The 60,948-nt window shown below is 42.9% G+C and overlaps 2 protein-coding genes across 3 annotated transcripts in view; both read right to left on the bottom strand.

Annotated features, from left to right (window-relative positions):
• Nucleotides 1–1,220: 1,220 nt before the first annotated feature.
• Nucleotides 1,221–35,887, bottom strand: LOC120029958 (probable E3 ubiquitin-protein ligase HECTD2). The gene is made up of 21 exons (XM_038975267.1): nucleotides 35,373–35,887; nucleotides 33,721–33,838; nucleotides 32,573–32,717; nucleotides 32,267–32,369; nucleotides 31,664–31,753; nucleotides 31,512–31,576; nucleotides 31,301–31,346; nucleotides 29,909–30,018; nucleotides 29,402–29,550; nucleotides 27,573–27,696; nucleotides 25,173–25,269; nucleotides 23,241–23,348; nucleotides 22,835–22,967; nucleotides 22,306–22,394; nucleotides 16,007–16,165; nucleotides 12,702–12,776; nucleotides 12,490–12,577; nucleotides 12,233–12,339; nucleotides 6,680–6,795; nucleotides 2,847–2,990; nucleotides 1,221–2,676 (listed from the first exon to the last, which is right to left on the bottom strand). Exons 1-21 carry the CDS (start codon nucleotides 35,466–35,468, stop codon nucleotides 2,556–2,558), a joined length of 2,283 nt encoding a protein of 760 aa, XP_038831195.1. The 5' UTR covers nucleotides 35,469–35,887; the 3' UTR covers nucleotides 1,221–2,555.
• Nucleotides 35,888–60,078: 24,191 nt separating this feature from the next.
• The window catches only part of LOC120030053 (polycomb group RING finger protein 5-B), a 17,517-nt gene continuing 16,647 nt past the window's right edge, over nucleotides 60,079–60,948 (bottom strand). For both annotated transcript variants that reach the window (XM_038975371.1, XM_038975372.1), the window contains exon 9: nucleotides 60,079–60,948. This exon is cut by the window's right edge and continues 267 nt beyond it. The gene's annotated coding sequence lies outside the window, so the exon portion shown is untranslated.

Raw genomic sequence — 60,948 nt, 5'->3', positions numbered from 1 at the left:
CCAACTGCACCAGCATATGGTCTCACAAGGGATCTGAGGATCTCATCTCGGTACCTAATGGCAGTCAGGCTACCTCTGGCGAGCACATGGAGGGCTGTGCGGCCCCCCAAAGAAATGCCACCCCACACCATGACTGACCCACCGCCAAACCGGTCATGCTGGAGGATGTTGCAGGCAGCAGAACGTTCTCCACGGCGTCTCCAGACTCTGTCACGTCTGTCACATGTGCGTGTGAACCTGCTTTCATCTGTGAAGAGCAGTGGCGAATTTGCCAATCTTGGTGTTCTCTGGCAAATGCCAAACGTCCTGCACGGTGTTGGGCTGTAAGCACAACCCCCACCTGTGGACGTCGGGCCCTCATACCACCCTCATGGAGTCTGTTTCTGACCGTTTGAGCAGACACATGCACATTTGTGGCCTGCTGGAGGTCATTTTGCAGGGCTCTGGCAGTGCTCCTCCTGCTCCTCCTTGCACAAAGGCGGAGGTAGCGGTCCTGCTGCTGGGTTGTTGCCCTCCCAAGGCCTCCTCCACGTCTCCTGATGTACTGGCCTGTCTCCTGGTAGCGCCTCCATGCTCTGGACACTACGCTGACAGACACAGCAAACCTTCTTGCCAAAGCTCGCATTGATGTGCCATCCTGGATGAGCTGCACTACCTGAGCCACTTGTGTGGGTTGTAGACTCCGTCTCATGCTACCACTAGAGTGAAAGCACCGCAAGCATTCAAAAGTGGCCAAAACATCAGCCAGGAAGCATAGGAACTGAGAAGTGGTCTGTGGTCACCACCTGCAGAACCACTCCTTTATTGGGGGTGTCTTGCTAATTGCCTATAATTTCCACCTTTTGTCTATTCCATTTGCACAACAGCATGTGAAATTTATTGTCAATCAGTGTTGCTTCCTAAGTGGACAGTTTGATTTCACAGAAGTGTGATTGACTTGGAGTTACATTGTGTTGTTTAAGTGTTCCCTTTATTTTTTTGAGCAGTGTATAAACAGCTGACATGGGCCCATAAATCAAAATAACAGCTTGCTCCTGTGACAGAAGCACAGGTAGTCTTTCTGTACTGTAAGTGTCCATTCTCCGAGGAGAGAGTGATGAGGGAGGCCTAAATCTATGGCAAGATCTTCTAAGTCCGGTAACCTTGGTTACTATGACGCTAAATAAAACAGGAGTGACACTTACATAACGGATCTGTTTAAACAAATACCTTTTTTTAAATATTTGATTTTATTTGATAAACAATACAAAATATACACATACAAACGACATCATACAAAAATCCACAACTTCACCCCTGCCCAGAACCACTAGCACACATCCCCATCTCCAGCACCCGCATCACTTTCCGCACCATGGCCTCACACTGCACCATTTTGATTCTCTCCGTCACCCATGCACTATCAATTTTTAAATAATAAAGCAGTTTACCTTTCCACTGCGTTAACAAATACCTTATTTTTCTTATCAAGATCATCATTTAAGAAGAGTCGTACAGTACATGAAATGTGGACATCCTGAGAGTGAGCTAACTACTACAACACAAGAGGTGTCACTTTACAATAGAGATCACTTTACAACCGCATTAAATTATATAGTTCTCGACACTGTACAAGTCATACACCCGTTTCATCATTCTAACCTGCAGGTGTGTGAGGTCCATAGAACTCTTATTTGCCTTGATATCAATCATGATCCTATTGGTGTTTCGTTACCATTTCATACCTTTCCATACAATATGCCAAATGTACCAAGCGTATCCATAAGACGTAATCTGTATCGAGAGGCATCACCGACAATTGGGGAGCAAAAGAGGTATACCCAAAGTTCTCACATTAACAATGGTCATAAACCAGCACAACTACTGTAACATGATAAAACCCTACTGAAGCTTGATTCCCTTTCAGGCTCTACATTAAAACATCCTGAAAGGATCGTCTACAAAGTCTGCTCACAAATAACATAACAGGAACTTCTTCCAAATGTTTTAAAACCACTGAGACCTCTGACAACAAAATATATTAGTATAAATACCAAGGAGACAATTTCTGTGTTCATAATTTACCAACAGTCTCAGAATGAGTTCAATCTTAAGCCTGAAAAGGCCTTCGTCAAAGACAGAGAGTACAGGGACTCTGTTCAGGAAGAGAGATGGGCTCTGTCACAAAGAACCTACACCTCAGTACTGACATGCTGTCTAGATATTTTATCACAGTCCAAAACAGCCCGGATCTAACCTACATTCAACCCCTTACTTTAATAAACGACTTCATTGTTACTGGACTGGGCAGAACCTTTTCCATGTCCATTTCGATTTCCAAAAGGCAAAGGTATTTAGAGCACAAACACAAGTGCTCTGAAAGCTTTACCTGTAATATAACGTTTCACTCATATTTCTATACAAACAGATTGGTTAAGTTAATTGCTAAGAACATTTGAAGCGGAGAGCTTACTGGTATACCAATAGCATGTCTGAACATATCCAAATGTACACACCCTACTGACCACAAAACAAGATAAATGACCATTTCACCATTGTGGTTTGTAGATCAGAGTTCACTCCAGTCCAAACCCTTCTGCGTTTGAAATGGCAATAGTTAACTTCTGCTTCAGTTCTTTTTTATTTTTGTATGTTGGCAGGCAGATCTGGTTGAAACATGTGTGAGATATAGGCAACCTGGAGAGGAAGAAAAGGTAAATGATGAATTCACGTTTGTTCAAAGTTGCTGTTCTATATAAATCAAATGTGACAATAGCAACTGATTAAAGGAGGTCTGCTTTTAGTACTTTTCAAAATGTTTACAATGAATAAGAAAGAACACAGTGAGGACATCTGCAGTATCTCACCAGTCGGTGGATGCATCAATCTTGGAGATCTTGAAGTTGAGGTCGGCCATTCCTCCCACGGGGACACGGTCACTTCCTGTTGAGAAATGGAGCAGCTTCTTCTGGAGCTCCAGAGGGAAGGCCAGTACCACTTCCCAGAATGCCCTGACCACAGAGACAGACAATTTAAGTCATTAGATGCATTACCTTCAGAAAGTATTTTTTTAAAATATTTTTTTCATTGAATATTTAAAAGATCCAAAATACTTGCAGTGAAGCCGCTCAACAACTACATCACATTAGTCATCTAACAGATCATCCAGATCAACACACAGGAGCAACCAGGGTCAACGCCCTGCTCAAGGGCACGTCGACAGAACTCCCACAAGGTCAAAAACGGGGACCCGAACCAGCAATCCATCAACCACCGGCCCAAGCTCCCAACCGCCAGGCCACCAGCCCTCCAAGATCTCACCCCACAGTTCCCCAAGAGCTGCCCCTTAACCATCTGAGACCCCACCCACACCAGTCCCCCAGTTGCAAACCGTAGTCTGGCTTTTTTAATGGTGGTTTTGGAGCAGTGGCTTCTTCCTTGCTGAGCGGCCTTTCAGGTTATGTCGATATAGGACTCGTTTTACTGTGGATATAGATCATTTTGTACCTGTTTCCTCCAGCATCTTCACAAGGTCTTTTGCTGTTGTTCTGGGATTGATTTGAACTTTTCGCACCAAAGTACATTCATCTCTAGGAGACAGAACGCGTCTCCTTCCTGAGAGGTATGACGGCTGCGTGGTCCCATGGTGTTTATACTTGCGTACTATTGTTTGCAGATGAACGTGTTACCTTCAGGCGTTTGGAAATTGCTCCCAAGGATGAACCAGACTTGCGGAGGTCTACAATTATTTTTCTGAGGTCTTGGCTGATTTCTTTTGATTTTCCCATGATGTCAAGCAAAGAGGCACTGAGTTTGAAGGTAGGACAGTAGGTACAGTCAACTTAGTGTATGTAAACTTCTGACCCACTGGAATTGTGATACAGTGAATTATAAGTGAAATAATCTGTCTGTAAACAATTGTTGGAAAAGGTACTTGTGTCATGCACAAAGTAGATGTCCCAACCGACTTGCCAAAACTATAGTTTGTTAACAAGAAATGTGTGGAGTGGTTGAAAAATGAGTTTTAATGTTTCCAACCTAAGTGTATGTGCACTTCCGACTTCAACTGTATATATATACACAAAAATATAAACGCAACATGTGAAGTGTTAGCATCATGTTTCATGAGCTTAAAAAAGATCCCTGAAATGTTCCATACTCACAAAAAGGTTATTTCTCTCAAATTTTGTGCACAAATTTGTTTAAATCCCTGTTATTGAGTATTTCTCCTTTGCCATGATAATCCATCCACCTGGCAGGTGTGGTATATCAGTAAGCTGATTAAACAGTATGATCATTACACAGGTGCACCTTGTGCTGGGGACAATAAAAGGGCACTCTAAAATGTGCAGTTTTGTTACACAAAACAATGCCACAGAAGTTTTGAGTGAGCTTGCAATTGGCATGCTGACTGCAGGAATGTCCACCAGAGCTGTTGCCAGAAAATGTAATAATAAATTCTATACCATAAGCCACCTCTAATGTCTTTTTAGAGAACTTGGCAGTATGTCTAACTGGCCTCACAACCGCAGACCACGTGTTACCATGCCAGCCAAGGGCTTCCACATCCGTCTTTTTCACCTGCGGGATCGTCTGAGACCTGGGCCTGGTTCCCAGTGGGTGGGCCTGGCTCACAAGTGGGTGGGCCTATGCCCTCTTAGTCATGTGAAATCCATAGATAGGGCCTAATTTATTTATTTTTATTGAACAATTTCCTCATATGAACTATAACTCCGTAAAATCGTTGACATTGTTGCATGTTGCGTTTATATTTTTTTTCAGTATACGGATTCTTGGTCACCTTCCTGACCAAGGCCCTTCTCCCCCGATTGCTCAGTTTGACCAAGTGGCCAGCTCTCGGAAGAGTCTTGGTGGTTGCAAACTTCTTCCATTGAAGAATGATGCAGGCCACTGCGTTCTTGGGGACCTTCGATGTTGCAGACATTTTTTAGTACCCTTTCCAGATCTGTGCCTCGACACAGTCCTGTCTCGGAGGTCTACGGACAATTCCTTTCGACTTCATGGCTTGGTTTTCGCTCTGATATGCACTGTCAACTGTGGGACCTTATATAGACAGATGTTTACCTTTCCAAATCATGTCCAATCAATTGAATTTACTACAAGTGGACTCCAATCAAGTTGTAGAAACATGATCAATGGAAACAGGATGCACCTGAGCTCAATTTTGAGTCTCATAGCAAAGAATCTGAATACCTATGCAAATTGAGTTTGAGTTTGAGTTTGAGTTAAGGTATTTATATAATAAGGTATTTATGTTATTAATTTTGAATACATTTGCAAAAATTTCAAAAAATCTGTTTTCACTTTGTCATTATGGGGTATTGTGTATAGATTGATGAGAAAAAATAAATATTGAATTAATTTTAGAATAAGGTTAACGTAATAAAATGTGGAAAAAGTCAAGGGGTCTGAATACTTTCCGAATGCAGTGTATACCCTGTATATACAAAAGTATGTGAACACCCCTTCAAACAAGTGGATTCGGCTATTTCAGAAACACCCGTTGCTGACAGGTGTATAAAATCGAGCACACAGCCATGCAATCGCCATAAAAAAACATTGGCAGTAGAAAGGCTTTACAGAAGAGCTCAGTGACTTTCAACATGGCACCGTCATAGGATGCCACCTTTCCAACAAGTCAGTATGTCAAAATTCTGCACTGCTAGAGCTGCCCCGGTCAACTGTAGTGCTGTTATTGTGAAGTGGAAATGGCTAGGAGCAACAACGGCTCAGCCACAAAGTGGTAGACCACACAAGCTCACAGAACAGGACCACCGAGTGCTAAAAATTGTCTGTCATCAGTTGCAAAACTCACTATCGAGTTCCAAACTGCCTCTGGAAGCAATGTCAGCACAATAACTGTTCGTCGGGAGCGTCATGAAATGGGTTTCCATGGCCAAGCAACCACACACAAGCCTAAGCTCACCATGCACAATGCCAAGCGTCAGCTGGAGTGGTGTAAAGCTTGCCGCCATTGGACTCTGGAGCAGTGGAAACACATTTTCTGGAGTAATGAATCACGCTTCACCATCTGGCAGTCCGATGGACAAATCTAGGTTTGGCGGATGCCAGGAAAACGCTACCTGCCCGAATGCATAATGCCAACTGTAAAAATTGGTGGAGGAGGAAAAATGGTCTGAGCTGTTTTTCATGGTTTGTGCTAGGCCCCTAAGTTCCAGTGAAGGGAAATCTTAACGCTACAGCATACAATGACATTCTAGACGATTCTGTGCCTCCAACTTTGTGGCAACAGTTTGGGGAAGGCTCTTTCCTGTTTCAGCATGACAATGCCCCCGTGCACAAAGCGAGGTCCATACAGAAATGGTTTGTCGAGATCGATGTGGATGAACTTGACTGGCCTGCACAGAGCCCTGACCTCAACCCCATTGAACATCTTTAGGATGAATTGGAATGTCGACTGCGAGCTAGGCCTAATCGCCCAACATCCGTGCCCGACCTCACTAATGCTCTTGTGGCTGAATGGAAGGCCTAGCTCGCGGTCGGCGCTCCAATTCATCCTAAAGATGTTCAATGGGGTTGAGGTCAGGGCTCATCCCTGCGTTAAATGCACCATCTGGGATATTTCCTACTGTTCAATGGTCATTTAGAAACTCAGGATAATGGCTTTAATATCAGGCCTTTTTACAGAATGAATGATATGATGATGGGTTTACAGTACCTGATGGTGGGGTCAGTCTTGCTGTAGCCCTCATACTGGGCTGCCTTCTGCAGAGAGCTCATGTCCAGGTTGGGACTACCACACACCAGGATCTCCACCTCCTCTGGCCTCAGCAACTAAAACAAGAGGGATAAGACAAGGAATCAATATCATGGTAGTCTGACAAGTAAAACTACAGGATATGAAAATACAGGACACCTGGGATTCCAGTGAAACTACAGGATTTCACAAGCCAACCAATCACTACCATCCTACTAGGCACAGATGACAATTCAATGTCTATTTCACATTGGTTCAACATCATTTAATTGAAATGGCGTGGAAACAACGTTGATTCAACTAGTATGTGCCCAATGGGATGGAATTTTGTCCATTAAAGAGCAACTTCTCATTTAGAAAACAGCCTACGTGGCAACAATTTGTGTAAGAAATATTTATTCTACTGTCAAAATTGACTACAAAGTGGAAATAGGATCATTTTGGTCAGCCACTCTAATCAAAAACTGAGTTTGGTGAGACTTGTAGTCATTACTGCATCCTAGCGTAAATTTGAGTTTATTTCAATCCTACCCACATAACCACAGCTGGCAGCACACAAGTAATCATCAATTCGGACTACAGCTGCACGCAACCAGATTGTAATGCTTGTGGTTAATTTGGGTTGACTTTGGATATCCCTGTAGGGCTGGTTAGCGACTATCTGTAAAATTACACAATGTACATTGGACAATACGTAAAAATTCCAATAGCTCCAAATTTCAATGACTTAAAACCTCAAACTAATTATACATTGTAGAAATTCAAATACAAATAGAAAACTAAAAGGTGTGCAAAATGAAAATATTGTCTCATTTACATTGTGTTGACGGTCCCTAACTAGCCCCAGAGCTAGGCTATCCCAAGTCAAACCGACTTTGCCACAGTCGCACACCAGCCGGCTGAAGCTAATTGCTAGCATTTCTTAATGAACCCCCCAAAAAAGAAGCTAAATCAGGAAGTGGAGTTTCCCTTTAAAACTAACCTACTGCATGACACAAGACAATTAGTTACGATCATGGTAGTCTGAATCATGAATCCCTGTTCATTGCACTAGTGCTGCACAAAATGTGCGCTTAAACAGAGCAATCAATGATTATGGTACAGTGTCATAGTAAGGGGTGCATGATCAGCGTGCCATATGCATGGATCATTGTGTCACACACTGTCTAAACTGTATTTATCAGATACAGTATCCAATCTGTTGCTAACTTGATACATTTGGCCTCATTTTGCAAACCCTATTTGACATAGTTGCATTTTCTCTGTATCACTCGGTCCTTGACCACATTCACTCCCATGCATTCTTCATATCTGTGACTCCACCTTATCAAAACACACCCAGACGTCTGTGTCAGGCAGTGCACGGTCTGCACAACCACCTCACAGCATCCGAGTTTCACCGTGACCACGGAGTGCAAACAGAAATACAACCCGGTGACTAGTTAGAGCAAGCCAAGCCAATGGCAAGTTCCAGCTGGGATATAGAGTTACTGAAGAATCTGGGACAGTTCAAACCTTGTCTGCCACACCCCCTCTTCCCTCACCCCACCAGGCAGCTGGTGAGTTATAACTGTCAAAGCAGCGTTGCATAACCAATGAGAGCGTAGACAACTGTTGCGTAACTGTCACAATGAGCTGGTTTGAAAGACGATTGCTTTCGCTGGCGTGGGGCAGCTATAGCTGACTTTTCCTACATGTACATTACATGCTTCTATCCCACTGTCACACTATCATTGACCAGCATGAACATACATGTATAGTACGAGCCTGTTTATAGGCGCATGCACTGCCTTGGAAAGCAAAGAGGGAAACTCTCCTGATTTGCAAGAACTGAGTGGACTAATACAAATGTAGGATATTAATTTGACAAGGTTTGCTGCAGCAGGGAAATAATCCAGCAGCAACAGGAAATGTGAATTATTATGTGGATTATAATTGATGGATATTTTTGGAGGGGTTGATCCTGTTGAAAATGATATTGCTGGTACATGCATACTAGATTTCTATTTTTGTGTTTCTTCTCTATCTACAGTATCCAAAAAGGATGAATCAGCATGCTACATTTGCTGCAAAGGGAAAAGGAGTTAGGTTAATTAATTAATTAACAGTAAATACCAACTCTGGCATTCACTGACACGTACACCAAACAGATAATTGAACAGTCAAATACTTGTACAGCAGACTCCTTGTCCAGACAGATACTATTGACAGCAATAAAACAACGAGGGAAATGTCCATCCCTGAGCTTACTGCTGTCAGCTCATCTGACAGTTCACTACACACAGTTAATTGCAGTACCCCAGTCTATTTTAATCGTGTCAATTTTAATTGATTGATTACTTGGTGTAGTCCAGGGGTACTCAAATACTATTAGAAAGGGTCAATTCACACACATTTCCTAGGTAGCAAAGGTCCAGATGTACATTGCCATCTATCAGTGTAGTAATAAACCCCTACCTCAACACAGGCACTGTCCACGACAAACTGTTCACACACAACTCTTGTTGGTGGAGAGAAATTGTTGCAGTTTTAAAACTTATTTCCTGCAATTCTTAACATTTTGGCATGTCTTAATTGTGCATATGGCACCTTCGGTCTATATTAACGCCGTTCTGGGTCCAGATATGGACCATGGTTTGCCTATTAAGGATGGTTGATGTAGTACAGGTAACTGCCAAAATAATGGAAACACTTGAGTAAATGAGGGATACAAAAGCAGTGCGGTTTGGTTGGGTCGTGTTTCGGAGGACGCATGGCTCTCGACCATCGCCTCTCACGAGTCCGTACGGGAGTTGCAGCGATGAGACAAGAGTGTAACTACCAATTGGATACTACGAAATTGGGGAGAAAAAGGGGTAAAAAAATCATATAAACCAGGCAAAAAAAGAGACGTCCTCTCACTGTCAACTGCGTTTATTTTCAGCAAACTTAACATGTGTAAATATTTGTATGAACATAACAAGATTCAACAACTGAGACATAAACTGAACAAGTTCCACAGACATGTGACTAACAGAAATGGAATAATGTGTCCCTGAAAAAGCTGGGGTCAAAATCAGTGTGGCCACCAGCTGCATCAAGTACTGCAGTGCATCTCCTCCTCATGGACTGCACCAGATTTGCCAGTTCTTGCTGTGAGATGTTACCCACTCTTCCACCAAGGCACATGCAAAGTTCCCGTACATTTCTGGGGGAAATGGCCCTAGCCCTCACCCTCCGATCCAACAGGTCCCAGACGTGCTCAATGAGATTGAGATCAGGGCTCTTCGCTAGCCATGGCAGAACACTGACATTCCTGTCTTGCAGGAAATCACACACAGAATGAGCAGTATGGCTGGTGGCATTGTCATGGTGGAGGGTCATGTCAGGGTGAGCCTGCAGGAAGGGTACCACATGAGGGAGGAGGATGTCTTCCCTGTAACGCACAGCGTTGAGATTGCCTGCAATGACAACAAGCTCAGTCCGATGATGCTGTGACACACCGCCCCAGACCATGACGGACCCTTCACCTCCAAATCAATCCCGCTCCAGAGTACAGGCCTCGGTGTAACGCTCATTCCTTCGACGATAAACACGAATCCGACCACAAATCACCCCTGGTGAGACAAAACCGCATCAGTGAAGAGCACTTTTTGCCAGTCCTGTCTGGTCCAGCGATGGTGGGTTTGTGCCCACAGATCGACATTGTTGCCGGTGATTTCTGGTGAGGACCTGCCTTACAACAGGCCTACAAGCCCTCAGTCCAACTTCTCTCAGCTTATTGCGGACAGTCTGAGCACTGATGGAGGGATTATGCGTTCCTGGTGTAACTCGGGCAGTTGTTGTTGCCATCCTGTACCTGTCCTGCAGGTGTGATGTTCGGATGTACCGATCCTGTGCAGGTGTTGTTACACGTGGTCTGCCACTGCGAGGATGATCAGCTGTCCGTCCTGTCTCCCTGTAGCGCTGTCTTCGGCGTCTCACAGTACGGACATTGCAATATATTTCCCTGGCCACATCTGCAGTCCTCATGCCTCCTTGCAGCATGCCTAAGGCACGTTCATGCAGATGAGCAGGGACCCTGGGCATCTTTCTTTTGGTGTTTTTCAGAGTCAGTAGAAAGGCCTCTTTAGTGTCCTAAGTTTTCATAACTGTGACCTTAATTGCCTACCGTCTGTAAACTGTTAGTGTCTTAATGACCGTTCCACAGGTGCATGTTCATTAATTGTTTATTGTTCATTGAACAAGTAGCATGGGAAACAGTGTTTAAACCCTTTACAATGAAGATCTGTGAAGTTATTTGGATTTTTACGAATTATCTTTGAAAGACAGGGTTCTGAAAAAGGGATGTTTATTTTTTTGCTGACGCATATGCCATGGCCGATGTAAGCCATATGTCATGGCCGTCTCAGTCACCAGATCTCATCCCAATTGAACACTTATGGGAGATTCTGGAGCGGTGCCTGAGACAGTGTTTTCCACCACCAACAAACATTTAAGTCATCAACAAACACCAAATGAGGGAATTTCTCATGGAAGAATGGTGTCTCACCCTTCCAATAGAGTTCCAAACACTTGTAGAAACTATTCCAAGGTGCATTGAAGCTGTTCTGGCTCGTGGTGGCCCAATGCCCTATTAAGACGCCTTATGTTGGTGTTTCCTTTATTTTGGCAGTTACCTGTATTTCACTCCTTGCTAGTTACACAGTATGCTGATAGGCTTCTGTCAGCAGATCAGTGAGGATACTCACAGGGTTCACAGAGCCTAGCAACAGTTAAGGAACTATTGGGAAACCAACTGACAACGACCAGAGTGATCCAGATCCTCCCATGTTAAACCATGCAAATCTAACCCTAAAGCTGGGCTGGTTCTGCATGAAAACTGCAGATTTGTGGTCTGTCTGATTGATATTCATGGTGGACGTCAACCCTGCCACTGTGGTTCCCTACGTACTCTTTAAATAGGCCACTCATACGAGCCTCCCCCTTTTGGCCCAAAGAGCCCTGGTCACTAAGTGGAGACAGAGCACACACACACACACACACACACACACACACACACACACACACACACACACACACACACACACACACACACACACACACACACACACACACACACACACACACACACACACACACAACACCCCCGTTAGGAGGCCTGTGCCAAGAGAGGGGGTGGGGAGCCTCTGTGAACAGGCAGCGAGGAACACTAGACTCACTCACACACATGCACGCACTCACAGTTGAGCTTCCAATTCTGCACTCCTCGTTGCCTCTCCGGGCCTCACGATCACGATGCTGCCTAATCAGAAAAGTTTCTATAGGAGTTGACTAAACTCTTGGCTCCTGACACTTCAAACAGGACCAGCTGACACTGAAATTATGTCCTCTGAATTCTCAGTGATAGTGATATACTTTATTCCAAAAACCTATAATGAAAGTTGGAATTCATAATGTTTTTCTTCAGTTGGTCACACAAATTAGAATTAATTTATTAATTCACTTTGATAGTAAAAGTCTTGATATTCTTACCAACAAAGCGTCGGAGGCACACACACTGTGGAAGCCATAGAAGAAGGCAGCAAACTGCCTGTAAATGGACTTATTCAGCAGGAAATCTACATACAGCTGTACATACTCTGCAAAGACAAGAATAATCAAACAATCATTCAACTATGAGAGAACAAACAAATGCCACATAGTCTGAAAGGCACTGTTAGATATCACATGCTACTGCAGGACAGTTGTCTTTTCTCTGGTCTTTGGCAGTCTGTCTACTCCTCACTTACCCTTCCTGTTCTGGTTGGTAACAGGAATCTTATCTCCTCCTGGTTTCAGATTGTAGGACTTGATCACACCTAGTTCTTCCTGCGACACCTAAAATGATCATCACGTTAGTGGAGCGCTTCCCTTGTGCTCTAACAGTATTGATTATGGTGACGTCAAAGATATTATGTTTCACAAGTGTTATTGTGAACAACAATGAGTGTGTTTTCCCAACCTGAAAAGTTGTGCAGAAGTCCTCCTCCACGTTTCCTTCATAGCTGAGAAGTTCTGCCAGCCCATGAGCAAGATCCTGAAACACAAGACTAAATCTATAAGCAATGCTTTTTATATACAGTGCCAGTGAAAAGTTTGGACAAACCTACTCCTTCCTCCTTTATTTTTACTATTTTCTACATTGTAGAATAATAGTGAAGACATCAAAACTATGAAATAACACATATGGAATCATGTAGTAACCAAAAAAAGTATTGTTAAAAGTTAATTTGTGAGCCAATCAGTTGTGTTGTGACAAGGTAGGGTTGGTATACAGAAGAAAGCCCTATTTGGTAAAAGACCAAGTCCATATATGGTAAAAGACCAAGTCCATATTATGGCAAGAACAGCTCAAATAAGTAAAGAGAAACGACAGTCCATCATTAATTTAAGACATGAAGGTCAGTCAATCCAGAACATTTTAAGAACTTTGAATGTTTCTTCAAGTGCATTCGCAAAAACCATCAAGTGCTATGATGAAACTGGCTCGCATGAGGAACACCACAGGAAATGAAGACCCAGAATTACCTCTGCTGCAGAGTATTGTTGCAAATAAACCACTACTAAAGGACACCAATAAAAAGAAGAGACTTGCTTGGGCCAAGAAACACAAGCAATAGACATTAGGTTGGTGGAATCTGAGTCCAAATGAGACGCAGAGTAGGTGTTTCCCACTGTGAGGCATGGAATAGGAGGTGTGATGGTGTGGGGTGCTTTGCTGGTGACACTGTCTGTGATTTATTTAGAATACAAGGCACACTTAACCAACATGGCTACCACAGCATTCTGCAGCGATACGCCATCCCATCTGGTTTGTGCTTAGTGGGACTATAATTTGTTTTTCAACAGGACAATTACACAACACACCTCCAGGCTGTGTAAGGGCTATTTGACCAAGAAGGACAGTGATGGAGTGCTGCATCAGATGACCTGGTCTCCCCAATCACCCAACCTCAACCCAATTGAGATGGTTTGGAATGACTTGGACCGCAGAGTGAAGGGAAAGCAGCCAACAAGTGCTCAGCATATGTGGGAACTCCTTCAAGACTGTTGGAAAAGCATTCCAGGTGAAGCTGGTTGAGAGAATGCCAAGAGTGTGCAAAGCTGTCTTCAAGGCAACGGGTGGCTATTTTGAAGAATCTAAAATCTAAAATAATTTTTGATTTGTTTAACACTTCTTTGGTTACTACATGATTCCATATGTGTTATTTTATAGTTGTGATGTCTTCACTATTATTCTACAATGTAGAAAACCGTAAAAATAAAGAAAAACCCTTGAATGAGTAGATTTGTCCAAACTTTTGACTGGTACTGTAGATTGCAACCAGTCTTTATGAAGTATATGTCTTCTTCTAAATCTGTGAAGGACTAATAGGAAAAAAACTAAGAGGAAAACAAATTGCCATTTGAAAGTTGCCACGGTGGGAACGCTATGCAGCACAGTACACCATGTTCATTGAATGTTTCATGGAGAATAATCTGACTTCATTTTGTTATTGATATCTAATGACTGACTTTACTGAATTACTGTAATGGCATTGTAAGACAAAACAACAAGAAAATCATGTAAAGCCTTTGCCACTACACAATCTAGAAAGCGTACTGAGGAAACAAAATAGCCATTGTATGCTGTATGTATTTTACATGACATCACTGCGATTATGCTTTTCCAATCCATACCTCATAAAATGAAGTACATTTTACAATGCAAAATCATTTGAAGAACAATTGCATGTGTTTGACGTCAGTGCTGGGCACTATTAGCATGTCTTTTTAAAGAACTTGCAGTAGCTTTTTCCCTGTCCTCCACCAATTTAGGAAAAAGTATTCAACAGGGAGCAAATAAACGCCCAGAGCCCGTTATGTAAGCAAAGAGAAGGCCAGCTGCCCAGTAAAAACCAACATCTGGCCTCAGCAAGGCTGACTCAACAAAACGCAGCGCAATGAGATGCATACTTCATAAAAAGCTATACAATTACACCAAAAGCAGGTAAATACTAGTCTTAGTGACAGTAATGTATTGTATGTGCATAAAACATTTTTATATGATTAATATAGATTTGGTTTGTTCTTTTGAGTTTGTGGAGTTCAAACATGCAAGTGGCAATGTGCAAAAGTTGGGCTTGACAGCCCTCTGCTGGTGAATATTGGAAAATGTCAAGGCTTCAATCACTGACTAGCAAAGGAAAAAATCAACATATTATGAGGAAATACAGGATTATATTAGGAAATATTATAACAACAAAACATAACTTTGATGGCAATTGCAGAATATTAATTTGGGAGTTCATCAAAAAATATAAAGAAAAGCATGTCATGCCACGTGAACTGTATCTCTCCTCTCCATCTCTCCTCCTAGACAGCTAACAAACTACTGCTAGCCTGGCATCCTTGAATCTTCCTGTTCAGTAAAAAAAAGCTGCCATCACCAGGAGATCTTCATCAGCAGTGTTGGGCTCCTGTGTGTGACATCTATGGGCAGCTTTTACCGGGGTGTGAGGTGATGATGGTTGTAACGGCACCTCTGAGACCTGGCTGCAGCTCAGTCTCATCTCACCTTGGCTGCAGCCATACTGTTATAACAAGACTGGTGGCAGGGTGAGACTCTAGGACTGTATGGAATGTGAGCCTGGTTGATTATTTCACACGCCTGTGACGCACGAGCATTTCCTTAGACCCCAGACATCAATTGTGCAATGTACGTACTATGACTCACATCATCACAAGTACATTATTTATGCGTATTGCATGTATTCCTGTACATTTAGCTATAAGTAGGAACAATGGCATATTGCAGTTAATTCTAACAAAGTCTTTTTAACTAACACAGTCTATATAACATTTTAGTCCAGCAACCATACATCACCCACTAGGCACAGACGTCAATTCAACGTCTATTCCACGTTGGTTCAACGTCACTTCATTGAAATGACGTAGAAACAACATTGATTCAACCAGTGTTTTCCCAGTGGGCCATATTCATATACAGATCAACACTAAACCCTTCAGAGACAATGTAAACCTTTCTAAAACAGTCCAGTACTCTCATAAGCATCACATCCATTCATTTGATTATATACATTATTATTATTGAAAAGCGGAGTACTTTGCAAGTAAACAAATATTACTTTCCCATGGTTTATTACCACTGCAAGCAATATTATTGTACTTGTGATCCTTACGAGAAGAGTGCAGTGTAATGGGAAAGAATGCCAGTGAGAGAGGGTAACTAAGAGAGCTGAGTCACAGCTTGTGTCGTGTACATACAGGCATGACCTGCTGCAGGTCGTCCAGGGTGAGGGTTGCCATGCCAACGGGGGTATCGGGGTCACACGGCACCACGGGCGGGGTCAGAAGCTTCTTGTAGACACAGGGAGGGAAGCGGATGTCCAGGGTGATGCTGTTGTACACGGCCAGGCCCATGAGCTGACACACATACGGTTAAGTGTGTAACAAAGTACAGATCCTTTACAAAAGAAAATATCTTCAACACCAAAATATCTTCAAGTATCTTCAACACCAAAATAACTCACGGTTATAATCATATAAACCACTAGAACAGATTAAAATGTGGCTAGTTATATTCATTTAATGTAGCATAACATTCAGATGAAAACCTTTTCATTTCATTGTTAAAGTATTCTGCTTCTGAGCTCTTCATACTTCGTAACAATGACACCATTTTATACCAGCTTCAAAGACCCTGCAGCATGTGCTAATGATCCCAATCATTACTCTATTATCACTGCATTTTGCCATGTACTTTATATTGGCTTGTAGCAGATCTGAACAGGGAATATAAACAGCAGGTGTATTACGCATTTAGAATGAAATTGTAGGGAGCCTGAACTCCTAAAGTGCTACCAGCTGCTTCTGGCAGATCTCACTCCACGTGTCGTCCATATGGAACTTCTGTGGGAGAGGTTGAGCTGCAGAGCCCTCTCTCTACGAGCTCCCTAGCTTGCTAAATAGAGTTTGGAAAAATGCTTAAAGTTATATTGGCGCAGGCTTGGGGAAAATTCCATGAGAACTGACAGGCGGAGGATGAAACGCAGTCCGCTCCAGACCAGACTTGCAGCTCACAAAATAAGACACAACAAAACCTTCTGTTTCTATTACATCTCTCTCTTTCTCTCTTGCACCGTTGTGACATGGAATTTTTTGTCACCCTGCCCTCCCTGTTGTGTTCGCTTCAAATAGAGACACATAGCCACTTCAGTATCTGTCAGTGTGCTGTAATTCTAACCGAGTGAGGTGGAAGGGGTGCGAGTGTGAGGGTATGTGGGTGGACTGACTCAGGCTGTCAGTCCACCCACATAACATACAGTGCATTTGGAAAGTATTCAGACCCTTTGACCTTTTCCACATTTTGTTACGTTACAGCCTTATTCTAAAATTGATTAAATCGTTTTTTTCCCTCATTAATCTACACACAATACCCCATAATGACAAAGCAAAAACTGTTTTTTTATATATATTTTTGCAAATGTATTAAAATTTAAAAACTGAAATATCACATTTACATAGTATTTAGAACCTTTACCCAGTACTTTGTTGAATCACTTTTGGCAGCGAATACAGCCTTTGAGTCTTCTTGGGTATGATGCTACAAGCTTGGCACAACTGTATTTGGGGAGTTTCTCCCATTCTTCTCTACAGATCCTTTCAAGCTCTGTCAGGTTGGATGGGGAGCGTCGCTGCACAGCTATTTTCAGGTCTCTCCAGAGATGTTAGATCGGGTTCAAGTCCGGGCTCTGGCTGGGCCACTCAAGGACATTCAGAGACTTGTCCTGAAGCAACTCATGAGTTGTCTTGACCGTGTGGTAAGGGTCGTTGTCCTGTTGGAAGGTGAACCTTCGCCCCAGTCTGAGGTCCCGAGCGCACTGGAGCATGTGTTCATCAAGGGCCTCTCTGTACTTTGCTCCATTCATCTTTCCCTCTATCCTGACTAGTCTCCCAGTCCCTGCCGCTGAAAAACATCCCCACAGCATGATGCTGCCACCACCATGCTTCACCGTAGGGATGGTGCAAGGTTTCCTCCAAAAGTGACGCTTGGCTTTCAGGCCTAAGAGTTCAATCTTGGTGTCATCAGACCTGAGAATCTTGTTTCTCATGGTCTGAGAGTCCTTTAGGTGCATTTTGGCAAACTCCAAAAGGGCTGTCATGTGCCTTTTATTGAGGAGTGGCTTCCATCTGGCCACTCTACCATAAAGGCCTGATTGGTGGAGTGCTGCAGAGATGGTTGTCCTCCTGGAAGGTTCTCCCATCTCCACAGAGGAACTCTGGAGCTCTGTCAGAGTGACCATCGGGTTCTTGGTCACCTCCCTGACCAAGGCCCTTCTCCCCCGATTGCTCAGTTTTGCCGGGTGGCCAACTCTAGGAAGAGTCTTGTGGTTCCAAACTTCTTCCATTTAAGAATGATGGAGGCCACTGCATTCTTGGGGACCTTCAATGCTGCAGAAATGTTTTGGTACCCTTCCCTAGATCTGTACCTCAACACAACCCTGTCTCGGAGCTCTACGGATAATTCCTTTGACCTCATGGCTTGGTTTTTGCTCTGACATGCACTTTCAACTGTGGGACCTTATATAGACAGGTGTGTATCTTTCCAAATCATGTTCAATCAATTGAATTTAGCACAGGTGGACTCAAATAAAGTTGTAGGGATGATCAATGGAAACAGAATGCACCTGAGCTGAACTGCGAGTCTCATAGCAAAGGGTCTGAACAGTTATGTAAACAAGGTATTTCAGGTTTTTATTTGTAATAAATTTGCAAAATTTCCAAAAACCTGTTTTCGCTTTGTCAATATGGGTTATTGTATGTAGATTAATGAAGAAATGTTTTTATTTCATCTATTTTAGAATAAGGCTGTAACGTAACAAAATGTGGAAAAAGGGAAGGGGTCTGAATACTTTCCGAATGCACTGTAACTACCCACTGGGAACAAACTGGTTAAATTAACGTTGTTTCATTGTCATTTGTCAACGTATTGTGATGTGGAATCTACTTGGAAAATATATTGGATTCAAAGAAAGTCATCAACGTAGTAAACTGTTGTTTTGAGGGTCAAATTTCAACCATAGGATTATGTCATCATAACCCATTTTCAACATAGACAAACCTTGTATAAAATATGTTGAATTTGTACATTTGAAACATCTTACTGGAGATTTGATCTATCTACATCTATTCATTTGGTCTCCCATCCAGAGTTTTAACCAAGCCCAGTGCTGCTTAGCTTTGATATTTGTCACTGACTATTACCAATGTACTGTACTATCATGACAAAAAATTGGGAGAAATCTCTACTTAATAGATTCACTGTTGCTATCGAAGTCATTCCAAATAGTACTGTAGGTTCAACAGTGCAGATGAAATGGAACCCTACTTTATCAATCATACATCATCAATGATGCTATTTGGGCCTTTCAAATGGAGTCTACAAGTTAATAATAAATATGTTGGATTCACGTCTCCATCTCAAACAAAAAATACAAGTTAACGAATATGATTAAATCAAATCAAACTGTATTTAAAGTTTGCTTTTATTTGATTTAGTCATATTCTTTAACTTTGCTTTTTGGTTGAAATGGAGACGTGAATCCAAAATAAAAATTATTAATTTGTAGACAGACTGGAATTAAAGCCAGACTCAGTGGCACAGATGGAGCTATCCATGCAGAAGATATATCTCCTTCGAAAGTTGATATTTGGTTGAGTTGACAATCAAACACAATTCCATATCACTTTTACAATACGGTAAAAAGCCTATTAACTTGGGATTCTCTGCCTCTAACCCTATTTAAGGGGGCTGAGTCACTGGCTTACTGGTGCTCTTCCATGCTGTCCCTAGGAGGGGTGCGTCACTTGAGTGGGTTGAGTCACTGACGTGATCTTCCTGTCCGGGTTGGCGCCCCCCTCGGGTTCGTGCCGTGGGGGAGATCTTCGTGGGCTATACTCGGCCTTGTCTCAGGGTACTAAGTTGGTGGTTTGAAGATATCCCTCTAGTGGTGTGGGGGCTGTGCTTTGGCAAAGTGGGTGGGGTTATATCCTACTTGGTTGGCCCTGTCCGGGGGTATCTATCGAACGTGGCCACAGTGTCTCCCGACCCCTACTGTCTTGGCCTCCATTATTTATGCTGCAATAGTTTATGTGTTGGTGGGCTTGGGTCAGTCTGTTATATCTGGAGTATTTCTCCTGTCTTATCCGGTGTCCTGTGTGAATTTAAGTATGCTCCTTCTAATTCTCTCTCTCTTTCTCTCTTCTCTCGGAGGACCTGAGCCCTAGGATCATGCCTCAGGACTACCTGGCCTGATGACTCCTTGCTGTCCCCAGTCTACCTGGTCGTGCTGCTGCTCCAGTTTCAACTGTTCTGCCTGCGGCTATGGAACCCTGACCTGTTCGCCGGACGTGCTACCTGTCCCGGACCTGCTATTTTCGACTCTCTCTCTACCCACCTGCTGTCTCTAACTCTGAATGATCGGCTATGAAAAGCCAACTGACTCCAATTTACTCCTGAGGTGCTGAATAATCACAACCACTGTGATTATTATTATTTAACCCTGTATAGCACTTTGTGACATTGGCTGATGTAAAAAGGGCTTTATAAAAAATTGATTGATTGATATGTTGGATTCACGTCTCCATCTCAATGAAAACTCAAAGTTAAAGAATAGGACTACATTTTAAATAGGAGCTAATTTTAAATACAGTTTGATTTGATTTAATCCTATTCTTTAACTTTTATTTTTGGTTGAGATGTTAAATAATATGATTAAGCCAGTGACTCAGATGGAACTATCCAAGCAGTAGATACTGTACACCTCCTTTAAATGTTGATATTTGGTTGCGTTGTCAACCAAACACAATTCAATATTACTTTTACAAGACAGTAAATAGCCTAATGTTAAGGCTATCTTACAACCTAATGTAACAGTATTTCAACCATAAAATTAGTAACACATCCATGGACACATTTTGAGGTTACTGTAACAATAAATGTATTCTTATGTAATCGTAGAAAGCATTCAGGGTCTCAGGTCTGCACAAAATCTCAAACGGCATTGATCCCTTGCACCATGTACTTTAACGTAATCTCAACTAACTGCAATCCAGGTTATTTGGTTGTGCTATTAGATCAAGCACAGTGATAACACATTAAGTTGTTGTATTTAAATAAACTAAATATCTGACATTGAATTCCCATTTGTACTTTGGTGTGCTTTTAAATGGTTGAAAGCGCAGTGATAACACATTTAGGTGACAACTAATCCAAAAATCCTATATATTTTCCATTGGAATTTGGTTGTGCTTGATGGTTGAAAGCAGAGGGATAACACATTGGGAATTCAACAAACTTTTGGTTGTCTTTTGAGTGGGTGAAAAAAGGGTGGAATCTCAATCTAGCTAGCTCTGGTCCAGCGTTAAGCTAACTCTCGGAAGTTCAGAGACATTCAAAGTTCCTTCATAGAAGCAGCTCTTCCGTAGGTATAATTTTGTGGGCCTAATTCAGATAATTCATGTCATAAGAAGATGCATTTCAAGCCAAGCTTCCTCCTCCACCCTCTCTCCCTGTCTCTCCACCCGCAAAATTTCAGTCTCATCTCGCGCCCTACACTTGTCTGTCCAATTCATATAAATAACTATAGCTTGCCCCCGCCATAGAAAGCTGTTCTATTCGCAGTGATTGGTGAAGTAATTTAATGTTAAAAGAAAATTGATTTCAAAGGTTTTAAAAGGAACAGAAAGGAACTATATAAATGGTTACTTTTTTTGGTTCTGTATTTTGCTGGTCGAAACAGTACAACGGAACCAAAAACGTGCTAATGGTGCACTAAAAATGGTGCACTAATAATGGTGCTGTTCAGAAAAAAATGATTGGAAAATAATTTTGGTTCTAACCCCTGGTCAAAATAAGTCAATAAGGACAATCATGTGGGACATGCCAAAATTAGGATTTTCCTCGGAAATAACTTAATGAAAACACACTACTATTGGAATTGTTTAACATAGTTTACTTTAGTTAGAGTGTAAATGTTAAAATTAGTGTTTTATCAAAATGTACACATAATGTCAAAAGGACATAAAATGCACTCTACTTGTGGAATGACCCGTTAACTTAACACAGTAATATTCTGCATACTTTAGTTATTCTATAAGATTACATCAGATTGCAATGTATCAAATAGAAAAGCATTACAGTCTCCTCTGATTGGATCCACAGTTTAGAAGATAACAAAATTCTAAACAAATCCCCACAAAATTATAGTTGTAAAACTTAAAGCTATCATCTGCAAAGCAGCAATTAACATGGTGTAGGGAGAGTGGAGAACCTCAGAGTATCTATGGTAAATGTGCAAAGATCCCCTTAAGAGTAACGCCAGGATGTGCAAAGATCCCCTTAAGAGTAACGCCAGGAGTTTTAGTCAGCTAACTATGTGACTTGATAAAAAAGCCAGTTAAAAGGGTACAACATGAGGACTGCTGCTGTACGTTGAGAATCTGTTTACAGTTCACCACAGGCTACACAGTACCAAAAATCACGGTATGGTACAAAAGGATACGGCTCCGACCAATCGGAACTCGGAGTAGTTGTCACACTTCCAGCTGCTGAACCAGTGACAGTGGGAATCCTTGAAGAATGTAAACATGCCTTCAGAGAGGAGACACAAATAAACTCTGCTTAAACACAACTCTGGCCCAGACATGACATAGAACACAGGCCTCCAGTCAAAGAAAGATAACAAATGGTCAGAATAGAGTACATGGGAATTTCCTTTTTGGACTGCTAGGTCCCAGACTAAATGGGAGTTACTATAATTGAATGGTTATCTATTATTGCAGTGCTATAAGACCCAGAACATCATACATTTGAGTTTTGTTCTTCATTTATGGCTATGTCAACATTCTTAGTCTGGGTACTTGTTGAAACTTTAGGATGAGATATAGACAGCTAGGGCTAAAGGTGAAGTAACTCCCATAATCTTCTACTGTTATCTATGGAGAAAAATATTATTGTTGCAAACAAAACATCTGTATCTCTATGGCTCAGGACAACACATATGCCTGATCTGTTTGTACCATATGTCTCACCGTAGTCTGTATGAAAGATCTGTCGGATGAGAAGGAGAAACCACTCCTTGGTCAGACCGCCCATGTCTAAACCAGCCTCCCCCACAAACGTCACTTTCAGCTTCTTTTTCAAGTCTGCTCGGTTTCTAGCAAGCTAAAAGCAAGAGAACAAGTTAAGCTGTGGCCAACTCTCTTGAACTTATCAGACCTAGGCATGCTGCATGTCTGAACCTATACATATCTTGGACGTTTCAGTTTTGAAATGCACTGGATTGAAAGCAGTGGAATAACTGCTTCAAACTAATTGGCTCTTGTATGAACAGAAATAGCTATCAAGCTACTCTACCAGGGCTGGGCTGTCTTCTTAAGTAATGCTTGTGTGTGTCTGTGCGTACTGTGCCTAGATTAAGATGGGAGATGGTATTACCTCATCCAGTGAGTCACTGACCAGCTGCAGCCGCCTGACTTTGATGTTGAGAAACAGCAGGCTCATGTCAACTCGCTGTCTGCGAGACACTTTGTCCACTAGGCTTTGCTGCAATAAATAACAAGACGCATTCTTTATTTGCAGTTGCTCCCACAGTACATGCTGTTAGCATTGGACCACTGCTTTGCTGTCAGAGTGGGAGAGTGTATGTTTTCAGGCTGATGCAGTGAGATGCACACTGTAAATATTGTATACTTATAGGGTTATTCCTGATTTCAAGACTTGACCGGGAAATACTCTGGGTCCAACATACTTCAATTATTCCAAATAATAATAATACTACTAATAATAAACAGTACCAGTCAAAAGTGTGGACACACCTACTCAACACCTACTCATTCAAGTGTTTTTCTTTATTTGTACTATTTTCTACATTGTAGAATAATAGTGAAGACATCAACATGATGAAATAACACATATGGAATCATTTAGTAACCAAAAAAGTGTTAAACAAATCAAAATATATTTTAGATTTGAGAGCCACCCTTTGCCTTGATGACAGCTTTGCACACTCTTGGCATTCTATCAATCAGCTTCACCTGGAATGCTTTTCCAACAGTCTTGAAGGAGTTCCCACATAATGCTGAGCACCTGTTGGCTGCTTTTCCTTCACTCTGAGCACGGGTGATTGTGGAGGCCAGGTCATCTGATGCAGCACTTCATCACTCTCCTTCTTGGTTAAACAGCCCTTACATAGCCTGGAGGTGTGTTGGGTCATTGACTTGTTGAAAAACCAATGAGAGTCCAACTAATCGCAAACAAGATTGGATGGCATATCGCTGCAGAATGATGGTTAAGCGTGCCTTGAATTCTAAATAAATCACAGAGAGTATCACCAGCAAAGCACCACCACACCATCACACCTCCTCCTTCATGATTCACGGTGGGAACCACACATGTGGAGATCATCCGTTCACCTACTCTGCATCTCACAAGGACACGGCAGTTGGAACCAAAAATCTCAAATTTGGACTCATGAGATCAAAGGACAGATTTCCACCGGTCTAATGTCCATTGCTCGTGTTTCTTGGCCAAAGCAAGTCTCTTCTTCTTATTGGTGTCCTTTAGTAGTGGTTTCTTTGCAGCAATTCGACCATGAAGGCCTGATTCATGCAGTCTCCTCTGAACAGTTGATGTTGAGATGTGTCTGTTACATGAACTTTGTGAAGCATTTATTTGGGCTGCAATTTCTGAGGCTGATAACTCTATTGAACGTATCCTCTGCAGCAGAGGTAACTCTGGGTCTTCCTTTCCTGTGGTGGGCCTCATGAGAGCCAGTTTCATCATAGCGCTTGATGGTTTTTGTGACTGTACTTGAAGAAACTTTCAAAGCTTCAACGTGAAATGTTCCATATTTGACTGACCTTCATGTTTTAAAGTAATGATGGACTGTCGTTTCTCTTTGCTTATTTGAGCTGTTCTTGACACTGTTCTTGACAGTCTTTTACCAAATAGGGCTATCTTCTGTATACCAACCCTACCTTGTCATAATACAATTGATTGGCTCAAACGTATTAAGGAAAGAAATTCCACAAATTTACTTTTAACAAGGCATACCTGTTAATTGAAATGCATTCCAGGTGACTACCTTAATGCTATTTGCCTCATGACTCTTTGTTGACTTGAACTTTCTTGTTTACTCAACCGTGGGACAGTATATGTTTGTTCCCACACTCGAGACTCTGACTCCATAATTCCATAAATTAACTTTTAACAAGACACACCTGTTAATTGAAATGCATTCCAGGTGACTACCTCATGAAGCTGGTTAGTCTGGGTTAGTCTGAGACTGTGAGGCATTGTCCGTGCTATACAATGACACTGTCATAGATGGATGACAAGGACCTATGTGAGCAGTGACCTCTGTCTCACCCTGGCCATGCTGATCATCTGCTGCTCCGAGTCCTTCTGAATGATTGCTTTCTTCACCACCGTGGATAGAATGAAGGGGAACTGGCAGAATGTAAACCTGCGGATGGGGAAGAACAGGTAGGAATGGGGATGTTTGGTTTTCACAATTTATCATATAGAAAGAATGTTTTGGTTTAATCAGGGATTGTGTTCTCTTGGTGTATGATACTCATTGGAGATTGTATCATAGCTGGATGTTATGATATGTCTGGGTTTAACTGTAAATGAAATACACACAACAAGACTGAAAGTATGTGGACACCTGCTCGTCGAACATCTCATTCCAAAATTATGGGCATTAATATGGCATTGGTCCCCCCTTTTGCTGCTATAACAGCCTCCACTCTTCTGGGAAGGCATTTCACTAGATGTTGCAACATTGCTGCGAGGATCGGCTTCCATTCAGTCACAAGAGCATTAGTGAGGTCGGGCACTGATGTTGGGTGATTAGGCCTGGCTCGCAGTCAGCGCTCCAATTCATCCCACAGGTGTTCAACAGGGTTGAGGTCAGGGCTCTGTGCAAGCCAATCAAGTTCTTCTACACCGATCTTGACAAACCATTTCTGTATGGACCTCGCTTTGTGCACGGGGTAATTGCCATGCAGAAGCAGGAAAGGGCCTTCCCCAAACTGTTGCCACAAAGTTGGAAGCACAGAATCATCTAGAATGTCATTGTATGCTGTAGTGTTAAGATTTCCCTCCACTGGAACTAAGGGGCCAAGCCCGAACCATGAAAAATCGCCCCAGACCATTATTCCTCCTCCACCAAACTTTACAGTTGGCAGTATGCAATTGAGCAGGTACCCAGATTAGTCCATCGGACTGCCAGATGGTGAATCGTGATTCCTCACTCTAAAGAACGCATTTCCACTGCGTTCTGAGTCCAAAGGCGGCAAGCTTTACTCCATTCCAGCCGACGCTTAGCATTCCAAGATGGTAAGTTGGTGGTTGAAGATATCCCTCTAGTGGTGTGGGGGCTGTGCTTTGGCAAAATGGGTGGGGTTATATCCTGCCCGTTTGGCCCTGTCCGGGGGTATCATCGGATGGGGCCACAGTGTCTCCTGACCCCTCCTGTCTCAGCCTCCAGTATTTATGCTGCAGTAGTTTATGTGTCGGGGGGCTAGGGTCAGTCTGTTATATCTGGAGTATTTCTCCAGTGTCCTGTGTGAATTTAAGTATGCTCTCTCTAATTCTCTCTTTCTCTCTTTCTTTATCTCTCTCGGAGGACCTGAGCCCTAGGACCATGCCTCAGGACTACCTGGCATGATGACTCCTTGTTGTCCCCAGTCCACCTGGCCGTGCTGCTGCTCCAGTTTCAACTGTTCTGCCTGCGGCTATGGAAACCTGACCTGTTCACCGGACGTGCTACCTGTCCCAGACCTGCTGTTTTCAACTCTCTAGAGACAGGAGGAGCGGTAGAGATACTCTCAATGATCGGCTATGAAAAGCCAACTGACATTTACTCCTGAGGTGCTGACCTGTTGCACCCTCGACAACCACTGTTATTATTATTATTTGACCATGCTGGTCATTTATGAACATTTGAACATCTTAGCCATGTTCTGTTATAATCTCCACCCGGCACAGCCAGAAGAGGACTGTCCACCCCTCATAGCCTGGTTCTTCTCTAGGTTTCTTCCTAGGTTTTGGCCTTTCTAGGGAGTTTTTCCTAGCCACCGTGCTTCTACACCTGCATTGCTTGCTGTTTGGAGTTTTAGGCTGGGTTTCTGTACAGCACTTTGAGATATCAGCTGATGTAAGAAGGGCTATATAAATACATTTGATTTGATTTGATTCCACATGGTGATCTTAGGCTTGTGTAAGGACAGATTATTTTTTATGCCTTACTTTCTTCAGCACTCGGCGGTCCCGTTCTGTGAGCTTGTGTGGCCTACCACTTCGCAGCTGAGCCATTGTTGCTCCTAGATGTTTCCACTTCACAATAACAGCACTTACAGTTGACCGGGGCAACGCTAGCAAGGCAGAAATTTGACGAACTGACTTTTTGGAAAGTTGGCATCCTATGACGGTGCCATGTTGAAAGTCACTGAACTCTTCAGAGAGGCCATTCTACTGACAATGTTTGACTATGGAGATTGCATGGCTGTGTGCTCGATTTCATACTTTCATACAAATCCACCAATTTGAAGGGGTGTCCACATACTTTTGTATATATAGTGTATCTGATGTTGCAATCTGATATCATAAACAATAAATCTGTTGTTATAAAGCTGAAAGCTGGCACAAGAGGAAGTTCCATTTATTTACAGAGAAACACAGGTATCATAACAACAAGGGTTGTGGGCAGAATTGAACAGTACTGGTCAACATAAGCTTTGCTCTGATATTGTCCTGCCTCACCTGGTAGAGTTTCCATGAGTCTGCCATGTGTGATAATCCTCCATGAAGTCAGTGTGGTCCAGTGTGAGGTTGTAGAAGTCAACAAAGGGCATGATGGGAGTGCAAGAAATGCTATTGGCTGCATCTACAATGAAAAAACGTAGAAAAATACAAATGTATCAAGGTCTCTTGGAGACAGATGTTTGCCTGAACCTTGACACCTCTGAACTTCTCCTGACCCTCAAACTATGTGTACCCAAGACAAATATGGATAGGCGATCCAGACATACAGTGCATTCGGAAAGTATTCAGACCGCTTGACTTTATCCACATTTTGTTACGCTACAGCCTTATTTTAAAATGTTTATATGGTTGTTTTTTTCCTCATTAATCTACACACAATACACCACAATAACAAAGCAAAAACTGGTTTTTAGACATTTTAGCACATTTATTAAAAATAAAAAACAGAAATATCATAAGTATATATATACATAAATATACAAATATACATAAGTATTTAGACCCTTTACTCAGTACTTTGTTGAAGCACCTTTGGCAGCGATTACAGCCTCAAGTCTTCTTGGGTATGATGCTACAAGCTTGGCACACCAGTATTTGGGAAGTTTCTCCCATTCTTCTCTGCAGATCCTCTCAAGCATTGCCAGGTTGGATGGGGAGCGTAGCTGCACAGCTATTTTAAGGTCTGTGCAGAGATGATCAATCTGGTTCAAGTCCGGGCTCTGGGTGGGCCACTCAAGGACATTCAACATCCCGAAGCCACTCCAGCGTTGTCTTGTCTGTGTGCTTAGGGTTGTTGTCCTGTTAGAAAGTGAACCTTCGCCCCTGTCTGAGGTTCTGAGTGCTCTGAAGCAGGTTTTCATCAAGGATCTCTCTGTACTTTGCTCCATTCATCTTTCCCTCTATCCTCACTAGTCTCCCAGCATGATGTTGCCACCACCATGCTTCACTGTAGGGATGTTGCCAGGTTTCCTCCAGACGTGACGCTTGGCATTCAGGCCAAAGAGTTCAATCTTGGTTTCATCAGACCAAAGAACCTTGTTTCTCATGGTCTGAGAGTCCTTTAGGTGCATTTTGGCAAACTCCAAAAGGTCTCTCATGTGCCTTTTACTGAGGTGTGGCTTCCGTCTGGCCACTCTACTATAAAGGCCTGATTGGTGGAGTACTGCAGAGATGGTTGTCCTTCTGGAAGGTTATCCCATCTCCAGAGAGGAACTCTGGAGCTCTGTCAGAGTGACCATCGGGTTCTTGGTCACCTCCCTGACCAAGGCCCTTCTTCCCTGATTGCTCAGTTTGGCCGAGCGGCCAGCTCTCGGTAGAGTCTTGGTGGTTCCAAACTTCTTCCATTTAAGAATGATGGAGGCCACTGTGTTCTTGGGGACCTTCAATGCTGCAGAAATATTTTGGTACCCTTCCCCAGTTCTGTGCCTCGACACAATCCTGTCTCGGAGCTCTACGGACAATTCCTTCGACCTCATGGCACCTGAGCTCAATTTCGAGTCTCATAGCAAAGGGTCTGAATAGTTATGTAAATAAGGTATTTCTGTGTTTTATTTTTAATAAATGTGCAAAAATGTCTAAAAACCTATTTTCGCTTTGTCATTATGGGGTATTGTGTGTAGATTGATGAGGGCAAAAAATTATTTGATCAATTTTGGAATAAGGCTGTAACGTAACAAAATGTGGAAAAAGTCAAGGGGTGTGAATACTTTCCGAATGCACAGTGTATATGGACAGGAGAATTCAATGTCTGTAGAAAGTGTAGTTCAATCCATTACCACCCCCCATTACCTCCCTGTGGGGGTGGATATAGAAGACGTCCTACTCACTGAGGAGGGAGAGGACCTTGGTGGCGGAGGGGATCCACCAGTAGCACTTGGCCATGGGGGGCAGCTCCTCAGGCTTGGCTGGGAACAAACGGGTGGAGATGAAGAAGTGGAGCCGCTCCACTAGCTGTTTGAATCGCTTCTGGGACAGCCTGGGAGAGGAGGACACGAGTTAGATAATCATCATAAAAGAATCGAGGCATTATCAGGATCACCATCATCATCAGAATGATATAATGGAAAACGCTGAGCACACGACAAGGAACACATTTTAACTGTCAAAATAGATGGTCTTTGTTTGAAAGCTACAGTATGACTGCTCAATCCCTACCAACTGTTACTAAAGCAATTTAGAAAACATATTCTTTACGTAATTGATTTAACTTTCCTGGATAAAGAATAACAACAACGATTTCTTTCTTAGGACTGTGTTCACTTTGTGGATAACAACTATACTGGCTTGAAAAAGCATGGGACTGCATAACACAGAGGAACAATTCAGACTCTTACTTCTTAAACCAGTGCATCAGGAAATTATGGTCTGCTTCAGCCAGCGCGGCTATTTGCCTCAGTAAGTGTGCATAGATGACATATGTGGCTGGGCTGGTGCACTGAGGATTCTGCAACAAAGAGGAGCTTTTTCAGCAGTGGCAGTGCATTTCAAAAAGGAAATATAGCTTTTCATTTGGAGCAGCAACATAAGACGTCTGGCTTTACAGAGCAAACCAGACTTTTCCACTCCAAACATGACCTCATCCGTTCCTTTGGCAGAGAGAGAGAGAGAGAGAGAGAGAGAGAGAGAGAGAGAGAGAGAGAGAGAGAGAGAGAGAGAGAGAGAGAGAGAGAGAGAGAGAGAGAGAGAGAGAGAGAGAGAGAGAGAGAGAGAGAGAGAGAGAGAGAGAGAGAGAGAGTAATACCACTGGTATTACCAGGGGCTGACTGACATCAACCATGTCAGACAGACACGTCTACTAAGGCTGCTTCCCAAATGAGGCCCTGGTCAAAAGTAGTGCACTATATAGGAAATAGGGTGCCAATTGGGATACAGACCCAATAATTGCCTCGTGCCTTTCAATTTCACAGGATCCGCCACCAAAATATAGGTCAGAGAGCCTATCAACAGCCCAAAGACAAACGTATGTCATCATACACAAAATGTGGATGAAAGAGAGAACTGTAGAGGCTCAATAGCCACAAAAGGTTGTTGGTAAGAAAGGGATAGAAGACGTGCTTTTTAACTTACTGCCCATAAACCCCATAAAACATCTGAAACAATAATAAAACTTTGAATGGGATAGAAACCAGAAGTCTCCAACCAAAGTCTCACTTTTTAGCAGACAGAAATCCTTCCAGTTCTATTCAGCCATTTCCCAGTCTGCCCCCCCAAGTCTTTACCAGACTCTGTGTCTAATGGTCGTGTCCATATTTGGCCAGTACCAAGCCTGCCTCTAGTCTGTTGCTCATGTGTGAAGTAAACACTCTGCTCTCATTATATTCAGAGCCTGAATGAGACTGACTAACTGCCTGGGCTATGACTGGAGTCAATGGGCCATGTGGCGAGGTAGCAGATCGAGAGTTTCCTGTGTTTCCGATTCGCCTTTAGACTGATGGCTGCTGTGTTTAACATACTGAGGCCCCAAAACAAAAAGAGATTTATAAGATGGCTGTGGAGCACATGCGTGCGTGTGCTTAACGCATACATTTGCGTGCAGAAACTGTCTCACTTCTAATGAGGAAATTGCCGTTGTTACTGGAAAGTACACCATGTTCTCTTGTTACGTAATGAAATGGTTTGCTATATATAGCGTGGAATTAAGTATTAGCGGTCGAAAGAGCTCCTTGGCCAAATCTGTATGTAATTTCTACCAGCAGTATGTACATGTAGATAATGCATGAGGTTACCTGAACTAGAATGAAATATGCTCTCAGGTCATCCTTCGTCCGTCGACTGCAAAACAAAGCAGATAATATGAAATTAATTTAATTTCTCATCCAGTATGTAACATTTGCATTAATATTCAAGTCACAAAGTATAGAACTTTACTATGTAGATAGGAATTGCTTGATTTGAGTGAGAAATATAAGAGCACTAATGTATGAGAGTACCACTCACCCCTTCCATTCTCTTAACAAGCTGTTAATGATCCCCTTCAGTACTGCTCTCTGGGTATCAGGAGGCTGTTGAATCAATTTTGGATCAACGTTAGTGAAAGGTTTTCATTTCAGCATGAACATGGTTATTCGTTGCTCCATCATTCTACATACCGTGAGCATTAACGCGTCATAGACAGCATTGACAAATTTGGTGTTGATTCCTGAGTCTTCAATCGTGTTGAACGGAGCGTTTGCTTCTTTCTGAAAAGAGAAATGAAGAACACATTTAGATTAGGACTAACACATGAGCTAGTTAAGTCGACCATCACATGTGCTAAACATTTACCCAACTGTTCCTTGCCATATATGATCATACGCTTTCTTATAGGTTCTGCTCTCATGATTAATACTCTCTATGGAAACCACACACATGTGCTCCTTTTTTTTTTTTACAACCTTCTGAATGACTTCATTCATTCATTTACAGACTCAAAAACAACTCTCCAAATTCCCCTTTTCTTGGCTCCCAGAAAGACTCTATTCACCGACTTTAAACACCAAAACAATGGTCACCTTTTATTTGCATTGATCAGTCATATTTCAAAATGATCACTGTTGCTTTAGCAATTTTACCATCGCACTTATCCATACAAATTAATTGATATAGTGTAATAAGTCATTTAAAAACATGCTGTATAACTAGCACTGGCTTGACTGACGATACAAATATGGAACCGCAGGATTGGATATGGCACACACATGGGGATCACCCACCTTAAAGGCAGCATTCAGTTCCAAAAAGGAGTCGAATGTGGTCAAGTAGAAATCATGGACGTGTTTCCAATCGCCGGAGACCGTTGCCCTCTCAATGTCCTCCCTAGTGAACGTTAGATGAATATGAACAGATGTTTCTGTTTGAGTATAATATTGATGATAACGATGACACAGGTGTGTGTGTGTGTGTGTGTGTGTGTGTGTGTGTGTGTGTGTGTGTGTGTGTGTGTGTGTGTGTGTGTGTGTGTGTGTGTGTGTGTGTGTGTGTGTGTGTGTGTGTGTGTGTGTGTGTGTGTGTGTGCTTACTGAAACTCTTTGGCTGTCTTGGTGCGGATGGGGATGACAGGATCGGAGGCAAAGCGAGCCCTGACCTCAGGAGGCAGAATGTCAATGGTGATGCGATGTTGATGCTTTTGTCTGACATCAGGACAGATGGGGGGAAGATCTCTACCTGCAGGGGGAATAACAACACATGTAACCACATATAAAAACACACAAATAATCACACACAAATATATCATCCTAGAAAATGATTTTTACATGAACCAATTCCTAACTAAAATGAAGGCGGTAATTCATACGATCAACTCTACTTACTGGCAATGAGAGCCCAGGTACCAGAGTATAAGGTGTATAAGACAGGTACTCTAATCCACAATATTATAGTTTAACTATCTCAGTTAACTGTTATATAACAAGATGGACAGACTTGCAACCTTGGACTTTGTGAGCCATTAGATGAAACCTGCATAAAAAAATGTTTTGCATGGGTCAATGAACTCTCCATACTTACAAGTATAAGTGACAACAACATATTAACATCTTGTATTTTGAAAACACAACAGTAGTGCTCATTTTACCCAGAACAAGTTCCCCAACTAAAGGATGAGCAGCTCTGAATGGCCCTTTGTCTCCCTCATCTGCATCAATCAATGATCCTCAAGTCTTCTCCAACATCTTTGATCTCAAGAATATGAAGCCATGACAACACATCTGCCTGGTGTATTGTTCATTATTTCAAAGCAGCCTGTTTGGGTCACTTTGAAATTGAAACAAGCCTTTCTTTTGTGAGCACTGTGAAAATGATTTCCTTGTAAACATCTCACTGATATTTCTAAGTCTCAATGTGTTCCTCTTGAACACTTTGTTCCTACTCAGCCAAGGTGCAGTCTATCCCAGGACAGTACTGTTTATCAATTAGAGATGATTGATGCCACAGACAATATCTGTTCATCAAATCAGCTTTGTTAGACACCCTGTACCTGAAGGTAAGAACATAAAAAATGTGCTAGGTAGCCATACTGATAGCTCATGTTGGATATGCTATCGGGATCAAACTGGAGTAAGTTCTTCATGTCTGCACTTTGATATTGGTTCACTATGAGCTTCACAATCTCAAGACGGACTCTTGAATGAAGTAATGTGTTCATTAGGGTTACCATGACGGGACCTACCATGCCGTATGCCAGGAAGGATAAACTGGGAGGAGAGGCTGTGGCTACCAGCCTCCTTTTTGTGGCTTGAGATGAAATTGAGGGAAGGATATGGCAGCTTTGGTCCACGATCAGTACTCTATGACAAAAAACAGTATTCATATTACAGACATCATGGAGTCTTGGATGTCCAAAAATTGACATTAAGTCCTGGATGTAATCATAATTATAATAGTATAGATGAGAACTATAACAGCATAGAATACTGTTCATTCACAGCAAGTACAGCAGCACTTAGGCTACAGAAATAAAAGTGGGATACATAAACAAAATGTACAGTATAATATGTGGGCTTTGTTTTAGTGATAATGTGTTGGGGAGTAATGAACTACATGTAGGTCAACTAGTAATGTAACAACATTGTGCAGTATCTTGGTGGTAGTTGAACTAAATTCAAATCTGGGTAGTGTTTCAGTAGTTAATTATTTATTTATTTGCCATGTAGTGCTGTAGCTGACTACTGGAACTACACACAACTTTTTTTTAAACGGAAAGAAAATACTGCCTAATTGATTTTCTTTTTCGACATCAGACCTGGCTAATTCTCACTTGAAACTTAATAAGCTAAATTACACATTCGGGTTAACTCCAGGGTGATCTGTTCATGCAATTTGTAGTCTATGACATTTCAGATTTTTATGATATGATCATTTATCATGAAGTAGTTTGGATGTGGTGAACTATTTTTTCATAGTGCTACATCTGCATTGCTTGCTGTTTGGGGTTTTAGGCTGGGTTTCTGTATAGCACTTTGTGACATCGGCTGATGTAAAAAGGGCTTTATAAATACATTTGATTGATTGATTGATAGTAACTTGAATTAAGTCAACTATATTTTAAGGGTAGCTTTGCTATTTGAATTTGTATTTATTATGGATCCCCATTAGCTGGTGCCAAGGCAGCAGCTTCTCCTCCTGGGGTTCAGCAAAATTAGGGCAGTTATACAATTGTAAAAACATTCACACACTGTGTACCCTCAGGCCCCATACTCCACCACTACCACATAACGTTATCTACAATACAAAATCCATGCGTACGTGTGTATCGTGTGTATATTATCGCGTGTGTACGCATGTTTCTGTGCCTATGTTTGTGTTGCTTCACAGTCCCGCTGTTCCATAAGGTATATTTGTATCTATTTTTTAAACCTAATTTTACTGCTTGGTATAGCTTAACTTCTTTCAGTGTATAGTAATTGGTAGCTTGATGAACTATATTTTCTGAGTAGCTTCCCCAACACTGCATATTAGCACTCATTACTCACAGAGCTGCGATGCTGTTTTATAGCATAATAGGGTAGGAAGAGCTGTCCAAAAGTTCCACCCTCAGTTTTAACGTTAACACATTTCCCCAAAAGGACAAGCTCTGAGATCATTTAAATGGGTTAGTACGTTACTATTATGCACATTTTTAACACATTTTTCTAAATCTAAACCTTTTTCTAAACGTTTTATTGTATTTTTACATTATGACTTAATTTGTATGACATTGATCCCACATGATTTTTTTTTTTTTTTACATTTTCATTTTTATTTGATGTCTTTGTTAATTGAACATTAAAATATTTCTTTGTCATATTTAATAAATAAATAAATGTAAAAAATCATACTCACAGAGGAGGAATGATTTGAAATTGGAGGGAGTCTATCTCTCTCCCTTTCCCCCTGGTGCAGTTGTGTGTTATTTTCTCTCATAATGTTGAGTAGCATTTCTTCATCCGTTGAAGTCTGGTTAAGGTCGCAGTCACATAGCTTTTTTTCTTTTTTCTTAACTAAAACAAGTTAAAAGAACTCACAGTACCCGCATACACGGTACCCGCAGTAACAAAACATTCGATCTGAAACGAAGTAACGGTTCAGGACCTGAAAGGCTCTCTCGTCTTCATGGTAAACAGGTGAGCTCGCGCAAAGTTGTCAAAGCGCGCAGAGACTGATGCTGTTTGTCAAAGTAAACACGCGCGAGCGTCTGCATCCGATCGTGTCGCCGAAGTCTATTTTAGGTGCTAGGTGAGCATAAATGACTAATTTTCCACCTAACTGGATGTATCGTATATATTTGCAGCGCAGCTGTACACATGCGCCATGTTGTTTAAGAGGAGGTTCATAGTTACGAGCTTGGATACCATGGATGTCCTTACGTAAGTGCGCGGGTTTGCTGTGTGCACTGCCTAGTAGTGCTGACTGATTTACTTCTCCCAGCCAGGGTCTGTTTAGACTTCCAGGAAACGGCTCGAGCGATTAATTTATCACTATGTACAGTAGGCTACTGATAGACTACATTTTAGTTTTTTCTCTGTAGGTCTATTCAAGGAATCCAATTGATACGATATAGACTAGGTTTACTAACCTGCCCTACTGGCCTACTTTATAAACTCAACACGTTATTATAACTGTGTTATTACACGTGATGACTTGACCTTGCTTTTGCCTTTTCTAGTCATAATACAGTACTACAAAGTTGATTGTGAAGATAGACACTTTCAGCATCTCAGCAGGCTACTGGTAAGTTTCACTGGCAAGATAACCAGAGCAGAGGAGCCTTCTCCACCCTTTACCACAACTCTGTCATTAGTGCCAACCCAAACTCCAGATGAGTGCCAGGCACATCATGAGCATGAGCTAAGCTTTAAATAATATGGCAGATGAGTAATGAGGAGGATAATTACAGCCTCGTCATCACTGTAGATTGTGGTGATTGTTGCTGACGCAAACAAATTGCTGTTATGTTATGGAATTTCTCGCTGACAGAGAGGGATCCTCACAGCTTCATCACTGGGCACTGAGTCAGAGTCCTATATGCTATAGCTATTCCCCTATCCACATGTTCAAGCCACATGTTTGAGATGATTGTGGAGTGTTTTCCAACACAGCCAGAGTGGGGCCAGAGCCTGAATACAACCACTGAACTAGTGATCAGCACCACTCGGTGGTGAAGATCATGGACACTGGACAAAGCAATCAACTGCTGCTATCTGAGGAGGACTATGCCAGAAGAATATTGATTACATTACTGGTGCAAATTGCACTAGATTCTCCACACAAGAGGCCAATTTGACTTACTATATGATTTTTGGGGGCTATCGTTTATTTTTCTCTTTGGGATGGTAAATGACAAAATAGTGAATGAGACAGAAATGTGTTTATAATTCCTAATGAAGATAGTTGATCAGTCAAATAACGTATCACAAATGTACAGAATACAATCGCACTGTAGTGCCACATGCCACACATGCTATGGTGTAAGTGTCTGACTCAACCAGTAGGTGGTAGAAGCGATCTGTTTTCAAATCGTTCCAGGCCTACTGTATTTGAACTAGGGTATTTTTCTATGTCGCAGTGCTATACATTACCTCATTCTATTCATTGAACAGTTCTTCTGTAAGGACGACAAGGTCAGCAGAACCGTCACATCTTGTTTCTCCTCTCACTGTATTTGGTTTCATGGATGGCTTTGTATTTACAACTGACTCTTCCAGATGTACCTTCTCACTGTAAGAGCTCCATAGGCAGGGAAATGCAATCACTGTCCAGCCAAGAGATTGATCATTCACTCTCAGTTGACCCCCCTGCTGAAATACAGAAGGGAACATCTGGCTGTTCATTCCATAACATTACACATGGAACTGCAAGACCAGATTTCCATCTGTGACATCTAGGAAATAAATCTAGGAAATCTATGATGTCACTCAGTCATTACAAACAAAGGAGTCATTGTTTGAATACTAGGTAAAAGACATAAGCTCACTTTATCCATCTTATCCAATTGTTGTCAAATGTCATCATTTGCGGTGAATAACACAAATGCTTCAGGTTACAATAACTGTTATATAATCATTACAATCACATCTAATATTTTAAGCTTATAATGGTTTTTGCATATTTATCCAAGCAAACCTACACCAAGGCTGACTCACACATCAGTAATAAAGAGGTGATAATATATTGCATGTTCCTCGTAAAGATGTGAATCACACATGATGTTCCCGCATGCCTCGACTGATACGTAAACATACCTAAGTGATGTTCAGGCAGCTTCTGTAAACTGTACAGAGTGCTCCATGTGTGCACCTATCCCCGTTCCACCCTGACCAATACACATTACTGCCCACCTGTCGGTATCCAGTAAGTCAGACAGACATTTCCAACCGTAACATGACCGTGTGTGTACACAGCCAAGACCCTTGGTGCTCGCTGGCGCTGCTGCTCTGGCCTCATGCAGGGGAACATGGCTCGGATGACACTGGCACCTTTTCTCAGCAGAATATAAATCCCTGTGGAATGACACCTGACTGTCACCATGACTTAAGCCTATCTGTAGGGTCCTAACACGGTACTTTACGGTTTGATACGTTTATGGCCTCAGATTACCATGTTTTAAAACCTTAGGTAGTCAGACCCTGAAACTGGATCATTACATTTTAATTAACAAGACAGGCTTTATTGGTGCTTTCCACAGAGACACCCGAGAGGTGGTGACTGGAGGGCCATGTTAGGGAACATACTTTTGTTTAGAGCCTGTTTTAATGGGGCTAAATGCACATGCCGCCATTGACTATGGACTAAGTCAGCATGTCCTGCGAATTCTTGGCAGAGCTGGAATTTTAATGAAGTCTTAGCAGCAGCGTTGACGAGGTTGGCTTTTGTGAGGCGCTGACTATTCAGAGTCAATGTGGGAAAGACGCCTGCAACTCACCACAAGCCACACTGAGACTGGTCATCTGAAGCACTGTCAATCTGTATTCCCTAAACCTCTGCATACTGTACACACTTTACGAGGTGTACAGGAAATATGACAATTCATATTAGTGACAACACCAAAGAAACTTCAATGTGGTTGAATGAGGTTTTACCATTTCTTTTTTTTTTCACCTTTATTTAACCAGGTGGGCAAGTTGAGAACAAGTTCTCATTTACAATTGCGACCTGGCCAAGATAAAGCAAAGCAGTTCGACACATACAACAACACAGAGTTACACATGGAGTAAAACAAACATACAGTCAAAAATACAGTAGAAAAATAAGTCTATATACAATGTGAGCAAGTGAGGTGAGATAAGGGAGGTGAAGGCAAAAAAAAGGCCATGGTGGCGAAGTAAATACAAAATAGCAAGTAAAACACTGGAATGGTAGATTTGCAGTGGAAGAATGTGCAAAGTAGAGATAGAAATAATGGGGTGCAAAGGAGCAAAATAAATAAATACAGTAGGGAAAGAGGTAGTTGTTTGGGCTAAATTATAGATGGGCTATGTACAGGTGCAGTAATCTGTGAGCTGCTCTGACAGCTGGTGCTTAAAGCTAGTGAGGGAGATAAGTGTTTCCAGTTTCAGAGATTTTTGTAGTTCGTTCCAGTCATTGGCAGCAGAGAACTGGAAGGAGAGGCGGCCAAAGGAAGAATTGGTTTTGGGGGTGACCAGAGAGATATACCTGCTGGAGCGCGTGCTGTTATGGTCACCAGCGAGCTGAGATAAGGGGGGACTTTACCTAGCAGGGTCTTGTAGATGACCTGGAGCCAGTGGGTTTGGCGACGAGTATGAAGCGAGGGCCAGCCAACGAGAGCGTATAGGTCGCAGTGGTGGATAGTATATGGGGCTTTGGTGACAAAACGGATGGCACTGTGATAGACTGCATCCAATTTATTGAGTAGGGTATTGGAGGCTATTTTGTAAATGACATCACCGAAGTCGAGGATTGGTAGGATGGTCAGTTTTACAAGGGTATGTTTGGCAGCATGAGTGAAGGATGCTTTGTTGCGGAATAGGAAGCCAATTCTAGATTTAACTTTGGATTGGAGATGTTTGATGTGAGTCTGGAAGGAGAGTTTACAGTCTAACCAGACACCTAGGTATTTGTAGTTGTCCACATATTCTAAGTCAGAGCCGTCCAGAGTAGTGATGTTGGACAGGCGGGCAGGTGCAGGCAGCGACCATTACCTCTGCCCTGAGTTGTTGAGTTGGCCTGAGACTGGACTGAAATCCACATCGGGTAAGGAATGTGCTATCAATGCACAAAGTCAAACCAATTTCCAGGACAAAGAAAATAGAGCATGTTCAAATGTCAACGTAGCTTTTGTTCTCCACATTCCAAATAAGCATTTTCAAGCCTCCTCTCTCACTCCCACCAAGCCCCTTATAGTTTCAGGAAACAGCAGAGGGAGCACCCCCCTATTCACAGAACTGACTCCTGCAGATGTATCTTCTCATTGTAAGAGCTCCATAGGCAGGCAAATGCAATTATTGTCCAGCCAAGAGATTGGCTAAAAAGATCATCAAGGACAACAACTACCCATGCCACTGCCTGTTCATCCCGCTATCATCCAGAAGGCGAGGTCAGTACAGGTGCATCAAAGCTGGGACCGAGAGACTGAAAAACAGCTTCTATCTCAAGGCCATTAAATAGCAATCAAATAAAATTGTATTAGTCACATGCGCCGAGTACAACAGGTATTACCTTACAGTGAAATGCTTACTCACGAGCCCCTAACCAACAATAAAATATGGATAAGAATAAGAAATAAAAGTAACAAGTAATTAAGAGCAGCAGTAAAATAACAATAGCGAGACTATATACAGGGGGGTACCAGTGCAGAGTCAAAGTGCGGGGGCCCCCGGTTAGTTGAAGTCTGGGTAGTCATCTGATTAGGTGTTCAGGAGTCTAATGGCTTGGGGGTAGAAGCTGTTTAGAAGCCTCTTGGACCTAGACTTGGCGCTCCGGTACCACTTGCCATGTGGTAGCAGAGAGAACAGTCTATGATGAGCAAGTCTTTGACAATTTCTTTGGCCTTCCTCTGACACCGCCTGGTATAAATGTCCTGGATGGCAGGAAGCTTGGACCCAGTGATGTACTGGGTCGTTCGCACTACCCTCTGTAGTGCCTGCGGTTGGAGGCTGAGCAGTTGCCATACCAGGCAGTGATGCAACCAGTCTGGATGCTCTCAATGGTGCAGCTGTAGAACCTTTTGAGGATCTGAGGACCCATGCCAAATGTGTTCAGTCTCCTGAAGGGGAAAAGGTGTTGTCGTTCCCTCTTCACGACTATCTTGGTGTGCTTGGACCATGTTAGTTTGTTGGTGATGTGGACACCAAGGAACTTGAAGCTCTCAACCTGCTCCACTGCAGCCCTGTCGATGAGAATGGGGGCGCGCTCGGTCCTCTTTTTCCTGTAGTCCACAATCATCTCCTTTGTCTTGGTCACGTTGAGGGATAGGTTGTTGTCCCGGCAACACACGGCCAAGTCACTGACCTCCTCCCTATAGGCTGTCTTGTCATTGTCGGCGATCAGGCCAACCACTGTTGTGTCATCGGCAAACTTAATGATGGTGTTAGAATCGGGCCTGGATGTGCAGTCAAGAGTGAACAGGGAGTACAAGAGTGGACTGAGCACGCACCCCTGAGGGGCCCCTGTGTTGAGGATCAGCGTGGCGGATGTGTTGTTACCTACCCTTACCACTTGTGGGCGGCCCGTCAGAAAGTCCAGGATTCAGTTGCAGAGGGAGGTGTTTCAGTGTTATTTGCCTTGAAGCGAGCATAGAAGTAGTTTAGCTCGTCTGGTAGGCTCTTGTCACTGGGCAGCTCTCGGCTGTGCTTCCCTTTGTAGTCTGTAATGGTTTGCAAGCCCTGCCACATCCGACGAGCATCAGAGCCGGTGTAGTATGATTTGATCTTAGTCCTGTATTGATGCTTTGCCTGTCTGATGGTTCGTCGGAGGATATAGCAGGATTTCTTATAAGCTTCCGGGTTAGAGTCCCGTTCCTTGAAAGCGGCAGCTCTGGCCTTTAGCTCAGTGCAGATGTTGCATGGCTTCTGGTTGGGGTATGTAAGTACGGTCACTGTGGGGACGACGTTATCGATGCACTTATTGATGAAGCCAATGACTGATGTGGTGTACTCCTCAATGCAATCGGAGGAATCCCGGAACATATTCCAGTCTGTGCTAGCAAAACAGTCCTGTAGCTTAGCATCTGCTTCATTTTACCACTTTTTTATTTTTTCACTGGTGCTTCCTGCTTTAATTTTTGCTTGTAGGAGGATAGAATTATGGTCAGATTTGCCAAATGGAGTCCAGAGGTTTCTTTCCCTCTGGTTGCACATTTAACATGCTGATAGAAATTTGGTAAAACTGATTTAAGTTTCCCTGCATTAAAGTCCCCGGCTACTAGGAGCGCCGCCTCTGGGTGAGCGTTTACTTGTTTGCTTATGGCGGAATACAGCTCATTCAATGCTGTCTTAGTGCCAGCCTCTGACTGTGGTGGTATGTAAACAGCTACGAAAAATACAGATGAAAACTCTCTAGGTAGATAGTGTGGTCTACAGCTTATCATGAGATACCTCAGGCGAGCAATAGCTTGAGACTTCCTTAGATAGTGTGCACCAGCTGTTATTTACAAAAATACATAGTCTGCTGCCCCTTGTCTTACCAGACGCCGCTGTTCTTTCCTGCTGGTACAGCGTATAACCAGACAGCTGTATGTTGATAGTGTCATCGTTCAGCCACGACTTCGTGAAGCAGAAGATATTACAGTTTTGTCCCATTGGTAGTTTAATCTTGCACATAGGTCATCGATTTTATTCTCCAAAGATTGCACGTTTGCTAGCAGAATGGAAGGAAGTGGGGGTTTATTCGATCACCTACGAATTCTCAGAAGGCAGCCTATGACCCCCTTTTCTCCGCCTCCTCTTCACGCAAATCACGGGTATCTGGACCTGTTCCCGTGAAAGCAGTATATCGTTTGCGTCGGGCTCGTCAGACTCGTTAAAGGAAAAAAAGGATTCTGCCAGTTCGTGGTGAGTAATCGCAGTCCTGATGTCCAGAAGTTTTTTTTCAGTCATAAGAGACGGTATGTACAAAACATTATGTACAAAATAAGTAACAAACAACGCAAATAAACGAACAGAAAAACACAATCGGTTGGGGACACGTAAAATATCTGGCGCCATTTTATTGGCTGCTGCCCTATATACTGTACATAGACTTGAAATCACTGGCCACTTTAATAATGGAACACTAGTCACTTTAATAATGTTTACATATTTTGCATTACTCATCTCATATGTATATACTGTATTCTATTATATTCTACTGTATTTTAGTCTATGCCGCTTCGACATTGCTCGTTCAAATATTTATATATTCTTAATTCCATTCCTTTTCTTTAGATTTGTGTGTATTGTGTGTATTGTTGTGAAATTGTTAGATATTACTTTTTAGATATTACTGCACTGTTGGAGCTAGAAACACAAGCATTTCGCTACACCCACAATAACATCTGCTAAACATGTGTATGTGACCAATACAATTTGATTTGATTTGATTTGAGTTTATAAATAACTTATCATGTCCAAAAATGGGGAACTGAAGCTGGATGTGTAGTCTCATAGCAACAGGAAGTCTGTTTATCGCAGATTATAATTTCCTGTGTTAATATGAGTCTGTGGTTTGAATAGTGCATGAAAGTCTTGAAGGCAAAATTGATTTGAACAGTGTTTACTGTAACTATGGCAAGGGGGTTTTACAAAAGTGTGGACGGACCAGGAAAAACTCTGGGTCATAGTTTTAGAAACAGAGTGTTTCCTGTAGGGTTAGGACCTGACCTGACGTTACATAACCATAGCTACTGTAAAACACAATACAGGATATGGATATGCATATCAAGTTCAATTCTGATAGGTGAGCTGTCTATGATTAGTTATTACAGGGATACCAGAAAGTAATTGAAAGGTATCACTTCTTCGGCTTGGTTTGAGTGCCTCTCTGTCCTGCTTTCTATCCCTACTCACATCCTTGATGCTTAGCAACGGCTGTGGAACATCACATGATGTATGAATCATTCTCTTCGCCTCCGAGAGGTGTGTGGTAATCTCCACCTGCATTTGGCAGCTCTATGTTTCAACATAATTGTCTGTTTTATTTTAACTCTGTGCTGTACTCTGTGCTGTTTCCCTAACAGTACAGAGAGGTACCACTCTAACTACTGTACTTCTGGTACATTTGATCACTATGGTCTAGGTTTTGCCAGCCTGTAGTTGTATCTGTACTGTATCCATTACTTAAAGCAAAAAATATGGGAACATGTCTACTGAACCTGTGCATGGGGCACATTGATCCAAATCACCTGATTTCAGATACCATTAACATGACACATAATAGTCACAGTGTCACTCACGCGCCACCAGTGTTAATAATGGGAAGGATCAACTTTACAGGCTGACCCGGCGAGGAATGTTGTCACCATATCGGACGGTACATGTATATCTGTCACTAGCATCCTCTCCGGTGGTGGTCATGCCCTTTGGCGTGTTGTACCAGGTCTTCCAGGCTGAAGTATAGCAGGTCTAACCAAGTTTTAAGGTACCGCCCTCTTCAATAGGCTACATTTTGGGAGTTGTTCCCAAACAGTGAGTTATGTCATGGCTGAGCGTGGATGGCTTTGAAAGAAATGACATTCTGTGACTAAGCGATGCTGGCTGAATGGTAATTTTAGCCCTCCCGGCTGGGATGCCATCATGGTTTCGTAATGAGATCAATTCGTCTGAATTCGCGCTGAAGGTTTTGCTGATTTACAGTTGCAGTAGTCAGGTGACTTAGCACCGGATTCTTAGGCTAATGATAATACTTTCAAAGGTTCAGCTCATAATTAAAGAGTGATTGCCTACAGACTTAACTACAAGGCTATCCGATTATCGGCTATTTGACGTAATCAATTACTTTTTGATTTCAGCACACCCTTACACACCCTCATGTGGATGGCTTACTTTCTAAGGCTTTTACTAGGTCTGACTTAGGATGGGAAACCGCACATAAATTTGGGAAATTAAAGAGAGTGTGTGTGTGTGTCTGTCCATCCGTGTGTGTCTGTGTGAGCGTGTGTGTGTACACATTTATTTGTGTCTGTGCATGTGTGTGTGTGTCTATGTGTGTGTCTGTGTGTCTGTGTGCGCGTGTGTGTGTGTGTGTGTGTGTGTGTGTGTGTGTGTGTGTGTGTGTGTGTGTGTGTGTGTGTGTGTGTGTGTGTGTGTGTGTGTGTGTGTGTGTGTGTGTGTGTGTGTGTGTGTGTGTGTGTGTGTGGTGAGGGCCCAGGCACAAAGCTTTTATTTTCCTTGGCTGGCTCTCACACCACTGAGAGCAGCTGAAAGGGAGGCAGAACAGAACTCTTTGACCAGTGGTATGGCCCGGACCCAATGCCTTCATTTATGCCCTTTCCGTTTTTCTGCCTTGTTCCTGAACAAAGGGTGATTGAGACAAAGTTTCACAGACTGGCCTCAATCCTGTTAGTGACAATAGTATGAAGAGTGAAAGGGCACAAGCACATTTTTTATTCTATAATGGATTTTACTTGGACTTCCCAATAATATTACAGCCCAGCGCATTAAAGTGAAGGACAAATGATGACCCCTACATTATATTTGAAAAAAGTATCATCACAATTGAACTGTTGTCTTCAGCACTGTGGGAATAGGTGGGGACTACAATGCACAGCCTCCACTCTCAATTAATGCTACACACAAAATAATTCTGGGCTAAAAACAACACAATTTGGGTACTTTGGTAACCCAGCGCCAGGTAAATATTGGACAGAGCACACGCTGGGTTATTTTGACCCAGCCAGTTGGATTGGGTGAATAACCCAACATGTTGGGTTGTTTGGATTACCCAAACATGGATTAATTTAACCTGCATGTGTTTTTTTTTAACGATCAGTTGGATTAACACAGCAGCTGGGTCTTAATTAATGTAATCCATTGGATATTTTCAGGAGGTGTGGCCTATTAGGGGCGTGGCTTTCATATCATAATTCTTGGCCACCCGTAACAATAAATATAATTTTTGTTCATCATGTTAAGAATGTACACTGCAGATTTCAATTTTCCTTGAATATGTTTGCAAAATACACTTTCTAATATAAAATTCATAACATTATCATTTACATGTCCCAAAATCGAGATACCATGTTGGGATATGTATTATTTATTTGTAATAAACTGTGCCGTTGGAAACACAGTTATTTCTCTCCTGCGTCTGACTTCTCTGCCCGCCAGTTAAACACCCCTTACAGAATCTCCGACCATACTATGGAGTCAGCAGGAGACGGTACCCCGGCCATAGGAGTGGAGGAGCGCGTCCAGGAGCATGCAGCAATACTACACCAATGGACCGCTGGGAGAGACAGGGAGTTCTTCCAGCGCCTCCACCAGCACAGCCGGGGTCTCCCCTGAGCGCCCCTTTCCCGCCTGAACCCAGAGGGATTCGTCTCTGCTTGCCCCAATAGTACGCCGGGAGGGCTGCAAACTGCCAGGGGTTCCTGTTACAATTAGACCTCTACCTGGCCACCGTCCACCCAGCTCCATCGGGTCGTGAGAGGGTTTCTGCCCTCGTCTCGTGCCTCACCGGGAAAGCCCTGGAGTGGGCCAACGCCGTGTGGAGAGAGAGAGATGCGGCGTTGGACCAGTTTGAGGAGTTCACCCGTCTTCGACCACCCGCCCGAGGGTAGAGCGGTGGGTGAACTCGGTGGGTGAACGCCTCTACCATCTGAGGCAGGAGACGAGGAGCATCCAGGAGTTCGCCCTGGAGTGAGGCTGCCGGCGCGAGATGGAACAACAGGGCCCTGATCGACCATTACCGTTGCAGTCTGCGCGAGGACGTCCGTCGGGAGCTGGCCTATAGAGACACCACCCTCACGTTCAACCAGCTGGTGGACCTGTCCATCCGGCTGGACAACCTGCTGGCTACTCGCGGACGTCCAGATCAGGGGGTTCCCGCTCGTGCACCATCTGTGGCCGCAGAGGTCACACTGCCGGTCGGTGCCGGGTTGGTTCCTCTGGGAATCGAGGCAGCAGGCAGGGCGCTCTGGCGTCACCCCAGGTGAGCCGGCACCATTCTCACCCAGAGCGCTCTGTTGCACATATGTTTGTGTCTGTCACTTTTTCCCCACATTCCCAGCATAAGGCGCTCGTAGATTCAGGCGCGGCTGGGATTTCATTGATAGAGCGGGACCCCCATAGTTTAGGGACCCCCATTGTTCCCGTGGATGTGCCCTTCTCCGTTCACGCCTTAGATAGTCGACCATTAGGGTCAGGGTTGATTAGGAAGGTCACCGCACGCCTTTGGGCATGGTGACGCAGGAGGGTCATACGGAGAGAATTAGTCTCGTCCTCATTGACTCTCCTGCGTTTCCCGTGGTACTGGGCCTACCTTGGTTAGCTTGTCATAACCCCACTGTTTCTTGGCCACAGAGGGCTCTCACGGGGTGGTTGTGAGAGTGCTCATGGAAGGTGTTTAGGGGTTTCCGTTGGTGCTACAACGGTGGAGAGTCCAGACCAGGTCTCCTCCGTGCGCATTCCCCCTGAATATGCCAATTTGGCTCTCGCCTTCTCCAAAAAAAAGGCGACTCAATTACCACCTCATCGACGGGGCGATTGTGCAATAGACCTCCTGGTAGACGCTGCACTTCCCAGGAGTCACATGTATCCCCTCTCACAGGCGGAGACGGAGGCTATGGAAACATATGTCTCCGAATCCCTGCGTCATGGGTACATTCGGTCCTCCACTTCACCCGCCTCCTCGAGTTTCTTTTTTGTGAAGAAGAAGGAGGGGGGTCTGTGCCCGTGTATTGACTATCAGGGTCTGAATCAGATCACTGTGAGGTATAGTTACCCGCTACCGCTCATAGCCACAGCGATAGAGTCAATGCACGGGGCGCGCTTCTTCACTAAACTAGATCTCAGGAGCGCTTACAACCTGGTGCGTATCCGAGAGGGAGACGAGTGGAAGGCGGCTTTCAGTACCACCTCTGGGCACTATGAGTATCTCGTCATGCCGTACGGGTTGATGAATGCGCCATCAGTCTTCCAAGCCTTTGTAGACGAGATTTTCAGGGACCTGCACGGGCAGGGTGTAGTGGTGTATATTGATGACATTTTGATATACTCCGCTACACGTGCTGAGTATGTGTCCCTGGTGCGCAGAGTGCTTGGTCGCCTGTTGGAGCATGACCTGTACGTCAAGGCTGAGAAATGCCTGTTCTTCCAACAGTCCGTCTCCTTCCTAGGGTATCGCATTTCCACTTCAGTGTTGGAGATGGAGAGTGACCGCATTGCAGCCGTGCGTAATTGGCCGACTCCCACCACGGTAAAGGAGGTGCAGCGGTTCTTAGGGTTTGCCAACTACTACCGGAGGTTTATCCGGGGTTTTGGTCAGGTGGCGGCTCCCATTACCTCACTGCTGAAGGGGGGCCCGGTGCGTTTGCAATGGTCAGCTGAGATGGACAGGGCTTTTAGTCACCTGAGGGCTCTGTTTACCTCGGCTCCCGTGTTGGCTCATCCGGATCCCTCTTTGGCGTTGATAGTGGAGGTGGATGCGTCCGAGGCTGGGATAGGAGCGGTGCTCTCTCAGCACTCGGGTACACCACCGAAGCTCCGCCCCTGTGCCTTCTTCTCGATGAAGCTCAGCCCGGCGGGGCGAAACTATGATGTGGGGGACCGGGAGCTGTTGGCTGTCGTCAAGGCCTTGAACGCGTGGAGACATTGGCTTGAGGGGGCTAAACACCCTTTTCTAATCGCAATCTGGAGTACATCCGGGCGGCGAGGAGACTGAACCCTCGCCAGGCAAGGTGGGCCATGTTTTTCACCCGTTTTATATTTACCCTTTCCTACAGACCAGGCTCTCAGAACGTTAAGGCAGACGCATTGTCCCAGCTGTATGACACAGAGGAGCGGCCCATGGATCCCACTCCCATACTCCCGGCCTCTTGCCTGGTGGCACCGGTGGTGTGGGAGCTGGACGCGGACATTGAGCAGGCGTTGCGTACAGAGCCCGCTCCCCTTCAGTGTCCGGCTGGGCGTCTGTACGTACTGTCTGCTGTCCGCGATCGGCTAATCTATTGGGCCCATACGTCACCCTCCTCTGGTCATCCTGGTATCGGTCGGACGGTGCGCTGTCTTAGTGGAAAGTACTGGTGCCCACTTTAGCTAAGGACGTGAGGGTTTATGTTACCTCCTGCTCAGTGTGCGCCCAGTGCAAGGCTCCTAGACACCTGCCCAGAGGTAAGTTACAACCCTTACCCGTTCCACAACGGCCATAGTCGCACCTGTCGGTGGATTTCCTGACTAATCTTCCTCCTTCACAGGGTAACACCACGATCCTGGTCGTTGTGGATCATTTTTCTAAGTCCTGTCGTCTCCTCCCTTTGCCAGGTCTCCCTATGGCCCTACAGACTGCGGAGGCTCTATTTAACACGTCTTCCGGCACTACGGGATGCCTGAGGATATAGTGTCTGATCGGGGTCCCCAGTTCACGTCGAGGGTCTGGAGGGCGTTCATGGAACGTCTGGGGGTCTCGGTCAGCCTTAACTCAGGTTTTCACCCCGAGAGTAATGGGCAGGTGGAGAGAGTTAACCAGGATGTGGATAGGTTTCTGAGGTCTTATTGCCAGGACCGGCTGTCACCGCAGTGAGTCTGGTCTGGCTCTCGACCCGAAACCTGCCCCTCCGCCTGCCCTGTCGGAAGCTGGGTCCGCGGTTTGTGGGGCCAATTAATGTCCTGAGGAGAGTGATTGAGGTATGTTACAGGTTACAGCTTCCCCCCGATTACCGCATTAAACCCTCGTTCCTTGTGTCTCTCCTCAGGCCGGTGGTGGCTGGCCCGCTCCAGGAGTCTGCGGTGCGGGAGGTTCCTCTGCCCCCTCTGGACATCGAGGGGGCGAGGGGCCTTCAGTATCTCGTGGACTGGGAGGGGTATAGTCCGGAGGAAAGATGCTGGGTTCCGGTGGAGGACGTGTTGGATCCTTCTATGCTGCGAGATTTCCACCGTCTCCATCCGGATCACCCTGCGCCTCGCGCTCCGGGTCGTCCCCGAGGTCGGTGCCGACGCGCTGCTGGAGCCGCGTGTCGGGGGGGGGTACTGTCACGACTTCCGCCGAAGTCGGTCCCTCTCCTTGTTCGGGCGGTGTTCGGCGGTCGACGTCACCGACCTCCTACCCATCACTGATCCATTTTTCATTTTCCATTGGTTTTGTCTTGTCTTGTCTTCCTTCACACCTGGTTCCAATCCCATCAATTACATGTTGTGTATTTAACCCTCTGTTTCCCCTCATGTCCTTGTCGAAGATTGTTTATTGTAAGTGTTTATGTACGTCTGTACTGGTGTGCGTCGGGTTATGTTTACCCATTGATTTTGTTTATTGTAAGTGTTGTGTACGTCTGTACTGGTGTGTGTCGGGTTATGTTTACCCATTGATTTTTATTATTATGTTTTCCGGTGGTTTTTTTGTAATAAACTGCGCCGTTGGAAACACAGTTATTTCTCTCCTGCGTCTGACTTCTCTGCCGCCAGTTAAACACCCCTTACATCTTGACACACTCAAACCGGTGCGCCTGGTACCTACTACCATACCCCGTTCAAAGGCACTTCATCTTTTGTCTTGCCAAATCACCATCTGAATGGCACACCTACACAATCCATGTCTCAATTGTCTCAAGGCTTAAAAATCATTCTTTAACCTGTCTCCTCCCCTTCATCTACAATGATTGAACTGGATTTAACAAGTGACATCAATAAGGGATCATAGCTTTCACCTCAATTCACCTGGTCAGTCTATGTCATCGAAAGAGCCTAATTGTCACGCCCTGACCTGAGATATCTGTTTTCTTTATATTTTGGTTAGGTCAGGGTGTGACTAGGGTGGATTACGCTAGTTTTTGTATTGTCTAGGGGTTTTGTATTGTCTAGGGTTTTTGTATGTCTAGGGTTTTGTAGGTCTAGGTATTTGTATGTTTATGGTGGCCTGATATGGTTCCCAATCAGAGGCAGCTGTTTATGGTTGTCTCTGATTGGGCATCATATTTAGGTAGCCATTTCCCCTTTGGTGTTTGTGGGATCTTATTCTATGTTTAGTTGCCTGTCTGCACTATTCATATAACTTCACGGTTCGTTTTGTTAGTTTGTTCAGTGTTCATTCTATTTAATAAAGAAGAATGTACGCATACCACGCTGCACCTTGGTCCGATCTTTATGACGAACGTGACACTAATGTTTTGTACAGTCAGTGTATATGACTGTTTTTCAGCGTCACAGATCTGAATCCTAGTTGGCATTTCACCATGGTGACATTTCCTGAAGACGATCCCATGGGACCAAGATGCACAGGCAGTGATATGTCTCCATTTCTCTAAATGAATTTGAAGAACGAAACTGTTAACTTGAGATTACATTAAATCCTGAGATATTAAACAGCTGATAGTTTTATTACTTAAATAGGATAGAGGCCTCTGTTATAACTATTATAACACGACACCTTTCTCACCTCCCCACTCTGTTTAAAAGTTTCCCAATCGTCTATTCGTCACAGTCTCGTTTCTCAGAACCATAAACAATTCTACATTTCCCAGCTCCCACACAATATTACTGTTCATAAATTCTATCACTAATTACCCATTGAAGAGAAGGGGCAGCTGTATCGTGGGGCCTTGGCAGCATTTACTGTCTAACAGCACAGAGTTAATGAGGGAGCCTTAGCAATATGATCTCAATATAGGCTACACAGATTCTCACTGGACTGCCTTCCCTGTACTCCATGTGGACAGGGACAGAGACGCACAAGCTGGATTTACAAGATAACATGCATTCAGGTCATGGGAAAACGTTATGAAAGTGAGACTTCATAAAGAAAGAGAAACAGAATGACAAAACATTTAAAACATTACTCAGATCACATCTAGGAAAAGGGCAAGACCCTTTTTCATCACAAGACAGTGTTATTAACGTATTACTAAGATGTTATTAAGTGTTATTAACGGATGACTAACTGCAAACGGTCCTTATCTTAAAGATTACACTGTATTCAGTAGTTATGGGCTACTGTACGGACAGTTTATTTGTAACCTCTGGGGCTCAAGCCTCACAGCATTCCCAGATGAAATGAAACAATTGATGGCAGAAAGACAGTGCCTGCCTATCGATGACAACCCAACCAGGCAACACAGATACTGTAGTCATGGTCAAATGGAGCAAAGATTATGTTCTTATCTCATATTTCAAACTGGGCGTGGACATACTCATCGATCATTTCTCAGGCCATGTTGTAGGCTGTATGTTTGTCTATGTCCTCCTGTTGAATTGCAAATGTCCTAACCTTTAGCTGGCAGGCCTGATACTCTAATCTGTATTCACAACAAGGTAATAGTATGCTAAATGCTAGCACTATGATCACTGACATAAGTGGGCTTGGGTCTCACCCTAAGGCAATGATTGAATAATATCACAGAACATATCTCAGAGATACACAGCTGCTTGCGAAAGTATTCACCCCCCTTGGCATTTTTCCTATTTTGTTGACTTACAACCTGGAATTAAAATAGATTTTAGGGGGGTTTGTATCATTTGATTTACACAACATGCCTACCATTTTGAAGATGCAAAATATTTTTTCTTGTGAAACAAACAAGAAATGAGACAAAAAAACTGAAAACGTGTGTGAATAACTATTCACCCCCCTAAAGTCAATACTTTGTAGAGCCACCTTTTGCAGCAATTACATCTGCAAGTTTCTTGGGGTATGTCTCTATCAGCTTGGCACATCTAGCCCCTGGGATTTTTGCCAATTCTTCAAGGCAAAACTGCTCCAGCTCCTTCAAGTTGGATGGGTTCTGCTGGTTTACAGCAATCTTTAAGTCATACCACAGATTCTCAATTGGATTGAGATCTGGGCTTTGACTAGGCCATTCAAAGACATTTAAATGTTTCCCCTTAAACCACTCGAGTGTTGCTTCAGCAGTATGCTTAGGGTCATTGTCCTGCTGGAAGGTGAACCTCCGTCACAGTCTCAAATCTCTGGAAGACTGAAACAGGTTTCCCCAAGAATTTTCCTGTATTTAGCGCCATCCATCATTCCTTCAATTCTGACCAGTTTCCCTGTCCCTGCTGATTAAAAACATCCCCACAGCATGATACTGCCACCACCATGCTTCACTGTGTTCTCGGAGTGATGAGAGGTGTTGGGTTTGCGCCAGACATAGTGTTTTGCTTGATGGCCTAAAGGCTACATTTTAGTCTTATCTGACCAGAGTACCTTCTTCCATATATTTGGGGAGTCTCCCACATGCCTTTTGGCGAACACCAAACGTCTTTGCTTCTTTTTTTCTTTAAGCAATGGCTTTTTTTTCTGGTCACTCTTCCGTAAAGCCCAGCTCTGTGGAGTGTACGACTTAAAGTGGTCCTATGGACAGATACTCCAATCTCCGCTGTGGAGCTTTGCAGGGTTATCTTTGGTCTCTTTGTTGCCTCTCTGATTAATTGATTAATGCCCTCCTTGCCTGGTCTGTAAGTTTTGGTGGGCGGCACTCTCTTGGCAGGTTTGTTGTGGTGCCATATTCTTTTCATTTTTAATAAAGGATTTAATGGTGCTCCGCGGGATGTTCAAAGTTTCTGATATTTTTTTATAACCCAACCCTGATCGGTACTTCTCCAGAACTTTATCCCTGACCTGTTTGGAGAGCTCCTTGGTCTTCATGGTACCACTTGCTTGGTGGTACCCCTTGCTTAGTGGTGTTGCAGACTCTGGGGCCTTTCAGAACAGGTGTATATATACTAAGATCATGTAACAGATCATGTGACACTTAGATTGCACACAGGTGGACTTTATTTAACTAATTATGTGACTTCTGAAGGTAACTGGTTGCACCAGATCTTATTTAGGGGCTTCATAGCAAAGGGGGTGAATACATACAGTTGAAGTCGGAAGTTTCCATACACTTAGGTTGGAGTCATTAAAACTCGTTTTTCAACCACTCCACAAATTTTTTGTTAACAAACTATAGTTTTTGGCAAGTCGGTTAGGACATCTACTTTGTGCATGACACAAGTAATTTTTCCAGCAATTGTTTACAGACAGATCATTTCACTTATAATTCACTGTATCACAATTCCAGTGGGTCAGAAGTTTACATACACTAAATTGACTGTGCCTTTAAACAGCTTGGAAAATTCCAGAAAATGATGTCATGGCTTCAGAAGCTTCTGATAGGCTAATTGACATAATCTGAGTCAATTGGAGATGTACCTGTGTACCTCTTTGCTTGACATCATGGGAAAATCAAAAGAAATCAGCCAAGACCTCAGAAGAAAAATTGTAGACCTCCACAAGTCTGGTTCATCCTTGGGAGCAATTTCCAAATTCCTGAGGGTACCACGTTCATCTGTACAAACAATAGTACGCAAGTATAAACACCATGGGACCACGCAGCCGTCATACCGCTCAGGAAGGAGACGCGTTCTGTCTCCTAGAGATTAACGTACTTTGGTGCGAAAAGTGCAAATCTATCCAAGAACAACAGCAAAGGACCTTGTGAAGATGCTGGAGGAAACAGATACAAAAGTATCTATATCCACAGTAAAACAAGTCTTATATCAACATAACCTGAAAGACCGCTCAGCAAGGAAGAAGCGACTGCTCCAAAACCTCCATAAAAAAAGCCAGACTGCGGTTTGCAACTGCACATGGGGACAAAGATTGTACTTTTTGGAGAAATGTCCTCTGGAGTGATGAAACAAAAATAGAACTGTTTGGCCATAATGACTATCATTATGTTTGGAGGAAAAGGGGGAGGCTTGCACGTCGAAGAACACCATCCCAACCGTGAAGCATGGGGGTGGCAGCATCATGTTGTGGGGGTGCTTTGCTGCAGGAGGGACTAGTGCACGTCACAAAATAGTTGGCATCATGAGGACGGTAAATTATTTGGATATTTTGAAGCAACATTTCAAGACATCAGTCAGGAAGTTAAAGCTTGGTTGCAAATGGGTCTTCCAAATGGACAATGACCCCAATCATACTTCCAAAGTTGTGGCAAAATGGCTTAAGGACAACAAAGTCAAGGTATTTGAGTGGCCATCACAAAGCCCTGACCTCAATCCTATAGAAAATGTGTGGGCAGAACTGAAAAGGTGTGTGCAAGCAAGAAGGCCTACAAACCAGACTCAGTTCCACCAGCTCTGTCAGGAGGAATTGTCACGTTCGTCGTACGAGAGAGACCAAGGCGCAGCGTGAGTAGAGTTCCACATAATTTTAATTAACAGAAACTCACCTACCAAAAACAACAAACAACCAAACGAAACGTGAAGCTATACGAATAGTGCAGACAGGCAACTAAACATAGAACAAGATCCCACAAACACAAAAGGGAAATGGCTACCTAAATATGATCCCCAATCAGAGACAACGATAAACAGCTGTCTCTGATTGGGAACCATATCAGGCCAACATAGACATACAAAAACCCCATGACATACAAAACCCCTAGACATACAAAAACTAGCGTACCCACCCTAGTCACACCCTGACCTAACCAAAATATATAGAAAAACAGAGATATCTAAGGTCAGGGAGTGACAGGAATGGGCCAAAATTCACCCAACTTATTGTACGAAGCTTGTGGAAGGCTACCTGAAACGTTTGACCCAAATTAAACAATTTAAAGGCAATGCTACCAAACACTAATTGAGTGTATGTAAACTTCTGACCCACTGGGAATGTGATGAAAGAAATAAAAGCTGAAATAAATCATTCTCTCTACTATTATTCTGATACTTCACATTCTTAAAATAAAGTGGTGATCCAAACTGACCTAAGACAGGGAATTTTTATTTGGATTAAATGTCAGGAATTGTGAAAAACTGAGTTTAAATGTATTTGGCTAAGGTGTATGTAAACTTCCGACTTCTGTATGCAGTATGCAGCAACCACTTTTCCGGGGGGTTTTTTCCGAAAATTTTTAAACAAGTAATTTTTTTCATTTCACTTCACCAATTTGGACTATTTTGTGTATGTCCATTCAATGAAATCCAAATAAAAACCATTTAAATGATGTAATGCAACAAAATAGGAAAAACGCAAAGGGGGGTGAATACTTTTGCAAGGCACTGTAATTGCTGATTGTTTTGATATAGTACCACACACTGCCCAGAGTGGATAGAATGAAGATTACTCACGCAAACAAGCGTTGTTTTTAAACAGTCGGAAACCATATAGGCCACAGCATGTTAAGTAGAATCTCAAGGTTTAGTGGCACTGGAGCTCTTTTTTCCATAATTAGCCACAGACTGTTGTTTTTAAGTATTTCTAATGGCAATATGAGACAGTGATATCAAAGTCCTTCCTCCCGCAACCACTCCTGGCTAAAAACATGATTTCATAGTGTGTGTCTGTATGCAAGCACAACACCGGTAGTAAATGTGACCTGTATAATGTGACAACATTAGGGGGACTTTGCATAGACATGTAAATGTTTGCAGCTGAGTAAATACTCCCCCAATTATAGCCAGTCAGTGGAGGAGCCAGTCGCTTGCAGAGGGAGACAAAAGTGTAAAAATGGACCCGAAGAGCATTGAGCTTAATTTAAACCCAGCTGGTGGTGCATCAGAGCTCCTGCTCCTCTCAGCACAGATAAGAATGCCACAGCTTGCAGAACTTAAGCTGGGTTACAGCAGCTCCCTATTGTCCACAAGGAGGATAAACTTAACTCAGGTCAGCCAAGTTTTTTTTCGGCCTCACAATCACGACCATTTAGTAGTGGAAGTCTCCAGACAGAGAGAAGAAAGGAAGGGGGCCTGTGGAAAATGTGACAGTTTGGCTGACGGGCTGAATGGAAATCCAGAGACAATATTTTGGGCCAATCCAAGGAAAGCAACCGTTTTTTTTCATAGGGATCAGGATTCAGACAGTGTTGGCCACCAGAGGGATGGTCCTTTCAGGGGATCATTCAAATAGCAACACTGACCCCAAAGTTAGCGTGCCTCTGTCTGGCAGTCAACAGCTTTTGTACTGTGTGCTGTGTGTTTCTGTGTGTGTATGTAACCAACCTTCACTTTCTTCAAGCAAATGCAAAAGCTGGACTGGACAGCCGTGGTTGTCTCCTCGCCCTCCTCGCCCCACTCCAAAACAGTATGGGCACTTCTTCAGCACATGGGTTTTTTCCTGCCAAAAGCAGTGTCCTAGTATTCAAGTAGTCAAAAATGTTGATTGGTTTTAATATAGGAGAAACCTTGTCATTGGCAGATAAAGCACTGATGAAATCATGGTGAAAGTATGAGACTCTGTCTGAGGGCCCCTCTGGGGTTGCAAAGGGAGGGTATGTTACTGGAAGCTTTCAAAGTTTAGCCGTAAACTGGCATCATGTTTGTATCTTTCAAGGATTTTATGTAGTCTATCACAAGACATCTAGTTTCCCTTTTAGGTACTTCCGATTATCACAGGTGTCTAATTATCTCTGGACCTTTGTGGCCTTATCACATGCAAAATTTATAAAATAAATAATTAAGATGATTTGAAAATAGAAACATTTCATGAAAGCTGTAAAACATTATCCTAAATATAAACAATAAACTTAGTGAATACCATTGGTGTTTAATATGAGGGTTTCAGCCTGAAATATCCTTAAAAAACATGTACACACTTTTATTTATTTTACTATGTCAATATGTATTTGTTGTCAATGTTTTGGCGTCAAACTGGTGGCAGTTGTGAAAAGAAGTAAACAGTTGGAAGAGTTCATTGAAAATAATGCCATTGGTGATTAGATACTTTTTTCATTAATTAGTCTATTTTTTTTTTACCCATATGGTCTATCTACTAGAAACTCATGGACAATATGTACACAGATATAACAAAGGAATACTATATATTAATATCTATTTTTTTTAAAGTTATTAAAGTATAAATTACCAAAGTCAGATTGACATAGATTTTGTGTTAATTACCACAATGACTGAAGATTCTGGTAACTTTGGTAAATTACCGGTAGCTTTGCAACTCTTGGCAGAGCACTGAGGAGCCATGTTTGTCCAGGAGAAGCAGAAGGTTCAGGTCGCTCTTTGTCAGGATGAAAGATGGAACTGAAAGGAACTGGGATACCGTTTGGGATCCTTGGATTTGGGAGTGAATCAGAAAGATCAATTTAGCCTCCATAAGAAAGTTCGACACAATCACAAAGCGCAGACCAGTCATATTATCAAGAAAAGCAGTCTTGAAACCAAATGTTTGAAACTTAAAAACGTTCTTTTTTAAATCACACTTTTGACACCAAGTTAAATGACACCAGGTTAATTCAGTGAGTTCTGGAGTTTTGTATTTTTGTTATTATGTCACATATAGAGCAGCTCTTGCATATGTACAGTTCTAATCTTTCTAGGAATGCTTGTAGGTGCTTTGACATTGAAAAATAGAATAGATTATTCCAGGCAGCATTTTAAGTTTGTTAAATGTACAACAAACAATGTCATTTTTAAAGATAAAATATCTACAAGTGCTTCTTGTTACAAAAATACATATTGTTCATTGCAGCACAGAGACGTTTCAAGGATTATTCGGTCTAAACATTTACTTCGCTAACATTTAAAACCCCTAGATCTGGGTTTTTAGGGAAAATAAGAGATACCATTTCAAACAGGAAAAAGCACATGTGTGAAACAGGAAAGTACACAAGAACGCTAAGTAGGCTTCAAAGTTTTACTTGTGGAGATTTGTAAAGACTTGAACTTTTAGACCCTTCCAGAAAGTGGTGTCCAATCTGTCCATTGATTGGTTCGCCCATAACTGCAAATGAACATCAACTTACTATTGACAGACATCTACTGTATGGAAAGTCCTATTACAGTGGCAAATTGCACACGTTTTGTTTCCTACCAAGAAGACTTCAGTACTCTCAACGTTTGCCTACAATATGTTATAATTATTATGTCTCTGTTAAAATGTAACAGATAAAATACAACCACTGCTGTTTGTCTCTGCTCTTATTCTTTGGTGTTTCGATGAGAGTGAGAAAAAGATAAATGGTATACAGTGCCTTCAGAAAGTATTCATACCCCTTGACTTATTCCAAATGTTGGGTTACAGCCTGAATTCAAAATTGATATTTTTTCTCACCCATCTAAACACAATACCCCATAATGACAAAGTGAAAACATATTTTTTGACATTTTAGCAAATGTACTGAAAATTAAATACAGAAATATCTCGTTTACATAAGTATTTAAACCCCTGAGTCACTACATGTTAGAATCACCATTGGCAGCGATTACAGCTGTGAGTCTTTCTGGGTAAATCTCTAAGAGCTTTGCACACCTGGATTGTACAATTTTCACATTATTATTTTCTAAATTCTTCAAGCTCTGCCAAGTTGGTTGTTGATCATTCCTAGACAGCCATTTTCATGTCTTGCCATTTTCAAGCCGATTTAAGTCAAAACTGTAACTAGGCCACTCAGGAACATTCAATGTCCTCTTGGTAAGCAACTCCAGTGTATTTGGCCTTGCGTTTTAGGTTATTGTCCTGCTGAAAGGTGCATTTGTCTCCCAGTGTCTGTTGGAAAGCAAACTGTACGAGGTTATCCTCTAGGATTTTGCCTGTGCTTAGCTCTATTCCATTTATTTTACTCCCTATTCCTTGCCAATGACAAGCATACCTATAACATGATGCATCCACCATCATGCTTGAAAATATGAAGAGTGGTACTCAGTGATGTGTTGTGTTGGATTTGCCCCAAACATAATGCCCTGTATTTAGGACGTAAAGTAAATTTCTTTGCCCCATTTTTTGCAGTTTTACTTTAGTGCGTTATTGCAAACAGGATGCAGGTTTTATAATATTTTAATTCTGTACAGGCTTCCTTCTTTTCACTCTGTCATTTAGGCTAGTATTGTCGAGTAACTACAATGTTTTCAGCCATTGAACTCAGTTTTCAGCCATTGAACTCTGTGCCTGTTTTAAAGTCACCATTGGCCTTATGGTAAAATCCCTGAGGGGTTTCCTTCCTCTTCGGCAACTGAGTTAGGACGGATGCCTGGATCTTTGTAGTGAATGGGTGTATCGATACACCATCCAAAGTATAATTAATAACTTCAGCATTCTCAAAGGGAAATTCCATGTCTGTTTTTTTCCCCCGCATCTGCAAATAGGTGCCCTTCTTTGCGAGGCATTGGAAAACCTCCCTGGTCTGTGTGGTTAAATCTGTGTTTGAAATTCACTGCTTGACTGAGGGACCTTACAGATAATTGTATGTGTGAGGTACAGAGGTGAGGTAGTCATTCAAAAATCATGTTTAACACTATGCAAAGTCTGTGCAACTTATTATCTATCTTGTTATGCACATTTTTAATCCATCATTTATTTAGGCTTGCCATAACAAAGGGGTTGAATACTTATGGACTCAAGACATTTCAGCTTTTCATTTTTTATTAATCAGATTTTTTTCCCCTCGGGAAAACATAATTCCACTTTGACATTATGTGGTATTGTGTGTAGGCCAGTGACACAAAATCTCAATTTAATCTATTTTAAATTCAGGCTGTAACACAAAAACATTTGGAAAAAGTCAAGGGGTGTGAATACTTTCTGAAGGCACTGTATGTGAAGAGGGAAAAAGCATTTAAAGCACTTGTGTACTGATCCACCATTAGATACAAATGGCAAGGGTTATCGGACCCTGTAACGACACTCTGGGCAGTTTCTATACGGCAACAACAATAAATTAATGTTAAGCCATCCAGTAGGACATACAGCATAGTAGTAAACAGTCTATACAAATCTCTGCTATGTACAAGTCAACAATAATGCCCAATACGTTTACATAGTGCACAAACACACAGCTACACATTTCAGACAGTGTAGGTGATATTCAGCTTCTTCTAACCTTCTTCCACCAAATCTAGTCTTACAGTACTCGTATTGCTTTATATGCGGTAATAACATCAAAATGGCATGGAATGGAAGAATATAGCTTATTGAGATAGGGATATGGTAGGTATGGTATCCATAGCTTCCTTGTAGTTGTATGTAGGCTATATGTTGGGGCTGTTGAATTCACTATTAGGGATTTCATATGAAAAGCAGTTTGAATTTTCGAAGGGCACTGCACTGAAAGAGGCATGTGGGGAAAGGCACTACCGTAGTTAAAAACAGGAGTACGGGAGGGAGCCATGTAAGACACTAAATCTAGCGTAGATAAGGTGGAATATTATGAGCCGTTTGCCAGTGCACGCACACCTGTCTTGTAATATCTCTGTTGTGTTGCGTAACAACAGACTACTAGTAATTTCACCTTGTATTATTAGGGACACTTCAATGTGCTGTAGAATTAAAGGGCATGTCTTCACTCTTCAGTCAATTACATTTCGGGAACTTTTTTAAGAATCAATACGTCATGATACGC

The sequence above is a fragment of the Salvelinus namaycush genome, chromosome 35 (genome assembly GCF_016432855.1).
Source record: "Salvelinus namaycush isolate Seneca chromosome 35, SaNama_1.0, whole genome shotgun sequence".
Classification (NCBI taxonomy): domain Eukaryota; kingdom Metazoa; phylum Chordata; class Actinopteri; order Salmoniformes; family Salmonidae; genus Salvelinus; species Salvelinus namaycush.
Note: the sequence above shows the minus strand (reverse complement) of the source record. Positions and strands in the feature narration are given on the sequence as shown.

What these genes read in the sequence shown, in the direction of transcription:
- LOC120029958 (XM_038975267.1), bottom strand. Translation starts at nt 35,468, where the DNA reads ATGCTACTCAACATTATGAGAGAAAATAACACACAACTGCACCAGGGG. An exon ending in CCTTCCTGGCATACGGCATG is followed by an intron (nt 32,718 to 33,720) that starts GTAGGTCCCGTC and finishes TTCCCCCTGCAG; the next exon opens with GTAGAGATCTTCCCCCCATC. An exon ending in AACTGAATGCTGCCTTTAAG is followed by an intron (nt 31,754 to 32,266) that starts GTGGGTGATCCC and finishes TTCTCTTTTCAG; the next exon opens with AAAGAAGCAAACGCTCCGTT.